The sequence below is a fragment of the Triticum dicoccoides genome, chromosome 2A (assembly GCF_002162155.2).
Source record: "Triticum dicoccoides isolate Atlit2015 ecotype Zavitan chromosome 2A, WEW_v2.0, whole genome shotgun sequence".
Classification (NCBI taxonomy): Eukaryota; Viridiplantae; Streptophyta; class Magnoliopsida; order Poales; family Poaceae; genus Triticum; species Triticum dicoccoides.
In genome coordinates, this window is record NC_041382.1 from 626543360 (window position 1) to 626615448 (window position 72089).

Sequence of the window (72089 nt, forward strand, 5' to 3'; positions counted from 1 at the left end):
TTTATAGGAGACATTTTCATCATAACTAGTGCAATCATCATTAGTACTATGGATATTCAAGGAGTTCATACTAACAACATTGCAATCATGCTCATCATTCAGAGATTTAGTGCCAAACATTTTAATGCATTCTTCTTCTAACACTTTGGCACAATTTTCCTTTCCATCATACTCACGAAAGATATTAAAAAGATGAAGCATATGAGGTAGACTCAATTCCATTTTATTATTAACTAAACTAGTGCTAAAACAAGAAACAAAAGATTCGAGATCTAAAGATATACCTTCAAGCACTCACCTCCCCGGCAACGGCGCCAAAAAAGAGCTTGATGTCTACTACACAACCTTCTTCTTGTAGACGTTGTTGGGCCTCCAAGTGCAGAGGTTTGTAGGACAGTAGCAAATTTCCCTCAAGTGGATGACCTAAGGTTTATCAATCCGTAGGAGGCGTAAGATGAAGATGGTCTCTCTCAAGCAACGCTGCAACCAAATAACAAAGAGTCTCTTGTGTCCCCAACACACCCAATACAATGGTAAATTGTATAGGTGCACTAGTTTGGCGAAGAGATGGTGATACAAGTGGTATATGGATAGTAGATATAGGTTTTTGTAATCTGAAAATATAAAAACATCAAGGTAACTAATGATAAAAGTGAGCGTAAATGGTATTGCAATACTAGGAAACAAGGCCTAGGGTTCATACTTTCACTAGTGCAAGTTCTCTCAACAATAATAACATAATTGGATCACATAACTATCCCTCAACATGCAACAAAGAGTCACTCCAAAGTCACTAATAGCGGAGAACAAACAAAGAGATTATGGTAGGGTACGAAACCACCTCAAAGTTATTCTCTCTGATCGATCTATTCAAGAGTCCGTAGTAAAATAACATGAAGCTATTCTTTCCGTTCAATCTATCCTAGAGTTCGTACTAGAATAACACCTTAAGACACAAATCAATCAAAACCCTAATGTCACCGAGATACTCCAATGTCACCTCAAGTATCCATAGGTATGATTATATGATATGCATCACACAATCTCAGATTCATCTATTCAACCAACACATAGGACCTCAAAGAGTGCCCCAAAGTTTCTACCGGAGAGTCAAGACGAAAACGTGTGCCAACCCCTATGCATAGGTTCATGGGCGGAACCCACAAGTTGATCACCAAAACATACATCAAGTGGATCACATGATATCCCATTGTCACCACAGATACGCAAGGCAAGACATACATCAAGTGTTCTCAAATCCTTAAAGACTCAATCCGATAAGACAACTTCAAAGGGAAAACTCAATTCATCACAAGAGAGTAGAGGGGGAGAAACATCATAAGATCCAACTATAATAGCAAAGCTCGTGATACATCAAGATCGTATCACCTCAAGAACACGAGAGAGAGAGAGAGAGAGAGAGAGAGAGAGAGAGAGAGAGAGATCAAACACATAGCTACTGGTACATACCCTCAGCCCCGAGGGAGAACTACTCCCTCCTCGTCATGGAGAGCACTGGGATGATGAAGATGGTCACTGGAGAAGGATTCCCCCTCCGGCAGGGTGCCGGAACGGGTCTAGATTGGCTTTCGGTGTCTACGGAGGCTTCTGGCAGCGGAACTCCCGGTCTATTGTGCTCTCTGATAGTTTTAGGGTATATGGATATATATAGGCAGAAGAAATACATCAGGGGAGCCATGAGGGGCCCACGAGGGTGGAGGCGTGCCCAGGGGGTGGGCGCGCCCCTGCCTCGTGCTCTCCTTGTTGATCCCCTGAAGTGCACTCCAAGTCTCCTGTATTGCTTTCTTTCCAAAAATAACTTTTCCGAAGGTTTCATTCCGTTTGGACTCCGTTTGATATTCCTTTTCTGTGGAACACTGAAACAAGGGAAAAACAGAAACTGGCACTGGGCTCTGGGTTATTAGGTTAGTCCCAAAAATCATATAAAATAGCATATAAATGCATATAACACATCCAAAGTTGATAATATAATAGCATGGAACAATCAAAAATTATAGATACGTTGGAGATGTATTAGAGAACTCTGTCAATGACACTATCATCAGGAAGATTAACTCCCATTTGAGTCAAGTTGTTGTGGTACCCAGACATTCTAAGTATATGTTCACTGACACAGCTATTCTCCTCCACGATTGTAGAACTTATTGGAGACTTCATATCTCTCAATCCGGGCATTTTCTTGAAATATTAACTTCAATTCCTGGAACATCTCATATGCTCCATGACGTTTAAAACGTCGTTGAAGTCCCGGTTCTAAGCCGTAAAGCACGGCACACTGAACTATCGAGTAGTCATCAGCTTTGCTCTGCCAAACGTTCATAACATCTGGTGTTGCTCCTGCAGCGGGCTTTGCACCTAGCGGTGCTTCCAGGACATAATTCTTATGTGCAACAATGAGGATAATCCACAAGTTACGGACCCAGTCCATGTAGTTGCTACCATCATCTTTCAACTTAGCTTTCTCTAGGAACGCATTAAAATTCAAAGGAACGGTAGCATGGGCCATTTATCTACATCAACATAGACATGCAAAAAGACTATCAGGTACTAAGTTCATGATAAATTGAAGTTCAATTAATCATATTACTTAAGAACTCCCACTTAGATAGATATCCCTATAGTCATCTAAATGATCACGTGATCCATATCAACTAAACCATGTCCGATCATCACGTGAGATGAAGAAGTTTTCAATGGTGAACATCACTATGTTGATCATATCTACTATATGATTCACGCTTGACCTTTCGATCTCAGTGTTCCGAGGCCATATCTACATATGCTAGGCTCGTCAAGTTTAACCTGAGTATTCTGCTTGTGCAAAACTGGCTTGCACCCGTTGTATGTGAACGTAGAGCTTATCACACCCGATCATCACGTGGTGTCTCGGCACAACGAACTGTAGCAATGGTGCATACACAGGGAGAACACTTATACCTTGAAATTTAGTGAGAGATCATCTTATAATGCTACCACCGTACTAAGCAAAATAAGATGCATAAAAGATAAACATCACATGCAATCAATATAAGTGATATGATATGGCCATCATCATCTTGTGCCTTTGATCTCCATCTCCAAAGCACCGTCATGATCACCATCGTCACCGGCTTGACACCTTGATCTCCATTGTAGCATCGTTGTCGTCTTGCCAACTATTGCTTCCACAACTATCGCTACTGCTTAGTGATAAAGTAAAGCAATTACATGGCGATTGCATTTCATACAATAAAGCGACAACCATATGGCTCCTGTCAGTTTCCGATAACTTTGTTACAAAACATGATCATCTCATACAACAATTTATATAATCACGTCTTAACCATATCACATCACGACATGCCCTGCAAAAACAAGTTAGACGTCATATACTTTGTTGTTGCAAGTTTTACATGGCTGCTACGGGCTTAGCAAGAACCATTCTTACCTACGCATCAAAAACCACAATGATTTTTCGTCAAGTGTGTTGTTTTAACCTTCAACAAGGACTGGGCGTAGTCACACTCGATTCAACTAAAGTTGGAGAAACAGACACCCACTAGCCACCTGTGTGCGAAGCACGTCGGTAGAACCAGTCTCATGAACGCGGTCATGTAATGTCGGTCTGGGCCGCTTCATCCAACAATACCGCCGAAGCAAAGTATGACATGTTGGTAAGCAGTATCAACTAGTGACGGCAAGAAATATGTATATACCCACGCCCACAACTCCTTTGTGTTCTACTCGTGCATATAACATCTACGCATAGACCTGGCTCGGATGCCACTGTTGGGGACAGGACTGGTTGGGGAACGTAGTATTTCAAAAAAATCCTACGATCATGCAAGATCTATCTAGGATATGCATAGCAACGAGAGGGGAGAATGTGTCTACGTACCCTCGTAGACCGAAAGCGTAAGCTTTAGTAACGCGGTTGGTGTAGTCGAACGTCTTCACGATCCAACCGATCAAGTACCGAACACACGGCTCCTCTGCGATCTGCACACGTTCAGCTCAGTGACGTCCCTCGTACTCTTGATCCAGATGAGGCCAAGGGTGAGTTCCGTCAGCACGACGTGTGTTGACGGTGATGATGAAGTTACCAACGCAGGGCTTCGCCTAAGCACTACAACAATATGACTGAGGTGTAAAACTATGGAGGGGGGCACTGCACACGGCTAAAGATCAACTTGTGTCTATGGGGTGCCCCCTCCCCCGTATATAAAGGAGGGGAGGAGGAGGCCGGCCGGCCACAAGGGGCGCGCCCAAGGTGGGGGGGAATCCTACTCCAAGTAGGAATCGGTCCCCCCCCTTTCCTAGTCCTAGTAGGAGAAGAAGGAAGGAGAGGGAGAGGGAGAGGGAAAGAGGGGCCATGCCCCCTCCCCAAGTCCTATTCGGACTCCCCTTGGGGGGGCGCCACCTCCTGGCTACTGCCCCCTCTCTCCCCTAAGTCCCACTAAGGCCCATTACTTCCTCGGGGGGTTCCGGTAACCCCTCCGGCACTCTGTTTTTATCCGAAACCATCCGGAACAGTTTCGGTGTCTGAATAACATGGTCCAATACATCAATCTTTATGTCTCGACCATTTCGAGACTCCTCGTCATGTCCATGATCTCATACGGGACTCCGAACAACCTTCGGTACATCAAATCACATAACTCATAATACAAATCGTCATCGAATGTTAAGCGTACGGACCCTACGAGTTCGAGAACTATGTAGACATGACCGAGACACATCTCCGGTCAATAACCAATAGCGGAACCTGGATGCTCATATTGGTTCCTACATATTCTACGAAGATCTTTATCGGTCAAACTGCATAACAACATACATTGTTCCCTTTGTCATCGGTATGTTACTTGCCCGAGATTCGATCGTCGGTATCATCATACCTAGTTCAATCTCTTCACTGACAAGTCTCTTTACTCATTCCGTAATGCATCATCCCGCAACTAACTCATTAGTCACATTGCTTGCAAGGCTTATAGTGATGTGCATTACCGAGAGGGCCCAGAGATACCTCTCCGGCAATCGGAGTGACAATCCTAATCTCGATCTATGCCAACTCAACAAACACCATCGGAGACACCTGTAGAGCATCTTTATAATCACCCAGTTACTTGTGATGTTTGATAGCACACTAAGTGTTCCTCCGGTATTCGGGAGTTGCATAATCTCATAGTCATAGGAACATGTATAAGTCATGAAGAAAGCAATAGCAATAAACTAAACGATCATAGTGCTAAGCTAACGGATGGGTCTAGTCCATCACATCATTCTCAAATAATGTGATCCCATTCATAAAATGACAAAACATGTCCATGGCTAGGAAACTTAACCATCTTTGATTAACGATCTAGTCAAGTAGAGGCATACTAGGGACACTCTGTTTGTCTATGTATTCACACATGTACTAAGTTTCTGGTTAATACAATTCTAGCATGAACAATAAACTTTTATCATGATATAAGGAAATATAAATAACAACTTTATTATTGCCTCTAGGGAATATTTCCTTCACAATGTTACTTACCAAAGATGGCGGCTATCATGCTATTGATGTGATGCTTCAAGCTGGACAACTCATCAGTCACCAGTTTAAGGGCAGCTTCAGCATCTTCCGCTCTTTTCAATAGAGCTACCTTCTCAGTGTCCCAGTCGGTTCTCTTAGTGCTGAAATCCCTTTTCAACTTTTCAATGTCTTCTAAGGCAGTTTCAGCTCTGACTTGGCCTTTGAAGTTTCTGATTGTTGGGATTGGATATTTTGCCTCAGATCTGCCACTTGAAATTTTGTCATATTTAATTCAGCCTACAAGATAAGACGAGTCAGCAGCAATATATGGTTATGATAATCACCTTATTTGAAGTCCCAAGCATAATACAAGTATTTTACTTGGCACTTGGGGGCTAATGTACATTGCTCTTTTTGAAGACAATTCTATGATGACCCGGCTAACTTTCTACAACTATAGCTGATTCATGGGGGCTACATGTGTGAAATTGAGCACTACTATTTGAAGTCCCGGTTTAAATTTCTAGTTTAAGCCGGCCCTAAAGGCTACATGTGCAAAATTGAGCACTACAATTTGAAGTCCCGGCTTAACTTTCCAGTTTAAGCCGGCCCTTGGGGACCACTAGTGTTGATTCAGCAATTACAAGTTGTTATGACATGTCTACAAGGTCAACAAGGATATTTAAGTCTACAACATATTCAAGTTTTTCATATTCAGTAGACTTGGAAGCTGACAGGAATATACTTATATGAGAAGGTTTTGTTATTGCTTACCTCAAAGCGCTCCTTCATGAGGTTAACCAAGCCGTCTTCAAAGTCACGGTTGGTGTGAAGGAGGTTTAGATAACCTGCGTGAATCTCATGAGCATTGAATTGAGCATAGCTCTCCGGATCCAGTTTCCACTTGCCCTTATCAACAGCTGAAAATTCTTCTTTGGTGCTATGCTTGGATAGGACAGTGGGGTTGCCTAGAGCTGTATAAGCCGTCCCAGTAACTATTACATCTTCTGTTTCTTGAGCCAGCTGAGCGGAACTGGGCGGCTTAGCATTGTCCGCGGGTCAACATTCATGGAGTCCATGGTGACATGGTGCTCCTCTAGCGGCGGATCGCCCATGGCTGCTTCAGAAGTTTGAGTCAAAGACTGAGACATTGTCTGCTTCTCCGGGTCAGCAACCTTGGGATCTTCAGCCAGTTTATTCACCTCCAGCTTCTTGCTGGGCTTGGCTATAACACTGAAATAAGACACATAGCAGGATTAGTAAATCAATTGAGTAAAGTGTTAAAGCAAGCGGGCTTAATGTTCTCACCCAGGTATGGTCTTGAACAGAGGGACCTGAGTCCTAGTAGAGTCACCAGATGAAGAATGAGAGGTTCCCTGATAGTTTGAATCAGAAGGGTTAAGGGGTTGTCGAATAAGACCCGCCTTGGGAAAAGTTAAGTTGGAAATCTTTGAAACCTCTGATCTGTGCTTGCGAGGAACTGGTGTGTTGGGTAAGACGGATGAGAGAATCCCACCGCCACTGTTCCGGATTGTGCGGCGAACTTCATGTTGCTGTTTGTTCAAAAGAAAGTTGGGATCCAAGTAAGCTAAAGGGTGAGAAAACCTTACTTTCCGGCTCGCTTTATGAACTTTCTGTCTTGGCAGAGGTTCTGAGTCGAAGGAAATGATAGTTACCTCTTCACCATCTACATGGCTGGCTTCCTCATCATCCTGATAGTAATCAATGTCAATAAGATAAACAAAGAAAGAGCCAAGGGATTCAAGTTCTACCTCTGACTCATCATCCAAAGTAAACGGATCAATTGCGCCTGCCTTCTTCTTGGCAGGTTTCTTGTTTGCCTTGGTCTTATTCCTGGTCTTCTTGGCCGACTTATCCTGAAGTTTTTTGCTCCAGAAGGGGGAGTTGGCCTGCAGAAAGATCAAGTAATAATGAGAAGACAGATTAATAAACAATGAGCTTGTGAAAATTGCTTGAAAATACTTACAGCTGGCGGCTTGTTGAGGGTATGGGTTTAGCCCCACCTTGCTACAAGTTTCTAGGCTCTCATAGAGCAGGGTCTTGGTCATGTCGTTGATCTGTTTATCATCCAGACGAATTGAGGAGTAACGCAACGGATCTTTGACGTCGCCGGTATACTCGCACATTAAGCCGGGCCAGCGGCTTAAGGGCAAGATCCTCCATGAGACCCAGCAACAAACCAGATCAACTCCGGTCAAACCTTTGGCCATCAGAGCTCTGATTTTTGAAAATATGGACATATATTTGGTCCGCTCTTCTATGCTGATCCACTCTGGGAGAGGATGTCCGTTGCTAAGCCGACTTTCGTGGTAACCCGGCATAGGGTTTTCGCCATCTGGAGAGCTGTCTTTGCAGTAGAACCAAGTCTGGTTCCAATCCTTGGGATGGCTGGGAGGTGCAGTAGCAGGAAACGTGGCTTCTTTTTTCCTCTGAATTGAGATGCCACCTAGTTCTAAACTAGGGCCGTCCGTGAATTTAGTCTGGCGGTTTAAGCAATAAAATTTCCTGAACAGTTCTACAATGGGCTCCTGTTGAAGGTACACTTCGCAAAACACTTGGAAATTGTAGATGTTTGAAACCGAGTTGGGCCCAATATCTTGTAGATGGAGTTTGAAAAAGTGCATCACGTCACGAAAGAATTTGGAACCTGGTGGAGTGAACCCCCTAAGCATGTGGTCGGTAAAGACTACTACTTCACCTTCTTTGGGGTCAGGGGTGGTCTCATTTCCTGGGATCCTCCAGTGAATGACGTTCTTGGCAGCTAGAACGCCCACCTGAATATGCTCGTTCAGTGTTTACTCGGTAACCCGGGAAGTGACCCAGTTGCATGTGATACGTCTCCAACGTATCTATAATTTTTGATTGCTCCATGCTATATTATCTACTGTTTTGGACATTATTTTTGGGACTAATCTATTAACCGGAGGCCCAGCCTAGAATTGTTGTTTTTTTGCCTATTTTAGGGTTTCGAAGAAAAGGAATATCAAATGGAGTCCAAACAGAATGAAACCTTCGGGAACGTGATTTTCTCAATGAACAAGCCCCGGGAGACTTGGACCCTACGTCAAGAAAGAAAAGAGGAGGCCACGAGGTAGGGGGCGCGCCTACCCCCCCCAGGCGCACCCTCCACCCTCGTGGGCCCCCTGTTGCTCCACCGACGTACTCCTTCCTCCTATATATACCTATGTACCCCCAAACAATCAGAGACGGAGCCAAAACCATAATTCCACCACCGCAACTTTCTGTATCCACGAGATCCCATCTTGGGGCCTGTTCTGGAGCTCCCCCGGAAGGGGCATCGATCACGGAGGGCTTCTACATCAACACCATAGCCCCTCCGATGAAGTGTGAGTAGTTTACCTCAGACCTACGGGTCCATAGTTAGTAGCTAGATGGCTTCTTCTCTCTTTTTGGATCTCAATACAATGTTCTCCCCCTCTCTTGTGGAAAACTATTCGATGTAATCTTCTTTTTGTGGTGTGTTTGTTGAGACCGATGAATTGTGGGTTTATGATCAAGTCTATCTATGAATAATATTTGAATCTTCTCTCAATTCTTTTATGTATGATTGGTTATCTTTGCAAGTCTCTTTGAATTATCAGTTTGGTTTGGCCTACTAGATTGATCTTTCTTGCAATGGGAGAAGTGCTTAGCTTTGGGTTCAATCTTGCGGTGTCCATTCCCAGTGATAGTAGGGGCAGCAAGGCACATATTGTATTGTTGCCATAGAGGATAACAAGATGGGGTTTTCTTCATATTGCATGAGTCTATCCCTCTACATCATGTCATCTTGCTTAAGGCGTTACTCTATTTTTAACTTAATACTCTAGATGCATGCTGGATAGCGGTCGATGAGTGGAGTAATAGTAGTAGATGCAGGCAGGAGTCAGTCTACTTGTCTTGGATGTGATGCCTATATACATGATCATACCTAGATATTCTCATAACTATGCTCAATTCTGTCAATTGATCAACAGTAATTTGTTCACCCACCATAGAATACTTATGCTCCCGAGAGAAGCCACTAGTGAAACCTATGGCCCCCGGGTCTATCTTCATCATATTAATCTCCTACTACTTAGTTATTTCCTTTGCTATTTACTTTGCCTTTATTTTACTTTGCATCTTTATCACAAAAAATACCAAAAAAATTATGTTATCATATCTATCAGATCTCACTCTCGTAAGTGGCCTTATAGGGATTGACAACCCCTATTTGCGTTGGTTGCAAGGATTTATTTGTTTTGTGCAGGTACGAGGGACTCGCGCGTAGCCTCCTATTGGATTGATACCTTGGTTCTCAAAAACTGAGGGAAATACTTACGCTACTTTGCTGCATCATCCCTTCCTCTTTGGGGAAAACCAACGCAGTGCTCAAGAGGTAGCAGCATGAGGTAATAGTTTTTGTCATTTTGTCGCGGAAAGCCTAAACAAAAAGATATTGCCGGTTTAGGATTGTGCTATTAAGCCGGCCGGTGATCAAAAGGTAAGTGCGTTATGCAACGCCAGTTCATAAGGCAGAAGAATAAGTGCTATGAAGATTAACATGGTTAAACCGGAAGACAGTGCCGGGTTATACGGATAGTGAACATATACTGGCGGCTTAACAAGGGGACTAATGCTATATGGCGGGTTACAACTTATTGTATGAGCCGCCCGCACATTTTTAGTACAACAGATTGCTACCTCTTGAGCACTGCGCTGGTTTTTCCTTGAAGAGGAAAGGGTGATGCAGCAAAGTAGCATAAGTATTTCCCTCAGTTTTTGAGAACCAAGGTATCAATCCAGTAGGAGATCACACTCGAGTCCCACGCACCTACACAAACAAATAAGAACCTCGCAACCAACACGATAAAGGGGTTGTCAATCCCTTCATGGTCACTTACGAGAGTGAGATCTGATAGATATGATAAGATAATATTTTTGGTATTTTTATGATAAAAATAAATAAAGATGCAAAGTAAAATAAACGGCAAAGGAAATAACTAAGTGTTGGGAGATTAATATGATGGAAGATAGACCCGGGGGCCATAGGTTTCACTAGTGGCTTCTCTCAAGATTATAAGTATTACGGTGGGCAAACAAATTACTGCCGAGCAATTGATAGAATTGAGCATAGTTATGAGAATATCTAGGTATGATCATGTGTATAGGCATCACGTTCGCGACAAGTAGACCGAAAAGATTCTGCATCTACTACTATTACTCCACACATCGACCGCTATCCAGCATACATCTAGAGTATTAAGTTCATAAGAACAGAGTAATGCTTTAAGTAAGACGACGTGATGTAGAGGGATAAACTCATGCAATATGATATAAACCCCATCTTTTTATCCTCGATGGCAACAATACAATACGTGCCTTGCTGCCCCTCTGTCATTGGGAAAGGACACCACAAGATTGAACCCAAAGCTAAGCACTTCTCCCATTGCAAGAAAAATCAATCTAGTAGGCCAAACCAAACTGATAATTCAGAGAGACTTGCAAAGATAAACCAATCATACATAAAAGGATTCAAAGGAGATTCAAATATTGTTCATAGATAAACTTGATCATAAACCCACAATTCATCGGATCTCGAGAAACACACCGCAAAAGAAGATTACATCAAATAGATCTCCAAGAGAATCAAGGAGAACTTTGTATTGAGATCCAAAGAGAGAGAAGAAGCCATCTAGCTAATAACTATGGACCCGTAGGTCTTAAGTAAACTACTCACATATCACCGGAGAGGCCATGGAGTTGATGTAGAGGCCCTCCGTGATCAATGCCCCCTCCGGCGGAGCTCCAGAAAAGGCCCCGAGATGGGATCTCTCAGGTATAGAAGGTTGCGGCGGTGGAATTAGGTTTTCGTGGTGATCCTGGATGTTTGGAGGGTACATGGATATATATAGGAGGAAGAAGTACGTCGATGGAGCAATGAGGGGCCCACGAGGGTGGAGGGCGCGCCCAGGGGGGTAGACGCGCCCCCTACCTCGTGCCCTCCTCGAGACGCCCACTCCAAGTCTCCTAGATCACGTTTGTTGAGAAAATCACGTTCCCGAAGGTTTCATTCCGTTTGGACTCCGTTTGGACCCTAAAATAGGCAAAAAAACAGCAATTTGGGTTGGGTCTCCAGTTAGTAGGTTAGTCCCAAAAATGATATAAAAGTGTAAAATAAATCCCATTAACAACCAAAATATATAATATAATAGCATGGAGCAATCAAAAATTATAGATACGTTGGAAACGTATCAAGCATCCCCAAGCTTAATTCCTGCTCGTCCTTGAGTAGGTAAATGATAACGAAGAATTTTTGACATGGAATGCTTTCTAATATTTCTCAATGTAATTTTTCTTTATTGTGGCATGAATGTTCAGATTCGGAAGATTCAAGATAAAAGTTTAATATTGACATAGAAATAATAATACTTCAAGCATACTAACTAAGCAATCATGTCTTCTCAAAATAACATGGCCGAAGAAAGTTATCCCTACAAAATCATATAGTCTGGCTATGCTCTATCTTCACCGCACAAAATATTTAAATCATGCACAACCCCGATGACAAGCCAATCAATTGTTTCATACTTTGATGTTCTCAAACTTTTTCAATCTTCACGCAATATATGAGCGTGAGCCATGGATATAGCACTATATGTGGAATAGAATTGTGGTTGTGGAGAAGAAGAAAAAAGGAGAAGATAGTCTCACATCAACTAGGCATATCAACGGGCTATGGAGATGCCCATCAATAGATATCAATGTGAGTGAGTAGGGATTGCCATGCAACGGATGCACTAGAGCTATAAGTATATGAAAGCTCAACAAAAGAAACTAAGTGCGTGTGCATCCAACTTGCTTGCTCATGAAGACCTAGGGCATTTTGAGGAAGCCCATTGAGGGAGTCCTGGATTAGGGGGTGTTTGGATGGCCGGACTATACCTTCGGCCGGACTCCTGGACTATGAAGATACAAGATTGAAGACTTCGTCTTGTGTCCGGGAGGGACTTTCCTTGGCGTGGAAGGCAAGCTTGGCGATACGGATATGCAGATCTCCTACCATTGTAACCGACTCTATGTAACCCTAACCCTACCCAGTGTCTGTATAAACCGGAGGGTTTTAGTCCGTAGGACAACATACACATCAACAATCATACCATAGGCCAGCTTCTAGGGTTTAGCCTCCTCGATCTCGTGGTAGATCTACTCTTGTACTACCCATATCATCAATATTAATCAAGCAGGACGTAGGGTTTTACCTCCATCGAGAGGGCCCAAACCTGGGTAAAACTTCGTGTCCCTTGTCTCCTGTCACCATCCGGCCTAGACGCACAGTTCGGGACCCCCTACCCGAGATCCGCCAGTTTTGACACCGACATTGGTGCTTTCATTGAGAGTTCCTCTGCGTCATCGCCGTCAGGCTCGATGGCTCCTACGATCATCGATAGCGATGCAGTCCAGGGTGAGACCTTCCTCCTCGGACAGATCTTCATCTTGGCCGTCTTCGCTCTGCGGGCCAATTCGCTTGGCCGTCTGGAGCAGATCGAAAGCTACGCCCCTGGCCGTTAGGTCAGATTCGGAAATTTAAACTACACGGCTGACATCCGCGGGGACTTGATCTTCGACGGATTCGAGCCACTACTGAGCGCGCCGCACTGTCACGACGAGCATGATCTAGCTCTGCCGCCGAATAGTGCCCTGGAGGCCACATCAGCATCGGCTCCGACCCTTAATTCGGAGCCAACTGCGTCGATCGAGGAGGGGCGGTTGGACGCCACCTCGGGAGCTGCAACCCCAACGGCGATTGAGCCAAGCACCAGCCCCGTACTCTGCGAGACTCGTGACTCCAAGGAGCCGGACTCCTCTCTGGACTCCGAGCTCCCCGCTCCCCTGCCGGTCGAATCCGATTGGGCGCTGATCATGGAGTTCACTGCCGCGGACATCTTTTAGCACTCGCCTTTTGGCGATATCCTGAAGTCACTGAAGTCTCTCTCTTTATCAGGAGAGCCCTGGCCGGACTACGGTCAGCAAGGTTGGGGTACGGTCGATGAAGAAATTCAAAGCCCACCCACCACCCACTTTGTAGCCACTGTTGACGACTTAACCGACATGCTCGACTTCGACTCCGAAGATATCGACGGTATGGACGCCGATGAAGGAGATGATGAAGAACCAGCGCCTACTAGGCCCTGGAAAGCCACCTCGTCATATGACATATACATGGTGGACACCCCAAAAGAGGGAGATGGCGATGGAACAGCGGAGGATGACCCCTCCAAGAAACAGCCTAAGCGCCGGCGTCAGCGGCGCCGCTCAAAATCCCGCCAAAACAAACACGGTGATTCCAGCACGGGAGATAATAATACTCCGAGAAGTGCCAAAGAAAACCCCCTCCAGCAAGATTTAGCACAGGAGGATGGAGAAACCAACCCTCACGAGAGAGCGGCAGACAGAGAGGTCGAGGACGATAATTATATGCCTCCCTCCGAAGACGAGGCAAGCCTCGACGACGACGAATTCATCGTGCCAGAGGATCTCGTCGAGCAAAAGCGTTTTCAACGCAGGCTTATGGCCACGGAAAGAAGCCTCAAGAAAAAACAGCAACATCTTAGGGCTGATCAAGATTTGCTGGTCGACAGATGGACTGAAGTCCTTGCGGCCGAAGAGCATAAACTCGAACGCCCCTCCAAGAGCTACCCAAAGCGCAGGTTGCTACCCCGATTAGAGGAGGAAGCACTTGATGCGGCCGACCGGCCACCTCGTGGTCGCGACAGAGAGGCCTCTCGGCCCTCCACTCAAGCCGCACCCCGTACCAAGGCACGGGAATATGCGCCGGACTTATGAGACATGTTGGAGGACAAGGCAAGGCAAACAAGATCGATCTACGGATCGCGTGGGCACCCCACGGCTCAAGACGGTAACCGTCACGCCGGCCACAAATTCGGCGGGGCCGAACATAGTAGACAAGGCTCATTGGAGCTACGTCATGATATAGCCCAATACAGAGGCGTCGCACACCCACTCTGCTTTACAGACGAAATAATGGATCATCAAATCCCCGAGGGTTTCAAACCCGTAAACATCGAATCATATGATGGCACAACAGATCCTGCGGTATGGATCGAGGATTATCTCCTGCATATCCACATGGCCCGCGGCGGTGACTTCCACGCCATCAAATACCTCCCACTCAAGCTTAAAGGACCAGCTTGGCATTGGCTTAACAGCTTGGCAACAGGATCAATCAGTTGTTGGAAGGACCTGGAAGCCGCATTCCTCGACAATTTCCAGGGCACTTATGTGCGACTCCCAGACACCGATGACCTAAGTCACGTAATTCAGCAGCCAGAGGAATCGGCCAGGCAATTCTGGACACGGTTCCTAACAAAGAAAAATCAAATAGTCGACTGTCCGGACGCTGAGGCCTTAGCAGCCTTCAAACACAATATCCGTGACGAGTGGCTGGCCCGGCACCTTGGACAGGAAAAGCCAAAATCTATGGCAGCACTCACGACACTCATGACCCACTTTTGCGCGAGAGAAGACAGCTGGCTTGCTCGTAGCAACAATATGACCAAGAACCCTGGTAATTCGAACACCAGGGACAGTAGTGGCAGGTCATGTCGCAACAAGCAGAAGCACCACATTAACGGCGACAATGCTGAGGATACGGCAGTTAATGCCGGATTCAGAGGCTCTAAATCCGGTCAGCGGAAAAAGCCATTCAAAAGGAATCCTAGGGGGGCGTCCAGTTTGGACCGAATACTCGATCGCTCATGCCAGATACATGGCACCCCCGAAAAGCCAGCCAATCACACCAACAGGGATTGTTGGGTGTTCAAGCAGGCAGGCAAGTTAAATGCCGAAAATAAAGACAAGGGGCTGCATAGCAATGACGATGAGGAGCCCCAGCCGCTGAACAATAGTGGACAGAAGGGTTTTCCCCCACAAGTGTGGACAGTGAACATGATATACGCAGCCCACGTCACCAAAAGGGAGCGGAAGCGCGCGTTAAGGGACGTATACGCGGTAGAGCCAGTCGCCCCAAAGTTCAACCCATGGTCCTCCTGCCCGATCACCTTTGATCGACAGGACCATCCCACTAGCATCTGTCATGGCGGATTCGCCGCATTGGTCCTAGACCCAATTATTGACGGATTTCATCTCACTAGAGTCCTCATGGACGGCGGCAGCAGCCTGAACCTACTTTACTAGGATACAGTGCGGAAAATGGGCATAGATCCCTCCAGGATTAAGCCCACCAAAACGACCTTTAAAGGCGTAATACCAGGTGTAGAGGCCAACTGTACAGGCTCAGTCACACTTGAAGTGGTCTTCGGATCTCCGAATAATTTCCGAAGTGAGGAGTTAATCTTCGACATAGTCCCATTTTTCAATGGCTATCACGCACTGCTCAGGCGAACCGCATTCGCTAAGTTCAATGCGGTACCGCATTACGCATACCTTAAGCTCAAGATGCCAGGCCCTCGAGGAGTAATTACGGTCAATGGAAACACCGAACGCTCCCTCCGAACGGAGGAGCACAGGGTGGCCCTTGCAGCGGAAGTTCAAAGCAGCCTCTCTAGGCAGTTCTCCAGTCCGGCCACTAAACTACCGGACACCGTCAAGCGCCCCCGGAGTAACCTACAACAAGACCGCCTGGCACGATCCGAGCAGGCGTAGCAATGCGGCCCCAACCCCAACCCTCGCAAAAAGGCGACGCCAGTACTTCGCGTACATAACTATGCTCTAGAGATACCATGGGCACAGGGGAAGGGGCACCATCACGGCACGCCCAAAACACGGCTTAAACCGTACCAGGGGCTGCCGATTTTTTAGTTTTCTCTTACTTTCAGGACTTCATCCTTCGGAAGGCCTGTTCGGCAGTTCAATTGCCGCACAAATGATGCAAGAACCAGGGAAGCAGACAAGCCACGCCGCACTATGGAACTCCCAGGTGGTCTCTATCACGAGCAGTATACCCGTTCCGCATACTATTCCGCAGCTTGCCCCTGGAACGGACATGTTAACTAGTCCAACCTTCCACTTATCGCATTATTTGTATCGTTCTGCTTTGATCGCAGCCCTTTTTAATAAACAATGCATAGCTTTCGTCTATTTTTGCATTACCTTTTTTCTTCATATATGTTCCTTAACGACATGTTGCACCCGTACATGTTGGTACGGCCAAAATACGCCAGGGGCTTTAGTACCCCTCAATATGGTGTGAGAAGTCTGAACACTTTAACAAGTGTGGCACCCCAAACTTATAGCATTATATGCATCGGCTCCGAATCATGTCTTGGGTCAATAGTTGGGTTTGCCCGGCTCCTATGTTTTGGTGCCTTACGTTCCGCTATATCGGCTAAGGTAGCACTAGGAGAACCACTGCGATTGTGCCCCAGTTGAGCTGGGTCGAGCACCTCAGTGGAGAAAGCTAAAACTGACTGTCATGATAAAGCGAGAGCTGGTCGCTGTTCGAGAGGTTTTTTCGAGTCCCTAAAGACTTATGCCGCTTAGGGCGAGGAGCCGGCTCTGTCCGGCCAAGTCGTGGATAGCGCCCCGAACTCGGTCTTCCGAATACCAGGGGCTTCGCCGAAATTTAAAATTATAGAATTCTATGGCTAAGTGAGAGTGTTCGAGCATTATAGTCCGATTGCCTTGTTCGTTGGGCTGAGCGCCTCCCTCGAAGGACCCAAACATGGGAAAAAGAGCGCTCAAGTTTATCCCCGAACACCCCAGCACTAGCGCCACGGGGGCAGAAGCCGATGACTCGCCATCTCTCAAATTTGATAAACAGCCGCACAGAAGGTAATATTTTAAATTCCGACAGCATTGCTTAGCGCATATAAACAAGTTTTCAGCGCACAGGACAAAATGAGCAAGTTTCACTCAAAAATTACATCCCTAGAACATTCATCCGCCACAAGGCGGGCACCCTTCAGAACATCCTTATAGTAATTCTCGGGCTTGCGATGCTCTTTCCCCAGCGGTGGCCCGTCCTTCACCAGCTTCTCAGCATCTAGCTTGCCCCAGTGCACCTTAGCACGGGCAAGGGCCCTATGGGCACCTTCAATGCAGACGGAGCGCTTGATGACTTCAAGCCTTGGACAGGCCTCCACCAACCGCCGCACCAGCCCGAAATAGCTCCCAGGCAGGGCCCCTCCAGGCCACAGCCGAATAATGAGGCCCTTCATGGCCTGTTCGGCCGCCTTGTGGAGCTCGACCAGTTGCTTCAGCTGGTCGCTCAGGGGCACGGGGTGTCCGGCCTCAGCGTACTGAGACCAGAACACCTTCTCCGTCAAGCTGCCCTCCTCGGCTCGATAGAATACGGCAGCATCGGATACACTTCGGGGAAGATCTGCGAACGCTCCCGGAGAGCTCCAGATTCGGGTAAGTAACAAGTAACTCACGTTTATGTGTTTGCTTTGCATAAAGAATGCCTTACCCGCCGCTATCTTCTTCACCTCATCCAACTCCTGGAGGGTCTTCTAGGATTCGGCCTTGGCAGACTTGGCATTTTCAATAACCACCGCGAGCTCAGACGCTCGTGTCTTTGAGTCAAGCTCCAAACTCTCATGCTTTTCCATGAGAGCCTGGAGCTCTTGCCGCACCTTGCCAACTTCGGCCTCATACCTCTCCCGCTCGGTGCACTCCGAGGCTGCCCTCTTCTCAGCCTCGTCCAGCGCTTGCTTAAGGGTCACCACCTCAGACGTGGCCCCTACAATAGCCACGATAATCCTGTCATTTTTTGCAATTGCACCTTTTTTATATATATTTTTAACAAGGTATTTCTTACCTTCATTGTCCTCGAGCTGCTTCTTGGCACGTTCGAGCTCTTGCTCGGACCGCTCGAGGTTCTGCTTTAGCGTGTCCACTTCTGTAGTTAGTGCGGTAGACACAAGCAGGGAAGCCTGCATATGCATATTGACTCATTTTTATTAGACTCCTGCGAATTCTATTTGATCCTCTATTCGGCTTTTCTTCCCGAACGCCAAACAGAGCATCAGGGGCTACTGTCTATGCGGTACTATTATTTACACTTTCTTTACTTACCTCAAAGCCTGTCAAAAGGCTAGTACAAGCTTCAGTCAGTCCGTCTTTGGCGGACTGAACCTTCTGGACCACCGCACTCATAATAGTGCGGTGCTCCTCGTCGATGGAGGCGCCTTGGAGCGCCTCCAACATATTGTCCGGCGCCTCCGGTTGGACGGGGGCCGCCGGCACGGTGGACTTGCTCCTCTTGGAAGGAGGTCCCCCGCCGGACTCTGGAACCTTTGAAGGTTCCGGAGTGGTGTCCAGCCTAGAGCCGGTCTTGGAGCCCTGACGGGTTCCATCCCCTTTACTCCTGGAGTCTGGGAGGTCGCCTTGCGACGCCTCCAGGACCACCTCCTCCTGGCTTGGAACCTGTGGAGACAACACTTCGGTGTCGTCCGTAGGGCGGGGGGAGGAAGCCGTCGGAAGCGAGTTCACATCCGACGAGTCCAGTGAGCCGCTCGACGACGCGTCGAGCCGGTCTTTGGGTGGGCTACATAAACATATTCGACGTTAGGGAAAGTGTGCAATAAACGAATGCTATGAATTACTCCGGTATCCGAATACTTACGATTTTGCCAGGGGCTTGGCCCTAGGCGCCCACTCCTCTCCGCCGCCATCGGCGTCGGTGGAGCAGTCCGGAGGAAGGGTTTTCCCCTTCTTGGACCCTTCGGTCTCCCCAGTTGGGGCGGCCTTCCTTTTCTTCCCTTCCCCCGTTGGAGGGGGAGGGGTCTCTTCTTCCTCCTCCTCGTCTTCACGGGAGGAGTGCGTCTTGGATTCGTCGGATGATGAATCCGACACCTCCGGGCGTCGGGCACTCTTTCGAGTCCCCGTGGCCTTCTTCTTAACCTTCTTCTCCGGCACCACATAAGGTGTCGGAACCAGCAGCTTCGCCAAGCGAGCATCCACTGGGCCTTCGGGCAAAGGAGCCGGACAATTGATCTGTCCGGAGGTCACCTGCCAATCCTGTCAAAGGTAAGGGAGTTTAGATCCCGCATGGAGTCAAACTATGAAAAACGGATACCCTGTAAAAGGAAAAAACAGCTTACCGCGAGAGCGTGACGCTGCGCACTGAATCCGCGATCCTCAATAGCGGATGCGGGAGCCTCGGCGCCCTTGAAAAGCACCTTCCAGGCATCTTCGTACATCATGTCGAAGAGCCTGCTCAGAGTTTGGTGTCGCGCCGGGTCGAACTCCCACAGGTTGAAAGCCCGTTGTTGGCACGGGAGGATCAAGCGGATGAGCATAACCTAGACTACGTTGACAAGTTTGAGCTTCTTGTCCACCAGGGTTTTGACGCATGTTTGGAGTCCGGTTAGCTCTCCTTTTTTACCCCACGACAGGCCCGTCTCTTTCCAGGACGTGAGCCGCATTGGGGGTCCGGACCGGAACTCGAGGGGTGCGACCCATTCGGCGTCACGCGTCTCGGTGATGTAAAACCACCCCGATTGCCACCCCTTCAGGGTCTCCACAAAGGAGCCCTCGAGCCAGAGGACGTTGGCCATCTTGCCCACCATGGCGCCTCCGCACTCCGCCTGGCTGCCGTGCACCACCTTCGGCTTGACGTTGAAAGTCTTGAGCCAGATCCCGAAATGGGGGCGGATGCGGAGGAAGGCCTCGCACACGACGATAAATGCCGAGATGTTGAGGACGAAGTTCGGGGCCAGATCGTGGAAATCCAGGCCGTAGTAGAACATGAGCCCCCGGACAAATGGGTGGAGAGGGAAGCCCAGTCCGCGGAGGAAATGGGGGAGGAACACCACCCTCTCATGGGGCCTAGGGGTGGGGATGAGCTGCCCCTTTTCGGGGAGCCGGTACGCGATGTCGTTAGACAGGTATCCGGCCTTCCTTAGCTTTTTGATATGTCCCTCCATGACGAAGGAGACCATCCACTTGCCTCCCGCTCCGGACATGGCTGGAGGAGGTCGAGGTTGGGAGTGCGGACTTGGGCGCTGGAGCTCGAGTGCACAAGAATGGATAGGCGAAGGAGGAAGAAGGCACAGGTGAAAAGGTGGATCTTTATCCCCTTATATGGGTGGACGCAGCTACATGTCCCCACCAGCCTGATAAAACTCGCTTATCTCCAAGCGCCGTAATCGATGGCGCGGTTGGGTTACCCACGCCCGTATTGATGAGAATCCCGGAATAAGGGGACACGATCTCTGCTTTAACAAGACGTGCCAAGGAAACCGCCTCGCATAACGCGCTGAGATGGGACAGTAAAACAATTCGAATAAAAGCTTGGCCGTGGTGTGATGTCACACTACGGAATACGTCAGCAGATTAGATTTGTGTAAATATTATTCTCTCTATGGCAATATGTGGAAACTTATTTTTCAGAGCCGGACACTATCTTTGTGTTCAAAATCTTCTATGAAGTACTTGGAGGAGGAACCCGCCTTGCAATGCCTAAGCCAATATGCGCGCCGGACTCGTCGTCATTGAAGCCTGGTTCAGGGGCTACTGAGGGAGTCCTGGATTAGGGGGTGTTCGGATGGCCGGACTATACCTTCCGCCGGACTCCTGGACTATGAAGATACAAGATTGAAGACTTCGTCCCGTGTCCGGGAGGGACTTTCCTTGGCGTGGAAGGCAAGCTTGGCGATACGGATATGCAGATCTCCTACCATTGTAACCGACTCTATGTAACCCTAACCCTACCCGGTGTCTATATAAACCGGAGGTTTTAGTTCGTAGGACAACATACACATCAACAATCATACCATAGGCTAGCTTCTAGGGTTTAGCCTCCTCGATCTTGTGGTAGATCTACTCTTGTACTACCCATATCATCAATATTAATCAAGCAGGACGTAGGTTTTACCTCCATCGAGAGGGCCCGAACCTGGGTAAAACTTCGTGTCCCTTGTCTCCTGTTACCACCCGACCTAGACACACAGTTCGGGACCCCCTACCTGAGATCCGCCGGTTTTGACACCGACACCCATCATTGGAATATACGAGCCAAGTTCTATAATGAAAAATTCCCACTAGTATATGAAAGTGATATCATAGGAGACTCTCTATCATGAAGATCATGGTGCTACTTTGAAGCAAAAGTGTGGAAAAAGTATAGTAGCATTGTCCCTTCTCTCTTTTTCTCTCATTTCTATTTTATTTTTATTTGGGCCTTCTTTCTTTTTTGGCCTCTTTTTTTTGTCCGGAGTCTCATCCCGACTTGTGGGGGAATCATAGTCTCCATCATCCTTTCCTCACTGGGACAATGCTCCAATAATGATGATCATCACACTTTATTTACTTACAACTCAAGAATTACAACTCGATACTTAGAGCAAGAATATGGCTCTATGTGAATGCCTCCGGCGGTGTACCAGGATGTGCAATGACTCATGAGTGACATGTATGAAAGAATTATGAACGGTGGCTTTGCCACAAATACGATGTCAACTACATGATCATGCAAAGCAATATGACAATGATGAAGCGTGTCATAATAAGGGAACGATGGAAAGTTGCATGGCAATATATCTCGGAATGGCTATGGAAATGCCATAATAGGTAGGTATGGTGGCTGTTTTGAGGAAGGTATATGGTGGGTTTAAGTTACCGGTGAAAGTTGCGCGATACTAGAGAGGCTAGCAATGGTGGAAGGGTGAGAGTGCCTATAATCCATGGACTCAACATTAGTCATAAAGAACTCACATACTTATTGCAAATATCTATTAGTTATCGAAACAAAGTATTACGCGCATGCTCCTAGGGGGATAGATTGGTAGGAAAAGACCATCGCTCGTCCCCGACCGCCACTCATAAGGAAGACAATCAAGAAATAAATCATGCTCCGACTTCATCACATAACGGTTCACCATACGTGCATGCTACGGGAATCACAAACTTCAACACAAGTATTTCTCAAATTCACAACTACTCAACTAGCATGACTCTAATATTACCATCTCCATATCTCAAAACAATTATCAAGTATCAAACTTCTCATAGTATTCAATGCACTTCTATGAATTTTTATATTAAAGCAAATTTCCATGTTGTTCCAAAGGACTCCCAAAATAATATAAGTGAAGCATGAGAGATCAACTATTTCTATAAAATAAATCCACCACCGTGCTCTAAAAGATATAAGTGAAGCACTAGAGCAAAAACTATATAGCTCAAAAGGTATAAGTGAAGCACATAGAGTATTCTAATAAATTTCAAATCATGTGAGTCTCTCTCAAAAGGTATGTACAGCAAGGATGATTGTGGTAAATTAAAAAGCAAAGACTCAAATCATACAATACACTCCAAGCAAAACACATATCATGTGGTGAATAAAAATATAGCTCCAAGTAAAGTTACTGATAGACGAAGACGAAAGAGGGGATGCCTTCCGGGGCATCCCCAAGCTTAGGCTTTTTGGTGTCCTTGAATTTTACCTTGGGTGCCATGGTCATCCCCAAGCTTAGTATCTTGCCACTCCTTGTTCCATAATCCATCAAGACTTTTACCAAAAACTTGAAAACTTCACAACACAAAACTCAAAATAGAAAATCTCGTGAGCTCTGTTAGCGAAAGAAAACAAAACACCACTTCAAGGTACTGTAATGAACTCATTATTTATTTATATTGGTGTTAAACCTACTGTATTCCAACTTCTCTATGGTTTATAAACTCTTTTACTAGCCATACATTCATCAAAATAAGCAAACAACACAAGAAAAACAGAATCTGTCAAAAACAGAACAGTCTGTAGTAATCTGTAGCTAATGCAACTTATGGAACCCCAAAAATTCTAAAATAAATTGATGGACGTGAGGAATTTATCTATTAATCATCTTCAAAAAGAATTAACTAAATAGAACTTTCCAGATAAAAATGGCAGTAATTCTCGTGAGCGCTAAAGTTTCCGTTTTTTACAGCAAGATCAAAAAGACTTTCCGCAAGTCTTCCCAACGGTTCTACTTGGTACAAACACTAATTAAATACAAAAAACACAACCAAAACAGAGGCTAGATAAATTATTTATTGAATAACAGCAAGGAAAAATATTGGATTGTCTCCCAACAAGCGCTTTTCTTTAAAGCCTTTTAGCTAGGCATTGATAATTTTAATGATGCTCACATGAAAGACAAGAATTGAAGCACAAAGAGAGCATCGTAAAACATGTGACAAACACACTAAGTCTAACATACTTCCTACGCATAGGCATCTTATAGGCAAACAAATTATCAAGCCAAGCAAAAACTAGCATATGCAAGGAAGCAGAAAGAAACAATAGCAATCTCAACATAACGAGAGGTGATTTGGTAACATGTAAATTTCTACAACCATATTTTCCTCTCTCATAATAATTATATGTAGGATCATAAGCAAATTCAACAATATAGCTATCACAAAACATATTCTTAACACGATCCACATGTATGCAAAGTTGACACTCTTCCAAAATAGTGGGGTTAACATTAACTAAAGTCATGACCTCTCCAAACCCACTTTCATCAAAAACTTCATAAGATTGAACATTCTCCAAATATGTGGTATCTAAAGTTTACACTCTTCCAAACCCACTTTCAATATTATTGCAAACATTATAATCAATCTTATATTCATCATGGGGCTTAAATAAATTTTCAAAATCATAAGAAGAATCACCCCAATCATGATCATTGCAACAAGTGGTAGTCATAGCAAAGCTAGCATCCCCAAGCTTAGGGTTTTGCATATTATAAGCACAATTGACATTAATAGAATTTATACTATCATCATTGCAATCATGCTTTCTATTCAAAGATCCATCGTGAATCACTCCATAAAGTACTTCATCACAATTTTCAGATTCACAAATTTCAAGCAAAACTTCATAAAGATAATCTAGTGCACAAAAACTCACTAGAAATTGGTTCATCATAATTGGATCTCTTAAAAAGATTAGCAAGCGGATGAGGATCCATAGATCTTAGGTTCTCTGTTTAGCAATAAATAAACAACTATTCCAACCAAACGAGCAAACGAGCCAAGTAAGACATCAAAGCAAATGGAAAGACGAACATAAGAAGGGCAAATAAAACGGCAATGGTGAAGTGGGGGAGAGGAAAACGAGAGGCAAATGGCAAATAATGTAATGCGAGGGATAAGGGTTTGTGATGGGTACTTGGTATGTCTTGACTTGTGCGTTGACTCCGGCAACGGCGCCAAAAATGGCTCGTTGTCAGGAGTCAAATCTTGACTTGACTTGGCGCGAATCTCCCCGGCAACGGCGCCAGAAATCCTTCTGCTACCGCTTGAGCACTGCATTGGTTTTCCCTTGAAGAGGAAATGGTGATGCAGCAAAGTAGCATAAGTATTTCCCTTAGTTTTTGAGAACCAAGGTTTCAATCTAGTAGGAGATCACGCTCGAGTCCCACACACCTACACAAACAAATAAGAACCTCACAACCAACGCGATAAAGGGGTTGTCAATCCCTTCACGGTCACTTACGAGAGCGAGATCTGATAGATATGATAAGATAATATTTTTGGTATTTTTATGATAAAAAGAAATAAAGATGCAAAGTAAAATAAACGGCAAAGGAAATAACTAAGTGTTGGAAGATTAATATGATGGAAGATAGACCCGGGGGCCATAGGTTTCACTAGTGGCTTCTCTCAAGAGCATAAGTATTACGGTGGGTAAACGAATTACTATCGAGCAATTAATAGAATTGAGCATAGTTATGAGAATATATAGGTATAATCATGTGTATAGGCATCACGTCCGCGACAAGTAGACCGAAACGATTCTGCATCTACTACTATTACTCCACACATCGACCGCTATCCAGCATGCATCTAGAGTATTATGTTCATAAGAACAGAGTAATGCTTTAAGTAAGATGACATGATGTAGAGGGATAAACTCATGCAATATGATATAAACCCCATCTTTTTATCCTCGATGACAACAATACAATATGTGCCTTGCTGCCCCTGTTGTCACTGGGAAAGGACACCGCAAGATTGAACCCAAAGCTAAGCACTTCTCCCATTGCAAGAAAGATCAAACTAGTAGGCCAAACCAAACTAATAATTTGAAGAGACTTGCAAAGATAAACCAATCATACATAAAATAATTCAGAGGAGATTCAAATATTGTTCATAGATAAACTTGATCATAAACCCACAATTCATCGGATCTTGACAAACACACCGCAAAAGAAGATTACATCGAATAGATCTCCAAGAGAATCGAGGAGAACTTTGTATTGAGATCTAAAAAGAGAGAAGAAGCCATCTAGCTAATAACTATGGACCCGTAGGTCTGAAGTAAACTACTCACACATCACCGGAGAGGCCATGGAGTTGATGTAGAGGCCCTCCATGATCAGTGCCCCCTTCGGCGGAGCTCCGGAAAAGGCCCCAAGATGGGATCTCTCGGGTACAGAAGGTTGCGGCGGTAGAATTAGGTTTTCGTGGTGCTCCTGGATGTTTGGGAGATACGTGAATATATATAGGAGGAAGAAGTACGTCGGTGGAGCAACGAGGGGCCCATGAGGGTGGAGGGCGCGCCCCCTGCTTCGTGCCCTCCTTGATCGTTTCTTGACGCCCACTCCAAGTCTTCTGGATCACGTTTGTTGAGAAAATTACGTTCCCGAAGGTTCCATTCCGTTTGGACTCCATTTGATATCCCTTTTCTTCGAAACCCTAAAATAGGAAAAAAACAGCAATTTGGGTTGAGCCTCCGGTTAGTAGGTTAGTCCCAAAAATGATATAAAAGTGTAAAATAAAGCCCATTAACATCCAAAATAGATAATATAATAGCATGGAGCAATCAAAAATTATAGATACGTTGGAGACGTATCACAGATATGTAAGTGATTTTTTGTTAAGTGATGGACAAACAGATTCCACAGATTGGTGCTATGATTTTGGATCTACATCAGTTCAGAAAATAAAATAAATTCTAAACCTAAGGTGGCGGCATCAGAAGAGCTCGTGTGTTCAGATGAGATCTTCTACAGAGGGGGTGTCTTCTGCTATTGAAAATGAATGCTAAAACTACTACTGCATAACTTTGATGTTGAGTTCAGATCTAAATATATAATCTAAAGAAGGAAGAGGAAGAATGGCGAAGAACTCCGATGAACTGAGCAAACCCTAGTGCAGATCTTATATGAGTCAAAATAAGTACCTGGGGATGCTGATGAACAGCGGAGGGGCGTCACCGTTTTCTGGTCGAGGTCAGGTTGATGCAGCGGCCAAGGTTGATGAAGTCGACGTGGGCGGCGGAGCTCCGGAGGCGTCCGTTGTCGCGAGGAAGGAGAAGAAGAGGCAGAGGCAGGGGTAAAAGTGAAAAGGAGGACCCCCTATCCCTATTTATAAGGAAGTGGATAGATGGCATGCGCGGGAATCGAGGAGGCCGAAAAATGATTATGTGGCTGTGTGGACGCCTTGATTTTCGAGAGGTCCATTAAAGATAAAAGATCTGTTGAGATATCCAGGGCTTCGTGCGAAGTTAATGCGAGATGATGTCATGGTGGGTTAACACAATTCTGAGATGTGACGTCATGGCGGATTATAATGAAATGATAAAGAATTGACGATGGAAGATTCTGGTAAGTCAAATACTGAAAATTGATGTGAACAAGTTCAAATCAACCTGGGGCCTAATGTTAGGGATATGACTATTGAATATGACCCGTCCAGGAGGGGCCGGGTCACGCTGCTGGCGGCTTAAAAGATGAAGAAGTCCGACGAGGCCCAAGACATGAAGATGGCGGTTCGTGAAGCAGGCTTATTGATGTGAACGAGTTCAAATCAACCTGGGGCCTAATGTTGGGGATATGACTATTGAATATGACCCGCCCAGGAGGGGCCGGGTCACGCTGCTGGCGGCTTAAAAGATGAAGAAGTCCGCCCAAGACATGAAGATGACGGTTCATGAAGTAGGCTTATTGAAGGCCCAAGACCCAGAGGCGACTTAAGGCCCAAAGGGATGAGACGCCATATATTTAACTTTATTGTAAGGCAAGCTTATTAGAAACCGAGCCGGTCACGTTTGTGTGAGCCGGTCGGACTCTGTAAACCGCCGGGCATCAACCTGTATGGGTGACCCGACGGCGGGTTAACTGAAGTAACAACCAATCGAGAATTAGGTCAAGCGTAATCGCTCTCTGGTAATCGAAACTCAAGCAATACAACCTAAAGCAGGAGTAGGCTTTTACCTCGTTGAGAGGGGCCGAATCTGGGTAACTCTCTGTGTCATTGTCCCGTTTAACCCCTTCGAGCTAACCTAGCTGTGATGGCTTCACACCTAAGTCCTTTTGCTAGGGCATCTGTCATGTTAAGTTCATGACACACACGGTGGGTTTGGTGCCGGAGAGAGAGAGGAATTGTAACGGAGGAAGCTGGGGGATTTGACGGATAGAAACCCTAAAACATGCCGGATACGGTAATATAGCGGCTGAGCCGGGTTTTTACGGGTCACTTTTTTTACATGATCTATTTAGACAAAATCGATAAAAATTGTAAGAGCCGACGAGGTTATACTGGATCTGCTAGAGATGCTGTGATGATACTGGCACATATGCATTCCTGAGCTCCTGATCGTCACCTAGCCGGCCGTCGTCTCCAAACATTTTACCAATCTCTCCCGCCAGGGTGCCGGTCGTCGCCTCCAACTGCGAGTTCAAAACCGCCGCAGATGCAGAACCCCAACGGCACCATCCTCCAGCTCTACCACTCCGGCCGTCTCTCTGCCGCCCTCCACGCCTTCCAATCGCTCCCCTCCTCGCCCGCTCCCGCTCCTCTCTCCGCGGCCACATACGCCGCCCTCGTCGCCGCATGCTCCCGCCTCCGCTCCCTCTGCCAGGGCCGCCTCGTCCACCACCACTTGATTGCATCCCCTGATGCCGGACTTGCCCGAAATACTGTCCTCAACAACCACCTTATCACCATGTACGGCCGGTGCGCTGCCCCAGACTCTGCCCGCCTGGTGTTCGACGAAATGCCTGCCAAGAACCCTGTCTCTTGGGCATCTGTTATCGCGGCCCACGTGCAGAACAGACGCTCCACTGATGCTCTCGTTCTGTTCTCTTTAATGCTACGGGCGGGGACTGCGCCTGACCAGTTTGCGCTCGGTAGTGCTGTGCGTGCGTGCGCAGAGCTTGGGGACGCTGTTGTGGGAAGGCAGGTGCATGCACAGGCTATGAAGTCTGAGACTGGAAATGACTTGATCGTGCAGAATGCTCTTGTCACGATGTACTCCAAGAGCGGCTTCGTTGGGGATGGGTACTTGCTCTTCACGAGGATGAGGGAGAAAGACCTGATTTCCTGGGGGTCCATTATTGCAGGGTTTGCACAGCAAGGGTGCGAAATGGAGGCGTTGCAGATTTTCAGGGAGATGATTGCTGAGGGGCTGCATCATCCTAATCAGTTCCATTTGGGAAGCGTGTTTAGGGCTTGTGGGGTTCTGGGTAGTTTGGAGTATGGGAAGCAGATTCATAGCTTGTCTGTGAAGTATAGGCTGGACTGTAACTCGTATGCAGGTTGTTCATTAAGCGACATGTATGCCCGGTGCAAGAAATTGGAGTCTGCAAGGAAAGTGTTTTATGGGATTGATGCTCCAGATTTGGTTTCTTGGAATTCAATAATCAATGCTTGCTCTGTTGAGGGTCTCCTTAGTGAGGCTATGGTACTGTTCTCTGATATGAGAGACTCTGGCCTCAGGCCTGATGGCATTACCGTTAGGGGCTTGTTATGTGCGTGTGCGGGCTGTGATGCTTTACAACATGGAAGATTGATCCACTCTTACTTGGTCAAAATGGGTTTGGATGGGGATGTCTCAGTATGCAATTCTTTACTCAGCATGTATGCGCGGTGTATGGATTTCTCCTCTGCGATGGATGTTTTTCATGAGACAAAAGATCGTGATGTTGTCACCTGGAACAGCATTCTCACTGCATGTGTACAGCACCAGCATCTGGAAGTAGTCTTTGAGTTGTTCAACCTTTTGCAGAGGTCGGTGCCGAGTCTGGACGGGATCAGTTTAAACAATGTTCTGAGTGCTTCTGCCGAGTTGGGTTACCTTGAAATGGTGAAACAGGTCCATGCATACACCTTCAAAGTAGGTCTGGTGAACGATACAATGCTGAGCAATGGTCTAATTGATACCTATGCTAAATGTGGAAGTTTAGATGATGCCGCAAAGCACTTTGAAATGATGGGCACCAACTGTGACGTGTTCTCTTGGAGCAGTTTGATTGTTGGCTATGCCCAATCTGGTTATGCAAGGAAAGCACTTGATTTATTTGCGAGGATGAGAAACTTGGGAATCAGGCCAAATCATGTAACATTTGTTGGGGTTCTCACAGCATGCAGCCGCGTCGGCTTTGTCGATGAAGGCTGCTATTACTACAGTATTATGGAGCCTGAACATGGCATTCTTCCAACAAGAGAGCATTGTTCATGTGTCATTGACTTGCTATCACGTGCTGGGAGACTAACTGAGGCAGCAAAATTTGTTGATCAAATGCCATTTGAGCCCGATATTGTGATGTGGAAGACCCTGCTTGCTGCTAGCAAAACACATAATGACGTGGAGATGGGAAAGAGGGCAGCAGAAGGCGTTTTGAATATTGATCCTTCCCATTCTGCTGCCTATGTCTTGTTGTGCAACATATATGCTGCTTCTGGTGATTGGAATGAGTTTGCAAGATTGAAGAAGGCAATGACAAGCAGTGGTGTTAAGAAATCACCAGGGAAGAGCTGGGTTAAGTTAAAGGGGGAGCTAAAAGTCTTTATAGTAGAGGACAGATCGCATCCAGAGTCTGAGGAAATTTACACAATGCTTGATATAGTTGGAATGGAAATGATAAAAGCTGGTTATGTTCCAAAGCTACCATGTCAATATACTAGTTTTGATCATACAAATAGTGATTTGTCAGATGAAGAAATGGTTATGGAATATGGTTGAGTCAGGTCTTCTTGGGGGTTTGTTAGAATTGGCCAACCTACCAAAGCTGTATGACACTTGGTCTTTGTGACCGTGTGCTGTATTTGATTAATTAATCCGCAGTCCAGCAGGCCATTGGTTTCTTCCATAAATAGATGGAAAGAAGAGGTAAGTTTGTGACCAGAAGCTGTTGCTTTTCCTTTGGCTTCCATATGTGAAGAGAAATATGTCTTACCGGGTTGTTTGAACAGTATACCTAGTAAGCCTGCTGAGGCCTGAAAGAGCTACTAAAGTGATCTTGTTATTTGATAGATAAAGGGCAAGTTAAATGTGTTTGAATGACCACATAGTCCTACTAAGTAGGATTTTAGTAGTGGAGCAAGATACTGGATTATGGTCAAGAGTCTGAGCTGTACAGAATGGTCAAAGACCAGTCTCTTTTAATCTACCACTGCACTGAGAAGCTTTTCATTTTTAAGGGTATCAGCTTGTCAGCACGAGTTCTACCACAAGGAAGTTCAGAGTAACATATCTCATGCAAGCTAGTTCTGCGGATATATGTATTTGGTGAAGACAACAATTACAGAATGAATTCACATGGGAGTAACAGAGACACATGTAGTAGCAACATGGGGACGGTGGACTGTTCAAAAATTCAATAGACTCTCACCTCATTATTTTCCTCAGAAGGTTTGATAGTCACCAGCAGTCTATCAGGTATTACTATAGATTTACAGTTGCAACATAAAGCTGATCTATAGGAATGCGCATTTACATCATAGGGTTAAGGATTCGGTTAGGCCAAAGCTATTGGCTTGGATCAAGGGTCTACCCTGATCATGTATTCAGTAGGTAAGTAGCCCTAGTTAGATTCTTCCTTTCTTTTGGGATGTAAATATTTTGTACAGTTTTTTTCCTGTTTGGATTTTAATAAAGGACTGTGGGGATTTGCCCTGCAGTAAATAGTAAAAAAAACGTCTTTACTGATTCATTCTATTATCAGGTTTGATGTGAAAACAAGTATGCTAAAGTGTACTTTCTGATGTTAGTAGCTGTGCTACAATGCATGCTAATCCACAGGACGTGTAACAGTCTAACAAACATTTCTGACAGGTCATCGTTGTAGATATTGATTGTATGATTAATATCATGTTGGAGATAGCGATTGGATTAATCATTTTATAGCTCCAAGTAAATTTTAATAATGCAGTTAAACAGATGGGGCTATATCGCTTTACATCTCGTCCCTAGTCTAATTCTCACCATGCCATCCTGTTGACATAACAAATATGTGTTCGAAATGCTTATTGTAGCATATAAGAACTGGGTTTTGACAAACGGGGGTATGTCACAGGAAGGCAATCTTCACCAGTAAACCTTCAGATGGAACTGTTAAGTGCGAAAAAGGATAAGCAAATAATAATTGTTGTGTCAAAATATACACTCTACGATATGGAAATCTTTTCCTTCTCTACAAAAGAAATTTAAGAACGGAAAGAAATGGCTTTCCAGATCCTTGAAACTCGAAGAGCAGACGTGCATACTATATCTACACTAAGCAAGGGAAGTCTTAGCAGCCGTGAGATACACCATTTGCCTTCTTGATATCACTGCCGTCTTTGGTTGCCAAAAGTGGTTCAGTCTCCTTATCTGGCATCTACAAAGGCATAAAAAACATGAAATGAGTGAAACTGAAATTTGGGAGCAAATTGAACTGTCTTTCATGGAAGAGTTGCCAATTTTCTCGACACATTCATCATAAAAACTATGCTTAAGAGAGCACATATTATTCATAAATATAATTAAGCTAAACTGATGAGCTCTAGTTTGCTTCCAGTATTGGGTAATGGATTGGCAGAAGCATGGTATTATCAATTGTCCGAGTTTACTTTTGTCAGCTAATGTGCATAAAAGTTTCTGTCCTGCACACATAATAATCCTTATCACTTGCTTTTGCTGCCAGAAAATACTAATTTTGTACATCAATATGCAAATTTTAACTGATGTATAGTCTCAACTTTTGAAATATGAATGTTTATTTCAGAAAATTCAACTGCTACTACATTTTGTTTGACGTGGAAATTTGACTCTTTGCTGTTGCTGCTGAGATTAGGAGCATAAGAATTGTTAGTATAACTGCCATTCGTCGATCTACCTTCTATTTTGTGCCATCAAGATTATAATCATGATTTAGATATGATACCAGGTTGGAGGCAAAATCAAACCTGTGAAACTGGCAGAGCATCATTTGTTGACTTCTTCTTGCTCTCCCTGACTGAGAAGAAGGAATACAATGCCATACCAAATATGGCGACCAGAATGCCTAATATGTTCTTCATGGTGAAAGGATCGTGTAGTAGAGTGTAGCCAAAAGAGAGAACCAGGCATGTCTTAAGGTGGCCAAGCACCTGGTATGTGACTGGAGACGTCGTTCCAATCACAAGAAATGTACTGAAGTTCACAGATACCGCAATCAAGCAAGATAGGATGATGAAACCCTGCATATAATTCATGATAAAGAGCATCATGTTGCATGTATTGTCCATCGAAATTTGAGGTATATCTCTGAGAGCGTTAACTTGCAACATATATGTTTAATGTCTCACCCAGGAGCATGACAATCAACTGCTACTGCGCTTAAAATGCTGATTCATTCTAGCAGTAACAGCTGGAGCAATTTCATATTAATTTGTTGTTTACTTCTTTAGGACTGTAGGTATCAATGTACCATTGAAATAAACTTGAACGTAAGGCACTTCACATTTTACATTTATGAAATCTAGCAGTAGTTACATGCATAAAATCTATCTTATTTTCCCCCCTTCAAATCACTGGGTTTGGTCTTCATTTTATACATTTCTTTCATGGAAAAGCACTAAAAGTGAAATGTATATTCAGGCTATAACAATTTTTAGTCGGGAGTCCCAACTTGATAGGTAGATCAGGAAATTATTTGATGTCAGGTTTCAGAACTTTGGCTAGCTACTTAGAAAGAACAAATTGTGAGTGTCACTTCCTCACCGAAGATGCCATGCATTATGAATTTCCACAAAATAGTTGGCTTGACGGGCATTTTTAAAAGAATGTTAAGATCTCACAGTGACATTATAAAATTGTTCTTTTCAGATATTTGTAACTGCATGAAATATTCAGAACATACCACAACTGGAGTGGTGTATTTGTGGGCGAAGACACTGCGGTTTGTAAGGAGTCGATCCACAAACGGGCCGGTCGCAAACAAAATTGCTGCTTGGTATGGCGCAGATTGGTACAGAAGCTGCGTTGACGAGACCTTCAGTTTCTTCTGTATTGTGTTTGTGAGCTTCATTCAAAGTTGTTGGGTTAAGGATACCATGTGGCTACAGTAACAAGATAAAGATTCACCTATTTTTATATGAAAGTAAATGCAACCTAATTCAGAAAGAATCTAGCACTAAGAAATAAGAATTTTGATGCTTCACAAATAACATATATGGTTCTCCAGCCTTTTAAGAAAACCTGCTAAGACTACTGCAAGTTGCATTTAAAAGGTTTCGAATAATAAGATTTCCTTATTCTTTTCTTTTAATCTGCAGTTTTTGGAATGTCAACGACGAGTAAAGTATTAAATGTAGGATACAATTTGGCCAACACAAGTGGTGGCGATGGCGAGGCCAGAAAGGACGGACCCAAGTAGATTTAGCTCGAGATCTGTAACTGATGCGATACCTACTCCAAGAAGTAAGACCATAAGAGAGAGCTTGATAGTCTCGCTGCACGTTGTTGGACTGGTATTAGCTCACTGATGATAAAAATAAATACCATAGGCCCAGAAAAACTAAACAAGTAAATGACTCATTTATGCGTGATTAGCTTTTCATCGTTTGATCCAAAAGTTGATGCTTGTAAAAGAACACATCTAAAGTTATTTCCCCCTTTGAATATAATATATAATACTATGGATTAGCAATAATTTCTTGTTCCAGTTTCAAATTATCAATATGTACTTTAGTATAGTGCATGTGCCATCATCTATCTTGTATCTTTTTGCTCTGATCATAAATGGGGTGCAATTTACAGTGGTTGACTCCTTAATTAAGGTAAAGTACTGAGTTTATATTGAAAAACCTGAATCTTTTGTTCAGGAAGATTGTCTCCAACAGCACAGTGAAAGGTATTATGGCCAGTTTCGTCATCTGCAGAACATACTGAATTCAAAATACTTGCAGCATGGTTTATGAAAAATGGTACCTAGATAGAGCAGCCCTTACCTGGTAGAATCCAATGGAGTTGAATCCTAAACTAAGGTTTAAAAGTCCAATTGAGGTGCCGTTCAGAAACCCAAAGAGGATCACTGTATGTCCATCAATTGCCTTGGGCTCAAAAAAATGTAAGCGTTGTGCCACATGGAGGGTGCAGTAGGTCACCATGAGATGCCAGCTTGTTAATGTTGTAGCTACATTCGAAAACAACAGAGTTAAGCATAAATTGCAAGTATTTGAATCTATTCATGCATGGCCTTTGGTTTGTTGTTAAGTTCTGTTGAATCTTGCAAACATGAAGGCTTCTGTACTGACCGAATGGGAAACCAAGTGTGCTGATGAGAGCTTTGTTGCAGATGACAATGGCAACTGAAGATGCAACGGAGAGCGCGAGAGACCCGATCACGCCGAGCTGTAAACCAGCTGTCATCTTGACCAGCTGATGTTTCCTTGCTTATCTGAAGTTACATTATCATGAAGAGTTAGGTGCAAGGTACACATGCTACACACTGAACATAGCCTACTGTTAGCCTGAATTAATTGCTTTTGTGAGACCATACAATTTCTGTTGCAATGGTGTGATAGTGTCCTTTAGTTTATGATATATGTGACTACACCTTCCTATTTTCATGTGAAATGGAAAACCAACTTAATTTGTCTTGATGTACAAGATAATAGGAGAAGAGAAGGTCCAAGTTTGGTCGAGTTATTTGGGAGGTAGTTAGTGTTTGAATATTGTTAGTGTCCTTATCAATGTTTATGGAGAGGAATAACTATGACCATCTATGTTCGTCCTAGAATGGAATGGGTCAAATTCTTAGCTGGCCCAAGTCACATACAAGAATTATAGCAGTCAGATGATATCATCCGTTAAGTTTGTTGTATTATAGTACTGCTTAATATTAGTATGTTACGCAGATGTCACATAGATCCAAGCTTCGCAGCAACAACATCTCAATAAACTAGCACCTACTTGCACACCAAATCAGGATAATCATTAACACATTACTGATTACAAATGGAGCATACAAAACTGCTATGACTAGCAAGTGAGACATTATATTAATTAATTATCAGATCCAGAACATGGAGCGCAAACATTAGAAGAGATTGTTATGTTTTGGCATGACTGTAGACTGTAGTCTATACGTCATACTCGACCTAACTACTGGCTTATTTGTACCTATAAATATAATCTGGAGAGTTGGTACCTGCCACCTACTAGGTTGTTTCTTGGTGGGTACAATAATCTAAAGGTAGTTCAAGTGGCTCTCAAATGATTGATACTTCAGCAAGATGTCAACTGAATGACCAAATAGAATAGGAAAAACACATGGGAGCCCATGTGTTTGGTGATTTGGTCACTTCCTAAGCAACATGTTAGATGAGTTAATTTTGAATAAAATGGTCACAATACATGCCATGAATTCACACTTTTAATATGGAAAGGGATTCTATTATATTTTTCTAATTCATCTATCTTATGGACACTGGCTCTTGTATTTTGTTCTAGGAGGGATGAAGTTTACAAATCATTTATAATCGCTTCAGTCCTGGCCGGATGCTACATTTACCCTGATATCAATTAGTTTGTATATTTCTTGGAGAGCTGATTTTCCAAGCATAAAAAGACCATGAAAGCGTGAAGAACACAGTTAGGTAACTAGCATAGCTAAGCAATGCTCATGTGGATGTACTGTCGTCTCACAAGGCAGTGATAAGCATAGCTAAACAATGTACAGCAAAGGTGGATAACTGAAATTCTATGCACATGATCATGACATTCATAATGCACCCTACGAAGAACAATCACTATGCGATCCATGACAAATCGCGAACTGTTCATAAGTCGGTGTCTTTGAGACTCTGCTTAGTTATCTTATACTATGATCATATACTGGCTTGATAGGGTAACCTTCAAATCCTGCCAATGCTAAGAAAGAAACCATAAATCTCCACATTGTCGATATGTATGATGCTCTTATGCATGGACTTGGCCAGGGATTGGGGTAGAAACACGGAGTTCAGGTGTAAGCAGGCATGCACAACATACAGAGTTAGAAATGCAAAAACATGATTAACCTGAGAAGCAGCAACATTAGGATCAACCAACAGTAGGAATGTTCGCTTGGGAGTCTGTACCTTTCCGACAGCTGCTGCTTCGTCTCCTCGAAGAACGGCACACCTCCCTCCGTATCGAGAGAACAGAGAGAGGGAGACAGAGAGAGATGAGAGAGCGTAAGGTGGCTCTCCTCTCCTTGGAAGAGGAATGGAGGGAGGGACAGGCACTTTTATGTTCAGAGTTTACAGGGGGGGAAGGTGAGTGTGTATGGTGGGCAGTTAGGTGCTGGCTTTGATGCTGTTGAGTGGATGCTTCCTTGGTGAGCCTATAAGGCATCGTGCAACATGCTCCTTCTACACGAGCGTGCACGACAATTTCCTTCTCAACCAACGAAAGATTCTAGCCTGGGGCCACCGCAGCCATAGAAAATGACGCTGTGAACTGCAAGATTGTCCACTTAAAATGATGAACTCGGACAGCAATCAATATCATAGGCGTGCAAATATATGGACTCTGTGATATTTTTCGTTGCCTAAAAAGCTGAACATTTTAGCATGCAAATGTGTAGGAATTTCTTGGGAAAGGAAATGTCCACTAAGTTTATTTATTTTTGGCAAAAATGCACTCAGTCGACATGGGGTTTTCTATGAGCAAACTGTGTGCCAGCCTCCCAGGGCCTTGAGGGAGAATGCTTTTTGAGATAAAGCATAAATGGAGTTTTCTTTCTCATCAGCAATATACACTTTCCCTCTATTTTAGTAACGTATTGCAACAAGTGCAGCAACCATTCACACATGCCATCTTTCATATCTGGCCATCACCCTTGTTCCTTTTGCCCAAATAAACTATTGCCGCACATTGTTTCCTTATTACTTTACCCAGGACCATGTGAAATGGATGTTTGATCTCAATCAATGCGTGAAATATAGCCTTGATCAGAGTATAGCCGATAGAATATCCAGCGCTTCTAGTCACACCCACCATTATCATTTACTATTACTTCATTTTCGGTTTTATGATTGCTTTCAAACATAATCTGTCTTTTTATTTCCCCATCTGTAGATCAAATATATATTTGAATTTTGTGGTATGATTTATTTCGTGTCAATGATAGTACGTTACCAAATGTTTTCACATTTCGTACGGTCATATTCGTCGTATGTTAGGAGCTAGTGTCGGTGAGCACCCACGAAGAATGGGCATCACAGAATATGCTCTTGAGATTAATCATGTATGCGCTTTTTCATTCAAAAAAGTGCTCCTTTTCTCCAATCATAGGGCGACACTAGGGTAGTACAAACCACCATCCTAGAGAATGTGCTCCTCTGTAATTCTTTTTCCCGCTGCGAGCACTGCAAGTAAGATGCTACTGCCTGTGTGTGAAAGTGGTGAACAAAAAGGGTGAGAGAAAAACAAGAACAAACGGGTGAGACGCATCATTTCGATCGAGCGTCGACCTAACAAAGGCGCATCCACTGCATACATACAGTTAAACAAATGCAAGCTAAAAAGAGGATCAAAACCTGTTGTAATCTCCAATAATTGACGCAACAGAAAGAAAGAAAGAAAGAAAAAAGAAAAGAAAAGAAAAGAATCCCTTTCCTTTTGTCACTTGGGGCACAAGGTTGGGAGGAGGCAGCAGGTGGTTGTAAAGCGCCCGGCTTTCTGTAAATGCAAGCAAAGGTAACGGCCCAACAGCAGCCGCACACAACAACACACGTCCGTCCGCGGAGAGCGGCTCCATTTTATTGCCTCCGTTTGGTGAGCCTTCGGTCTCACTCTTTTTCTCGTACTCGTACCACCTCTCCCCCACCACATCACCTGAAATCCATTTCGCCGATTAAAAAAGCTCGCAAATCGGCGGGCCTCTCCATTTTACCTCGAACTGTCGGTCCTGATCTTTTACCATTGCATGATTGCAGTGCAATGCAGTTCCAGTGGAGAGAGCATGTACTAGGTGATTCCACTGCATGGGAACTCATTGCGATCCTGTCCAAATCCACGTGAAAATGTTTCCGTTTTCACCACAGGAGCATTTTTGTTGTTCAGGCGTAGATGTTTTGGGATCATTGCGGCCCTGAAGAAAGGCACCGTGGTGCAGCCGTCGAGCTACCGTGAGTAGACCGTACGTAGTTTATAGTTTACGAAAAATGCTACCGCGGTCACGGATTTCTGTTGGTGGTTTCCTGGCCTCGCTTTGGCCCAAAGCAAGGCTGGATCATCACGTTGCCGCTTGGTGAACTAAAAAACTGTTCCGTCAAGTGGCCCCCCGGAGCCATGCTTTCACGGACTTACTATTAGTTGAGCGGTCTAATCATACTACCATTAATAAAAGCTAGTTAGTACAAAGGCAAGGCAGATTGATTGAGGCATTTTTTTTGTCGTAGTAGGGGAAGAATTCAGAGTTTCAGACGATCTCAGTTGGTTGGCCGCCTTCCGGTTCCGGCATCGGCACACGCAACAGTCTCCCACGTTGCACCAGCTAGGCGTACTGGCCCTAGCCTTGACTGCCTCGCACCCGTCCTGTTCCGGCGTCTGGTGGGCACGGCCGGGCGGCACATCGCACTGACGCAACGCCCGACACGGCCACGGATGGAAGCCTGGCCGATGCGGTGTCGCCGCCGCGCCTTGACTTGTTGCCCCCCCTGCCCCTCGATCGCGTCCTTCCAGATCGCGCACCACGCCGGACCGGTGGTGTTGGTGGCAGTAGAACGGAGCAGTAGAAATGTCGTCCGTCCATCCAAGTCCAGCTCCTCACCGGCCATTGGCCCGACCCGAACCGGCCGGTCGACCAGGCGGCCCCTAACTCCGCTTTCAGTGTGCCCCGTGCACGGAGCTGAGCAAAGCGATGGCGCCGCTGCCGCGGTCGGCTTTCCCCCGGGAGACGAGCACGACGCGGACTGGATTGGATCGAATTGAATTCTCGGGTGCTTGTTGCAGTGGAATCATACCGTGCGGTGCAGGGCACTTGTTTGCGGGAAATTTCATGCAGTGTACTGTACTTTGACAGGAATAGATATGGTTAAGGCTGCAGAGGATTCAGTCATCGTAGACGTTTTTTCTTTTAACTATGAGGTGGCGCATACAGTGCCTATCATTAAAATGATCAAGTACGAGATACATCTGTAACTTTACAATGTTTAATATTCAGATTGCCGAGCCTTAGAAGCACACGGAGTGATCGGCTAAATGACAATGGCCAGTACAAGTCATGTTAGAGCATCTCCAACCACATGATGAATATAACCCCTCAAACGCCTCCGAATGCGACCGGACGCGCCCGCGAGTAGTGATTGGACACGCCTCAAATTTTACTTGTTGCATCCGGACATCTCATACTAGATTCGTAAATCCATATAAAGACATGCAAATGAAATAACCCAGGTACTATGTCGACGATCTCCGTACCAGCATGGGCGGCAGCTGCAGCTTCGACGCCTCCGGCTGCTCTGCTCCGGCCTCCTCCGTCTTTATCTCCGCGTCGAATTCGGCGAAGAGCGCGTTGGAGTCCGCCTGCTCCCGCTGGAGGAACGCCCGGTTGGCCTCCACATAGGCCTCATCCTAGATGGACTCCAGGATGGCCTGCTGCTCCGCCATCTCGTCGGACTGGGCGATGGCGAGCTACGCCTCTGTCTGCTCCATGTTGAAGACCGGCAGCTGCTGGCCCGGCTCCTCCACCTCCATCGACGCCAACTCCTCCTCCTCCGACTCCGGCGAGTCCGCAAGCAGCCCGACAGCGATGAGGACTGCGTGTGCGGCTTGTCTCGCTCGGATCTCCCGCTAGATCTCGTCGCGACGCTCCGGCGTGAGCATTGCATAGTACGTGATCTTAGTCCGGACCATGGCGGAGCACTGGAACGTGGGTAGAGTGCCGAAGCGGGAGAGGGAGGAGGTGGATGGGCTTGGACTGGCGGCGCGGAGAGGGGGAAGGTGGATGTGAAGGAAATATGCCCTAGAGGCAATAATAAAATTGTTATTTTATATTTCCTTATATCATGATGAATGTTTATTATTCATGCTAGAATCGTATTAACCGGAAACTTGATACATGTGTGGATATATAGACAAAATACTGTGTCTCTAGTAAGCCTCTACTAAACTAGCTCGTTAATCAAAGATGGTTAAGTTTCCTAACCATAGACATGTGTTGTCATTTGATGAACGGGGTCACATCAGTAGGAGAATGACGTGATGGACAATACCCATCCGTTAGCTTTGCATATTGGTTGTTCAGTTTTATCGCTATTGCTTTCTTCATGTCAAATACATATTCCTTCGACTATGAGATTATGCAACTCCCAGATACCGGAGGAATACCTTGTGTGCTATCAAATGTCACAACATAACTGGTGTTGGGGAGCGTAGTAATAATTCAAAAAATTTCCTACGTGTCACCAAGATCAATCTAAGAGATGCTAGCAACGAGAGAGAGGGAGTGCATCTTCATACCCTTGAAGATCGCTAAGCGGAAGCGTTGCAAGGAACGCGGTTGATGGAGTCGTACTCGCGCGAATTCAAATCGCGAAAGATCCAATCTAGCACCGAACGGACGGCGCCTCCGCGTTCAACACACGTACTGTTGGGGAACGTAGTAATTTCAAAAAAATTCCTACGCACACGCAAGATCATGGTGATGCACAACAACGAGAGGGGAGAGTGTTGTCTGCGTACCCTCGTAGACCGGAAGCGGAAGCGTTATAACAACGCGGTTGATGTAGTCGTACGTCTTCACGGCCCGACCGATCAAGCACCGAAACTACGGCACCTCCAAGTTTTTGCACACGTTCAGCTCGATGACGATCCTCGGACTCCGATCCAGCAAAATGTCGGGGATGAGTTCCGTCAGCACGACGGCGTGGTGACGATCTTGATGTTCTACCGTCGCAGGGCTTCGCCTAAGCACCACTACAATATTATCGAGGATTATGGTGGAGGGGGGCACCGCACACGGCTAAGAGATCAATGATCAATTGTTGTGTCTCTGGGGTGCCCCCCTGCCCCCGTATATAAAGGAGTGGAGGAGGGGGCCGGCCAAGGAGGGTGGCGCGCCTAAGGGGGGGAGTCCAACTCCCACCGGGAGTAGGACTCCCCTTTTTTCGATTAGGAGTAGGAGAGGGAAGGAAGAGGAAGGAGGGAGGAAGGAAAGGGGGGCCGGCCCCCTCCCAATTCGGATTGGGCTTGGGGGGGTGGGTGGGGCGCCCCCTCCCTTGCTCCTTTCCCCTCCTTTCCACTAAGGCCCATATACCTCCTGGGGGTTTCCGGTAACCTCCCGGTGATCCGGTATTGTCCCAATCTTACCCGGAACCTTTTCGGTGTCCAAATATAGTCGTCCAATATATCGATCTTTATGTCTCGATCATTTCGAGACTCCTCGTCAAGTCCGTGATCACATCCGGGATTCCGAACAACCTTTGGTACATCAAAATATATAAACTCATAATGAAACTGTCATCGTAACGTTAAGCGTGCGGACCCTACGGGTTCGAGAACAATGTAGACATGACCGAGACACGTCTCCGGTCAATAACCAATAGCGGAACCTGGATGCTCATATTGGCTCCTACATATTCTACGAAGATCTTTATTGGTCAGACCGCATAACAACATACGTTGTTCCCTTTGTCATCGGTATGTTACTTGCCCGAGATTCGATCGTCGGTATCTCAATACCTAGTTCAATCTCGTTACCAGCAAGTCTCTTTACTCGTTCCGTAATACATCATCTTGCAACTAACTTATTAGTTGCATTGCTTGCAAGGCTTAAGTGATGTGTATTACCGAGAGGGCCCAGAGATACCTCTCTGACAATCGGAGCGACAAATCCTAATCTCGAAATACGCCAACCCAACATGTACCTTTGGAGACACCTGTAGAGCACCTTTATAATCACCCATTTACGTTGTGACGTTTGGTAGCACATAAAGTGTTCCTCCGGTAAACGGGAGTTGCATAATCTCATAGTCATAGGAACATGTATAAGTCATGAAGAAAGCAATAGCAACATACTAAACGATCGGGTGCTAAGCTAATGGAATGGGTCATGTCAATCACATCATTCTCCTAATGATGTGATCCCGTTAATCAAATGACAACTCATGTCTATGGTTAGGAAACATAACCATCTTCGATTAACGAGCTAGTCAAGTAGAGGCATACTAGTGACACTTTGTTTGTCTATGTATTCACACAAGTATTATGTTTCCGGTTAATACAATTCTAGCATGAATAATAAACATTTATCATGATATAAGGAAATAAATAATAACTTTATTATTGCCTCTAGGGCATATTTCCTTCAGTCTCCCACTTGCACTAGAGTCAATAATCTAGATTACACAGTAAGGATTCTAACACCCATGGAGCCTTGGTGCTGATCATGTTTTGCTCGTGGAAGAGGCTTAGTCAATGGGTCTGCTACATTCAGATCCGTATGTATCTTGCAAATCTCTATGTCTCCCACCTGGACTAGATCCCGGATGGAATTGAAGCGTCTCTTGATGTGCTTGGTTCTCTTGTGAAATCTGGATTCCTTTGCCAAGGCAATTGCACCAGTATTGTCACAAAAGATTTTCATTGGACCCGATGCACTAGGTATGACACCTAGATCGGATATGAACTCCTTCATCCAGACTCCTTCATTTGCTGCTTCCGAAGCAGCTATGTACTCCGCTTCACATGTAGATCCCGCCACGACGCTTTGTTTAGAACTGCACCAACTGACAGCTCCACCGTTTAATGTAAATACGTATCTGGTTTGCGATTTAGAATCGTCCGGATCAGTGTCAAAGCTTGCATCAACGTAATCATTTACGATGAGCTCTTTGTCACCTCCATATACGAGAAACATATCCTTAGTCCTTTTCAGGTATTTCAAGATGTTCTTGACCGCTGTCCAGTGATCCACTCCTGGATTACTTTGGTACCTCCCTGCTAGACTTATAGCAAGGCACACATCAGGTCTGGTACACAACATTGCATACATGATAGAGCCTATGGCTGAAGCATAGGGAACATCTTTTATTTTCTCTCTATCTTCTGCAGTGGTCGGGCATTGAGTCTTACTCAACTTCACACCTTGTAACACAGGCAAGAATCCTTTCTTTGCTTGATCCATTTTGAACTTCTTCAAAACTTTGTCAAGGTATGTGCTTTGTGAAAGTCCAATTAAGCGTCTTGATCTATCTCTATAGATCTTAATGCCCAATATGTAAGCAGCTTCATCGAGGTCTTTCATTGAAAAACTCTTATTCAAGTATCCCTTTATGCTATCCAGAAATTCTATATCATTTCCGATTAGCAATATGTCATCCACATATAATATTAGAAATGCTACAGAGCTCCCACTCACTTTCTTGTAAATACAGGCTTCTCCAAAAGTCCGTACAAAACCAAATGCTTTGATCACACTATCAAAGCGTTTATTCCAACTCTGAGATGCTTGAACCAGTCCATAAATGGATCGCTGGAGCTTGCACACTTTGTTAGCTCCTTTTGGATCGACAAAACCTTCCTGCTGCATCATATACAACTCTTCTTCCAGAAATCCATTCAGGAATGCAGTTTTGACATCCATCTGCCGAATTTCATAATCATAAAATGCGGCAATTGCTAACATGATTCAGACAGACTTAAGCATCGCTACGGGTGAGAAGGTCTCATCGTAGTCAATTCCTTGAACTTGTCGAAAACCTTTTGCGACAAGTCGAGCTTTGTAGACAGTAACATTACCATCAGCGTCAGTCTTCTTCTTGAAGATCCATTTATTTTCAATTGCTTGCCGATCATTGGGCAAGTCAACCAAAGTCCACATTTTGTTATCATACATGGATCCCATCTCAGATTTCATGGCTTCAAGCCATTTTGCTGAATCTGGCTCACCATTGCTTCTTCATAGTTCGTAGGTTCATCATGATCTAGTAGCATGACTTCCAGAACAGGATTACCGTACCACTCTAGTGCGGATCTTACTCTGGTTGATCTACGAGGTTCAGTAGTAACTTGTTCTGAAGTTTCATGATCATCATCATTAGCTTCCTCACTAATTGGTGTAGGTGTCACAGAAACCGGTTTCTGTGATGTACTACTTTCCAATAAGGGAGCAGGTACAGTTACCTCATCAAGTTCTACTTTCCTCCCACTCACTTCTTTCGAGAGAAACTCCTTCTCTAGAAAGGATCCATTCTTAGCAACAAATGTCTTGCCTTCGGATCTGTGATAGAAGGTGTACCCAACAGTCTCCTTCGGGTATCCTATGAAGACACATTTCTCCGATTTGGGTTCGAGCTTACCAGGTTGAAGCTTTTTCACATAAGCATCGCAACCCCAAACTTTCAGAAACGACAACTTTGGTTTGTTGCCAAACCATAGTTCATAAGGCGTCATCTCAACGGATTTTGATGGTGCCCTATTTAACGTGAATGCGATCGTCTCTAAAGCATAACCCCAAAACGATAGCGGTAAATCTGTAAGAGACATCATAGATCGCACCATATCAAGTAAAGTACGATTACGACGTTCGGACACACCATTACGCTGTGGTGTTCCGGGTGGCGTGAGTTGCGAAACTATTCTGCATTGTTTCAAATGTAAACCAGACTCGTAACTCAAATATTCTCCTCCACGATCAGATCGTAGAAACTTTATTTTCTTGTTCCGATGATTTTCAACTTCACTCTGAAATTCTTTGAACTTTTCAAATGTTTCAGACTTATGTTTCATTAAGTAGATATACCCATATGTGCTTAAATCATCTGTGAAGGTGAGAAAATAACGATATCCGCCACGAGCTTCAACATTCATTGGACCACATACATCTGTATGTATGATTTCCAACAAATCTGTTGCTCTCTCCGTAGTACCAGAGAACGGCGTTTTAGTCATCTTGCCCATGAGGCACGGTTCACAAGTACCAAGTGATTAATAATCAAGTGGTTCCAAAAGTCCATCGGTATGGAGTTTCTTCATGTGTTTTACACCGATATGACCTAAACGGCAGTGCCACAAATAAGCTGCACTATCATTATCAACTCTGCATCTTTTGGCTTCAACATTATGAATATGTGTATCACTACTATCGAGATTCATCAAAAATAGACCACTCTTCAAGGGTGCATGACCATAAAAGATATTACTCATATAAATAGAACAACCATTATTCTCTGATTTAAATGAATAACCGTCTTGCATCAAACAAGATCCAGATATAATGTTCATGGCACCAAATAACAATTATTTAGGTCTAATACTAATCCCGATGGTAGATGTAGAGGTAGCGTGCCGACCGCGATCACATCGACTTTGGAACCATTTCCCACGCGCATCGTCACCTCGTCCTTCGCCAGTGTTCGCTTAATCCGTAGTCCCTGTTTCGAGTTGCAAATAATAGCAACAGAACCAGTATCAAATACCCAGGTGCTACTGCGAGCTCTAGTAAGGTACACATCAATAACATGTATATCACATATACCTTTGTTCACCTTGCCATCCTTCTTATCCGCCAAATACTTGGGGCAGTTCCGCTTCCAGTGACCAGTCTGCTTGCAGTAGAAGCACTCAGTTTCAGGCTTAGGTCCAGACTTGGGTTTCTTCTCCTGAGCAGCAACTTGCTTGCTGTCTTCTTGAAGTTCCCCTTCTTCTTCCCCTTGCCCTTTTTCTTGAAACTAGTGGTCTTGTTGACCATCAACACTTGATGCTCCTTCTTGATTTCTACCTCCGCAGCTTTTAGCATTGCGAAGAGCTCGGGAATTGTCTTATCCATCCCTTGCATATTATAGTTCATCACGAAGCTCTTGTAGCTAGGTGGAAGTGATTGGAGAATTCTGTCAATGATGCAATCATCCGGAAGATTAACTCCCAGTTGAATCAAGTGATTATTATACCCAGACATCTTGAGTATATGCTCACTGACAGAACTGTTCTCCTCCATCTTGCAGCTATAGAACTTATTGGAGACTTCATATCTCTCAATCCGGGCATTTGCTTGAAATATTAGCTTCAACTCCTGGAACATCTCATATGCTCCATGACGTTCAAAACATCGTTGAAGACCCGGTTCTAAGCCGTAAAACATGGCACATTGAACTATCGATTAGTCATCAGCTTTGCTCTGCCAGACGTTCTTAATGTCGTCAGTTGCATCAGCAGCAGGCCTGGCACCCAGCGGTGCTTCCAGGACGTAATTCTTCTGTGCAGCAATGAGGATAATCCTCAAGTTACGGACCCAGTCCGTATAATTGCTACCATCATCTTTCAACTTTGTTTTATCAAGGAACGCATTAAAATTCAACGGAACAACAGCACGGGCCATCTATCTACAATCAAGCATAAACAAGCAAGATACTATCAGGTACTAAGTTCATGATAAATTTAAGTTCAATTAATCATATTACTTAAGAACTCCCACTTAGAAAGACATCCCTCTAATCTTCTAAGTGATCACGTGATCCAAATCAACTAAACCATAACCGATCATCACGTGAAATGGAGTAGTTTTCAATGGTGAACATCACTATGTTGATCATATCTACTATATGATTCACGCTCGACCTTTCGGTCTCAGTGTTCCGAGGCCATATCTGCATATGCTAGGCTCGTCAAGTTTAACCTGAGTATTCTGCGTGTGCAAAACTAGCTTGCACCCGTTGTAGGTGGACGTAGAGTTTATCACACCCGATCATCACGTGGTGTCTGGGCACGACGAACTTTGGCAACGGTGCATACTCAGGGAGAACACTTTTATCTTGAAATTTAGTGAGAGATCATCTTATAATGCTACCGTCAATCAAAGCAAGATAAGATGCATAAAAGATAAACATCACATGCAATCAATATAAGTGATATGATATGGCCATCATCATCTTGTGCTTGTGATCTCCATCTCCGAAGCATCGTCATGATCACCATCGTCACCGGCGCGACACATTGATGTCCATCGTAGCATCATTGTCGTCTCGCCAATCTTATGCTTCTACGACTATCGCTACCGCTTAGTGATAAAGTAAAGCATTACAGGGCGATTGCATTGCATACAATAAAGCGACAACCATATGGCTCCTGCCAGTTGCCGATAACATGGTTACAAAACATGATCATCTCATACAATAAAATTTAGCATCATGCCTTGACCATATCACATCACAACATGCCCTGCAAAAACAAGTTAGACGTCCTCTACTTAGTTTGTTGCAAGTTTTACGTGGCTGCTACGGGCTTAGCAAGAACCAATCTTACCTACGCATCAAAAACCACAACGATAGTTTGTCAAGTTGGTGCTGTTTTAACCTTCGCAAGGACCGGGCGTAGCCACACTCGGTTCAACTAAAGTTGGAGAAACTGACACCCGCCAGCCACCTGTGTGCAAAGCATGTCGGTAGAACCAGTCTCGCGTAAGCGTCCATGTAATGTTGGTCCGGGCCGCTTCATCCAACAATACCGCCGAACCAAAGTATGACATGCTGGTAAGCAGTATGACTTATATCGCCCACAACTCACTTGTGTTCTACTCGTGCATATAACATCAACACATAAAACCTAGGCTCGGATGCCACTGTTGGGGAACGTAGTAATTTCAAAAAAATTCCTACGCACATGCAAGATCATGGTGATGCACAGCAACGAGAGGGGAGAGTGCCGTCTCCGTACCCTTGTAGACCGGAAGCGGAAGCGTTATAACAACGCGGTTGATGTAGTCGTACGTCTTCACGGCCCGACCGATCAAGCACCGAAACTACAGCACCTCCGAGTTTTTGCACACGTTCAGCTCGATGACGATCCCCGGACTCCGATCCAGCAAAGTGTCGGGGATGAGTTCCGTTAGCACGACGGCGTGGTGACGATCTTGATGTTCTACCGTCGCAGGGCTTCGCCTAAGCACCGCTACAATATTATCGAGGATTATGGTGGAGGGGGCACCGCACACGGCTAAGAGATCAATGATCAATTGTTGTGTCTCTGGGGTGCCCCCTACCCCCGTATATAAAGGAGTGGAGGAGGGGGCCGGCCAAGGAGGGTGGCGCGCCCAAGGGGGGGAGTCCAACTCCCACCGGGAGTAGGACTCCCCTTTTTCCTATTAGGAGTAGGAGAGGGAAGGAAGAGGAAGGAGGAAGGAAGGAAGGGGGGGGGGGCGCCCCCTCCCTTGCTCCTTTCCCCTCCTTTCCACTAAGGCCCAATAAGGCCCATATACCTCCCGGGGGGGTTCCGATAACCTCCCGGTGATCCGGTATTGTCCCGATCTTACCCAGAACCTTTCTGGTGTCCAAATATAGTCGTCCAATATATCGATCTTTATGTCTCGACCATTTCGAGACTCCTCGTCAAGTCCGTGATCACATCCAGGATTCCGAACAACCTTCACATCAAAATATATAAACTCATAATGAATCTGTCATTGTAACGTTAAGCATGCGGACCCTACGGGTTCGAGAACAATGTAGACATGACCGAGACACGTCTCCGGTCAATAACCAATAGCGGAACCTGGATGCTCATATTGGCTCCTACATATTCTACGAAGATCTTTATCGGTCAGATCACATAACAACATACGTTGTTCCCTTTGTCATCGGTATGTTACTTGCCCAAGATTCAATCGTCGGTATCTCAATACCTAGTTCAATCTCGTTACCGGCAAGTCTCTTTACTCGTTCCGTAATACATCATCTTGCAACTAACTTATTAGTTGCATTGCTTGCAAGGCTTAAGTGATGTGTATTACCGAGAGGGCCCAGAGATACCTCTCCGACAATCGAAGCGACAAATCCTAATCTCGAAATACGCCAATCCAACATGTACCTTTGGAGACACCTGTAGAGCACCTTTATAATCACCCAGTTACGCTGTGACGTTTGGTAGCACATAAAGTGTTCCTCCGGTAAACGGGAGTTGCATAATCTCATAGTCATAGGAACATGTATAAGTCATGAAGAAAGCAATAGTGTCGGTGTCAAAACCGGCGGATCTCGGGTAGGGGGTCCCGAACTGTGCGTCTAGGCCGGATGGTAATAGGAGGCTGGGAACATGATGTTTTACCCAGGTTCGGGCCCTCTTGATGGAGGTAAAACCCTACGTCCTGCTTGATTAATATTGATGATATGGGTAGTACAAGAGTAGATCTACCACGAGATCAAGGAGGCTAAACCCTAGAAGCTAGCCTACGGTATGATTGTTGTATATGGAGTTGATTGCCTATAGACTACAACCCTCCGGTTTATATAGACACTGGATAGGGTTAGGGTTACATAAAGTCGGTTACAATGGTAGTAGATCTTGAATATCCGCATCTCCAAGCTTGCCTTCCACGCCAAGGAAAGTCCCATCCGGACACGGGACGAAGTCTTCAATCTTGTATCTTCATAGTCCAGGAGTCCGGCTGAAGGTATAGTCCAACTACCCGAACACCCCCTAATCCAGGACGCCCTCAGTAGCCCCTAAACCAGGCTTAAATGACGACGAGTCCGGCACACAAATTGTCTTCGGCATTGCAAGGCGGGTTCCTCCTCCAAGTCCTTCATAGAAGATTGTAAACACCAAGAGTAATGTCCGGCCCTGCAAAATAAGCTTCCACATATTGCCATAGAGAGAATAATATTGACACAAATCAAATCTGCTGACGTATTCCAAAGTGCGTCATCACACTACAGCCAAGTCCTTCACTCGAATCGTTTTCACTTTTCCACCTCAGCGTGTTTTGCGAGGCGGTTTCCTTGGCACGTCTTGTCAAAGCAGAGATCGTGTGCCCCCCTTTTACGGGATTCTCATCAATACGGACGTGGGTAACCCAATCGTGCCCGTTAGCATGTTTTCTCGATTAAAGGCGAGTCCCAAACGGTTATGGGGAGGGCTCCTGGTATTCAACCTCTTATAAAGAGACCAGGGCCTTACTCCTTTTCTCCAATCCCAAAACAAGTTCGCCCGTCGCCTTGAGTTCCAACAGCCTAGGCTCCAGATTCCGGGCGCCTCAGACCTTCGAAATGTCCAGTTCCGACCTTCAAGGCCAATGGATGCCGGAGGAGGACGTGCTAAAGTTGAGAGAGGCTAAGTTCTTGACCGCCGAAATTTCGCACAGGTTGCCTGCTCAAAGGCAGGCTATCCCAAGTCCTCAGCCCGGTGAGAGCGTAGTGTTCGTGTCTCACTTCCTTCGGGGGTTAGGCTTCCCGATGGACCCCTTTGTGAGGGGACTGCTGTTTTATTACGGGCTGGAATTCCACGACTTAGCTCTGGAGTCCATCCTCCACATCTCCTCGTTTATCGTTGTATGCGAAGCGTTCCTCCATGTTACCCCTCACTTCGGATTATGGCTCAAGACTTTCAAAGTGGAGCCGAAGATGATCAAGGGACGACACGCAGAGTGCGGAGGCGCTGTTATAAGCAAAAATGCTGATGCTCCATGGCCCGAGGGCTCTTTTCAAGAGGAGCTAGGCTTGTGGCAACGAGAGTGGTTTTATATCACCGCTTCCCGAAGCACCAAGTGGGTGGCGCTTCCTGCCTTTCGCTCGGGTCCCCCACCACGGCTAGCGTCATGGGTTAACAGAGGGTTAGATTGGGGTTTGCCCAAAGACGTGCCCCTGTTACAGGGCCGAATTAAGGATCTCTTGGAAGGAGATCTCAGCTTGGTCAAGGTGACGCATGTCATGCTGATTCGCCGAATATTGCCCGGCAAATGTCGCCCCCTTCGCCTGTGGGAGTTTAATCCAGAGGGACCGCGAGCTCTCCAGAACTTTATGGGCGCAACGCCCGCGGAGATGTATAGACTGTTCTTCGGATCACAAGAGATGTGTCCGGATTTAGCCGAGGACGCAGGCCTAAGCTGCAATCGCCCAGATACTCAAGTAAGCAACCTTGTGCCCGGACCTTCTATCCGTATAATTGTCATAAACTTGCCCCTAAAAGAGCCGTCCTTTTAAACATGAGTGGATAGCAAAGGAAGAGCTGACCAGGTGTCCGGCTCCCCTTCCTGAAACTAGGCCGGATCCTGTGTTGGTCAGGATGCTGGAGATAATGCCTTTGGAGGGGGAGGACAAGGAAGCTATGGCCTCCTCGAAGGAGGCTGCTCCGAAGGGAGGAACCGACAATTCCTCTCCTAAGGGGAAGAAGAGAGCTGCCTCTGACGATCTGGAAACCATGGCCTCGAAACGGGGGAGAAAATCCTCGTCAGAGGGTCCGACACCGGGGAGTTCCTCAGCCGGACTACGCCCTCAAGGGGATCAGCCCTCCAGCGAGCCGTAAGTGGAGAAAAGATTTTCCTTTTGAGGGATGAGGGAAGTCCTTGATTTATATCTGAGAAGATTAACCAAACCTTTATCTTGTAGCTCGGACCTCAGCCCTTCTCAGCAGAGCTCGTCTTTGGGGGATCTCCTTCCGGAGATGATGGAGAGCGGGACGCCTCCCCCTGCCGTGCTGCCTAGCGAGGTGGCCGATCCTGAGGTGTCATCGCGGAGGGTTTCTCCAAATCCGGCAGGGGCGGAAGGTGGCTATGCGGCCCCCCAAGGTTCTCCGCGTCCGGCCTTCGAAAGAGGTCATGGGACGAGCCCGGCACCGTCTGGTGCTCGGCCGGAGGAGCTAAAGGTTCTGCTGGGGCGAGCTTCTATCTCAGAGGAGCACCGCGCATTGATGGGCATGGTGATTGAAAGGATTTCATCCGTAGAGAGCGGATTGTATGAGGCCGTCAAAAGTTTACCGACGGGTTTCGAGGTACATTAGATAATGTATACTTTTGTCAGTTGCGCATGAGTAAGATGCGCCCTGTGTAGATAGTAGCCCCTGAGACTCTGCGCGTCGTCAAGAAATGACGGCACGCGGAGGATCATAATCCCAGGTCTAAGATGTCGCCTTTGAATGTAGGCGGCAGGGTGTCCGGAATCGAGCCGAACTGATGATTTTGCCGAACTAAAGCGGCAACTGGACATGGCAGATGCCGACATCACGCTTGTCAATAAGCGGCTTGATGAGGCTCAAGGTATGTAATTCCTTGGGCGGCATTAGGTAAGAACAGTTTTATGCCTGTGTCTTACGATGTGTATGCTTGACGCAGATGGTGCGGCCACCGTGGAGAGTCTTAGGGCAGAACTTGCCCGAGCTAAAGAACACGCCAGCGAAAGTGATGCGGCCACGAGGAAAGTCCTTGAAGAGCTGAGAGCCGAATAGGCTGCTCATTGCCGAAGCAAGGAAGAGATGGACGAGATGGCCAAAAAGTTAAAAAGCGCTACAGACCGTTGCAGACTTTTTGAAAAAGAAGACCAGGCAAAACAGACGGACTTAGAGAAGGCCGTTGCCAATGCCAAGGACGCGTGCTCTGCGATGAGAGCTGCGAAGGAGGAGCTGCGTCAAGCCGAACAGATTGTGGCTGGAAAGCCCTTTATGTTGGGAACGTAGTAATTTAAAAAAAATCCTACGTGTCGGGGATATTGTTGGGGAAGGTTGCAGAAAATTAAAATTTTTCCTACGGTTTCACCAAGATCCATCTATGAATTCATCTAAGCAACGAGTCTAGGGAGAGAGTTTGCATCTACATACCACTTGTAGATCGCGTGCGGAAGCTTGCAAGGTGATGATGTAGTCGTACTCGACGTGATCCAAATCACCGATGACTAGCGCCGAACGGACGGCACCTCCGCGTTCAACACACGTACGGGACGGGAGACGTCTCCTCCTTCTTGATCCAGCAAGGGGGAAGGAGAGGTTGATGAAGATCCAGCAGCACGACGGCGTGGTGGTGGATGCAGGGCGTCACAACAGCAGGGCTTCGCCGAGACTACAAGGGAGAGACGTAACGGGGGGAGGTGGAGGCGCCAGGGGCTGGTGTGTGAAGTCCCTCCTCTCCCCCACTATATATAGGGGTGCCAGGGGGGGCGCCGGCCCTAGTAGATGAGATTGTTGGGGAACGTAGCAGAAATTCAAAAATTTTCCTACGTATCACCAAGATCTATCTATGGAGAGACCAGCAACGAGTAGAAAGGAGAGTGCATCTACATACCCTTGTAGATCGCTAAGCGGAAGCGTTCAAGTGAACGGGGTTGATGGAGTCGTACTCGTCGTGATTCAGATCACCGATGATCAAGTGCCGAACGGACGGCACCTCTGCGTTCAACACACGTACAGCCCGGTGACGTCTCCCATGCCTTGATCCAGCAAGGAGAGAGGGAGAGGTTGAGGAAGACTCCATCCAACAGCAGCACAACGGCGTGGTGGTGGTGGAGGAGCGTGGCAATCCCACAGGGCTTCGCCAAGCACCATGGGAGAAGAGGAGGAGAACTTGGGAGAGAGGGAGGGACTGCACCAAAGGCATAAGGTATGTTTGGGAGGCCCTCCTACCCCACTATATATAGGGATCCCAAGGGGGGGGGTGCGCCAGCCCCTAGGAGATCCAATCTCCAAGGGGGCGGCGGCCAGGGGAGGAGTCCTCCCCCCCCAAGGCACCTAGGAGGTGCCTTCCCCTGCTGGGACTCTTCCTTTAGGGTTTCCCCAGGCGCATGGGCCTCTTGGGGCTGGTGCCCTTGGCCCATGTAGGCCAAGGCGCACCCCCTACAGCCCATGTGGCCCCCCGGGGCAGGTGGCCCCACCCGGTGGGCCCCCGGGACCCTTCCGGTGGTCCCGGTACAATACCGATGACCCCGAAACTTGTCCCGATGGCCGAAACAGGACTTCCTATATATAAATCTTTACCTCCGGACCATTCCGGAACTCCTCGTGACGTCCGGGATCTCATCCGGGACTCTGAACAACATTCGGTTACCACATACAAGCTTCCTTTATAACCCTAGCGTCATCGAACCTTAAGTGTGTAGACCCTACGGGTTCGGGAGACATGCAGACATGACCGAGACGTTCTCCGGTCAATAACCAACAGCGGGATCTGGATACCCATGTTGGCTCCCACATGTTCCACGATGATCTCATCGGATGAACCACGATGTCAAGGACTCAATCGATCCCGTATACAATTCCCTTTGTCTATCGGTATGTTACTTGCCCGAGATTCGATCGTCGGTATACCGATACCTTGTTCAATCTCGTTACCGGCAAGTCACTTTACTCGTTCTGTAACACATCATCCCGTGATCAACTCCTTGGTCACATTGCGCATATGATGATGTCCTACCGAGTGGGCCCAGAGATACCTCTCCGTTTACACGGAGTGACAAATCCCAGTCTCGATCCGCATAAAACAATAGATACTTTCGGAGATACCTGTAGTGCACCTTTATAGTCACCCAGTTACGTTGTGACGTTTGATACACCCAAAGCACTCCTACGGTATCCAGGAGTTACACGATCTCATGGTCAAAGGAAGAGATACTTGACATTGGCAAAGCTCTAGCAAACGAACTACACGATCTTTGTGCTATGCTTAGGATTGGGTCTTGTCCATCACATCATTCTCCTAATGATGTGATCCCGTTATCAACGACATCCAATGTCTATAGCCAGGAAACCATGACTATCTGTTGATCACAACGAGCTAGTCAACTAGAGGCTCACCAGGGACATATTGTGGTCTATGTATTCACACGTGTATTACGATTTCCGGATAATACAGTTATAGCATGAATAAAAGACAATTATCATGAACAAGGAAATATAATAATAATACTTTTATTATTGCCTCTAGGGCATATTTCCAACAGTCTCCCACTTGCACTAGAGTCAATAATCTAGTTCACATCGCCATGTGATTAACACTCACAGGTCACATCGCCATGTGACTAACACCCAAGAGTTTACTAGAATCAGTAGTCTAGTTCACATCACTATGTGATTAATACTCAATGAGTTTTAAGTTTGATCATGTTGCTTGTGAGAGAGGTTTTAGTCAACGGGTCTGAACCTTTCAGATCCGTGTGTGTTTTACAAATCTCTATGTCATCTCCTAGATGCAGCTACCACGCTCTATTTGGAGCTATTCCAAATAACTGTTCTACTTGGAGCTATTCTAAATTGTTGCCCCATAATACGTATCCGGTATCTCTACTTAGAGCTATCCGGATAGGTGTTAAGCTTGCATCGACGTAACCTTTACGACGAACTCTTTTACCACCTCCATAATCGAGAAAATTCCTTAGTCCACTAGTTACTAAGGATAACTTTGACCGCTGTCCTGTGATCTATTCATGGATCACTCTTGTACCCCTTGACTGACTCATGGCAAGGCACACTTCAGGTGCGGTACACAGCATAGCATACTGAAGAGCCTACGTCTTAAGCATAGGGGACGACCTTCGTCCTTTCTCTCTATTATGCCGTGGTCGAGCTTTAAGTCTTAACTTCGTACCTTACAACTCAGGCAAGAACTCCTTCTTTGACTGGCCCATCTTGAACACCTTCAAGATCATGTCAAGGTATGTGCTCATTTGAAAGTATTTATTAAGCATTTTGATCTATCCTTATAGATCTTGATGCTCAATGTTCAAGTAGCTTAATCCAGGCTTTCCATTGAAAAACACTTTCAAAACAACCCTATATGCTTTCCAGAAATTCTACGTCATTTCTGATCAACAATATGTCAACAACATATACTCATCAGAAATTCTATAGTGCTCCCACTCACTTCTTTGGAAATACAAGTTTCTCATAAACTTTGTACAAACCCAAAATCTTTGATCATCATCAAAGCATACATTCCAACTCCGAGATGCTTACTCCAGTCCTTAGAAGGATCGCTGGAGCTAGCATACCTTTTAGCATCCTCAGGATTGACAAAACTTTTCTGATTGTATTGCATACAACCTTTCCTTACGAAAACTAGTAAGGAAACTTGTCTTGACATCCATCTGCCAGATTTCATAAATGCAGCTAATGCTAACATGATTCCGACGGACTTTAAGCATCGCTACGAGTGAGAAAATCTCATCGTAGTCAACTCCTTGAACTTGTGAAAAACTTTTCGCCACAAGTCGAGCTTCATGGACGGTGACATTACCATCCACGTCCGTCTTCTTCTTAAAGATCCATTTATCTTAATGGCTTGCCGATCATCGGGCAAGTCCGCCAAAGTCCATGGATCCGTTCTCGGATTTTATGGCCTCGAGCCATTTATCGGAATCCGGGCCCACCATCGCTTCTCCATAGCTCGTAGGTTCATTGTTGTCCAGCAACATGACTTTCAAGACAGGATTACGTACCACTCTGAAGTAGTACGCATCCTTGTCATCCTACGAGGTTTGGGAGTGACTTGATCCGAAGTTTCATGATCAATATCATAAGCTTCCACTTCAATTGGTGTAGGTGCCACAGGAACAACTCCCTGTGCCCTGTCACACACTAGTTGAAGAGACGGTTCAATAACCTCATCAAGTCTCCACCATCCTCCCACTCAATTCTTTCGAGAGAAACTTTTCCTCGAGAAAGGACCCGATTCTAGAAACAATCCATATTGCTTTCGGATCTGAATTAGGAGGTATACCCAACTGTTTTGGGTTTCCTATGAAGATGCATTTTATCCGCTTTGGGTTCGATCTTATCAACCTGAAACTTTTTCATATAAGCGTCGCAGCCCCAAACTTTTAAGAAACGACAACTTAGGTTTCTCTAAACCATAATTCATACGGTGTCATCTCATCGGAATTATGTGGTGCCCTATTTAAAGTGAATGTGGTTGTCTCTAATGCCTAACCCATGAACGATAGTGGTAATTCGATAAGAGACATCATGGTACGCACCATATCCAATAGGGTGCAACTATGATGTTCGGACACACCATCACACTATGGTGTTCCAGGCGGTATTAATTGCGAAACAATTTCCACAATGTCTTAATTGTGTGCCAAAACTCGTAACTCAGATATTCATCTCTATGATCATATCATAGACATTTTATCCTCTTGTCACAATGATCTTCTACTTCACTCTGAAATTATTTGAACCATTCAATAATTCAGACTTGTGTTTCATCAAGTAAATATTCTCAACATCTACTCGAATCATCTGTGAAGTAAGAACATAATGATATTCACTGCATGCCTCAGCACTCATTGGACTGCACACATCAAAATGTGTTACTTCCAACAAGTTGCTATCTTGTTCCATCTTATTGAAACCGAGGCTTTTCAGTCATCTTGCCTATGTGGTATGATTTGCATATCTCAAGTGATTCAAAATCAAGTGAGTCCGAACGGTCCATTTGCATGGAGCTTCTTCATGCATATATACCAATAGACATGGTTCGCATGTCTCAAACTTTTCAAAAATGAGTGAGTCCAAAGATCCATCAACATGGAGCTTCTTCATGCGTTTTATACCATTATGACTTACATGGCAGTGCCACAAGTAAGTGGTACTATCATTACTATCTTATATCTTTTGGCATGAAAATGTGTATCCCTACGATCGAGATTCAATAAACCATTCAGGTTTAATACTAATCTTGATGGTAGAGGGAGCGTGCGATGTTTGATCACATCAAACTTGGAAACACTTCCAACACATATCGTCAGCTCTCCTTTAGCTTGTCTCCGTTTATTCCGTAGCTTTTATTTCGAGTTACTAACACTTAGCAACCGAACCGGTATCTAATACCCTGGTGCTACTAGGAGTACTAGTAAAGTACACATTAACATAATGTATATCCAATATACTTCTATCGACCTTGCCAGCCTTCTCATCTACCAAGTATCTAGGGTAATGTTGCTCCAGTAGCTGTTCCCCTTATTACAGAAGCACTTAGTCTCGGGTTTGGGTTCAACCTCGGGTTTCTTCATTGGCGCAGCAGCTTATTTGCCGTTTCATGAAGTATCCCTTCTTTCCCTCGCCCTTCTTGAAACTAGTGGTTTCATCAACCATCAACAATTGATGCTCCTTCTTGATTTCTACTTTCGCGATGTCAAACAACGCGAATACCTCAAGGATCATCATATCTATCCTTGATATGTTATAGTTCATCACGAAGCTCTAGCAGCTTGGTGGCAATGACTTTGGGGAAACATCACTATCTCATCTGGAAGATCAACTCCCACTCGATTCAAGTGATTGTTGCACTCAGACAATCTGAGCACAAGCTCAACGATTGAGCTTTTCTCCCTTAGTTTGTAGGCTAAGAAAATCGTCGGAGGTCTTATACCCCTTGACGTGGGCACGAGCCTGAAATCCCAATTTCAGCCCTCAAAACATCTCATATGTTCCGCGACGTTTCGAAAACGTCTTTGGTGCCTCTACTTAAACCATTTAACTGAACTATCACGTAGTTATCAAAACGTGTATGTTCGATGTTCGAAACATCCACAAACGACGTTTGGGGTTCAGCACACTGAGCAGTGCATTAAGGACATAAGCTTTCTACTGATTGCATAATCGCTACTATCAACTTTCAACTATATTTTCTCTAGGAACATATCTAAAACAGTAGAACTCTAGCGTGAGCTACGACATAATTTGCAAAAGGTCTTTTGACTATGTTCAGGATAATTAAGTTCATCTTATGAACTCCCACTCAGATAGACATCCCTCTAGTCATCTAAGTGATTACATGATCCGAGTCAACTAGGCCGTGTCCGATCATCACGTGAGACGGACTAGTCATCATCGGTGAACATCTTCATGTTGATCGTATCTACTATACGACTCATGCTCGACCTTTCGGTCTCCGTGTTCCGAGGCCATGTCTGCACATGCTAGGCTCGTCAAGTTAACCCTAAGTGTTTTCGCTGTGTAAAACTGTCTTACACCCGTTGTATGTGAACGTAAGAATCCATCACACCCGATCATCACGTGGCGCTTAGAAGCGATGAACTGTAGCAACGGTGCACAGTTAGGGGAGAACACTTCTTGAAATTGTTGTAAGGTATCATCTTATTTACTACCGTCGTCCTAAGTAAACAAGATGCATAAACATGATAAACATCACATGCAATCAAATAGTTGTGACATGATATGGCCAATATCATATAGCTCCATTGATCTCCATCTTCGGGGCTCCATGATCATCTTGTCACCGGCATGACACCATGATCTCCATCATCATGATCTCCATCATCGTGTCTTCATGAAGTTGTCATGCCAACGACTACTTCTACTTCTATGACTAACGCGTTTAGCAATAAAGTAAAGTAGTTTACATGGCGTTCTTCAATGACACGCAGGTCATACAAAAAATAAAGACAACTCCTATGGCTCCTGCCGGTTGTCATACTCATCGACATGCAAGTCGTGAATCCTATTACAAGAACATGATCAATCTCATACATCACATATATTCATTCATCACATCCTTTTGGCCATATCACATCACATAGCATACCCTGCAAAAACAAGTTAGACGTCCTCTAATTGTTGTTGCATGTTTTACGTGGCTGCTATGGGTTTCTAGCAAGAACGTTTCTTACCTACGCAAGACCACAACGTGATATGCCAATTGCTATTTACCCTTCATAAGGACCCTTTTCATCGAATCCGTTCCGACTAAAGTGGGAGAGACTGGCACCCGCTAGCCACCTTATGCACCAAGTGCATGTCAATCGGTGGAACCTGTCTCACGTAAGAGTACGTGTAAGGTCGGTCCGGGCCGCTTCATCCCACAATACCGTCGAAACAAGATTGGACTAGTAACGGTAAGCATATTGAACAACATCAACGCCCACAACTACTTTGTATTCTACTCGTGCAAAGAATCTACGCAATAGACCTAGCTCTGATACCACTGTTGGGGAACGTAGCAGAAATTCAAAAATTTTCCTACGTATCACCAAGATCTATCTATGGAGATACCAGCAACGAGTAGAAAGGAGAGTGCATCTACATACCCTTGTAGATCGCTAAGCGGAAGCGTTCAAGTGAACGGGGTTGATGGAGTCGTACTCGTCGTGATTCAGATCACCGATGATCAAGTGCCGAACGGACGGCACCTCTGCGTTCAACACACGTACAGCCCGGTGACGTCTCCCATGCCTTGATCCAGCAAGGAGAGAGGGAGAGGTTGAGGAAGACTCCATCCAACAGCAGCACAACGGCGTGGTGGTGGTGGAGGAGCGTGGCAATCCCGCAGGGCTTCGCCAAGCACCATGGGAGAAGAGGAGGAGAACTTGGGAGAGAGGGAGGGGCTGCACCAAAGGCATAAGGTATGTTTGGGAGGCCCTCCTACCCCACTATATATAGGGATCCCAAGGGGGGGGGGTGCGCCAGCCCCTAGGAGATCCAATCTCCAAGGGGGCGGCGGCCAGGGGAGGAGTCCTCCCCCCCAAGGCACCTAAGAGGTGCCTTCCCCTGCTGGGACTCTTCCTTTAGGGTTTCCCCAGGCGCATGGGCCTCTTGGGGCTGGTGCCCTTGGCCCATGTAGGCCAAGGCGCACCCCCTACAGCCCATGTGGCCCCCCGGGGCAGGTGGCCCCACCCGGTGGGCCCCCGGGACCCTTCCGATGGTCCCGGTACAATACCGATGACCCCGAAACTTGTCCCGATGGCCGAAACAGGACTTCCTATATATAAATCTTTACCTCCGGACCATTCCGGAACTCCTCGTGACGTCCGGGATCTCATCCGGGACTCCGAACAACATTCGGTAACCACATACAAGCTTCCTTTATAACCCTAGCGTCATCGAACCTTAAGTGTGTAGACCCTACGGGTTCGGGAGACATGTAGACATGACCGAGACGTTCTCCGGTCAATAACCAACAGCGGGATCTGGATACCCATGTTGGCTCCCACATGTTCCATGATGATCTCATCGGATGAACCACGATGTCAAGGACTTAATCAATCCCGTATTCAATTCCCTTTGTCTATCGGTATGTTACTTGCCCGAGATTCGATCGTCGGTATCCAATACCTTGTTCAATCTCGTTACCGGCAAGTCACTTTACTCGTTCCGTAACACATCATCCCGTGATCAACTCCTTGGTCACATTGCGCATATGATGATGTCCTACCGAGTGGGCCCAGAGATACCTCTCCGTTTACACGGAGTGACAAATCCCAGTCTCGATCCGCATAAAACAATAGATACTTTCGGAGATACCCGTAGTGCACCTTTATAGTCACCCAGTTATGTTGTGACGTTTGATACACCCAAAGCACTCCTACGGTATCCAGGAGTTACACGATCTCATGGTCAAAGGAAGAGATACTTGACATTGGCAAAGCTCTAGCAAACGAACTACACGATCTTTGTGCTATGCTTAGGATTGGGTCTTGTCCATCACATCATTCTCCTAATGATGTGATCCCGTTATCAACGACATCCAATGTCCATAGTCAGGAAACCATGACTATCCGTTGATCACAACGAGCTAGTCAACTAGAGGCACACTAGGGACATATTGTGGTCTATGTATTCATACGTGTATTACGATTTCCGGATAATACAGTTATAGCATGAATAAAAGACAATTATCATGAACAAGGAAATATAATAATAACACTTTTATTATTGCCTCTAGGTCATATTTCCAACACAATTATATAGTTGTGACATGATATGGCCAATATCATATAGCTCCATTGATCTTCATCTTCGGGGCTCCATGATCATCTTGTCACCGGCTTGACACCATGATCTCCATCATCGTGTCTTCATGAAGTTGTCACGCCAACGACTACTTCTACTTCTATGACTAACATTTAGCAATAAAGTAAAGTAGTTTACATGGCGTTATTCAATGACACGCAGGTCATACAAAAAATAAAGACAACTCCTATGGCTCCTGCCGGTTGTCATACTCATCGACATGCAAGTCGTGAATCCTATTACAAAGAACATGATCTCATACATCACAATTCATCATTCATCACAACTTCTGGCCATATCACATCACATGATCAATCGCTGCAAAAACAAGTTAGACGTCCTCTAATTGTTGTTGCATCTTTTACGTGGCTGCAATTGGGTTCTAGCAAGAACGTTTTCTTACCTACGAATAACCACAACGTGATTTTGTCAACTTCTATTTACCCTTCATAAGGGCCCTTTTCATCGAATCCGCTCCAACTAAAGTGGGAGAGACAGACACCCGCCAGCCACCTTATGCAACTAGTGCATGTCAGTCGGTGGAACCGGTCTCACGTAAGCGTACGTGTAAGGTTGGTCCGGGCCGCTTCATCCCACAATACCGCCGAAGCAAGAAAACACTAGTAGAGGCAAGTAATATGACAAAATCCACGCCCACAACAAAATTGTGTTCTACTCGTGCAAAGAGAACTACGCATAGACCTAGCTCATGATGCCACTGTTGGGGAACGTTGCAGAAAATTAAAAATTTTCCTACGGTTTCACCAAGATCCATCTATGAGTTCATCTAAGCAACGAGTCAAGGGAGAGAGTTTGCATCTACATACCACTTGTAGATCACGAGCGGAAGCTAGCCAAGGGGATGGTGATGATGGAGTCGTACTCGAACGTGATTCGGATCACCGATGTCCAAGTGCTGAACGGACAGCACCTCCGCGTTCAACACACGTACGGGACGGGAGACGTCTCCTCCTTCTTGATCCAGCAAGGGGGAAGGAGAGGTTGAGGAAGATTGCTCCAACGGCAGCACGACGGCGTGGTGCAGTTGGTGCAGCAATACTCCGACAGGGCTTCGCCAAGCATATACGGAGGAGGAGAGGTGTTGGGGAGGGGAGGGGCTGCGCCTTGGCTTGTCTTGAGCTCCCATGCGCCTCCCCACTATATATAGGGGTGGAGGGGCTGGTTTCTTGCCCTCCAAGTCCATTGGGGCGTTGGCCAAGGTGGGAGGAAAGAAATCCCATCATTTCCTTCCCCACCGATTGTTATCCCCCCTTTTTAGGGATCTTGATCTTATCCCTTCGGGATATGATCTTATTCCTTCTAAGGGGGGATCTTGGTGCGCCTTGACCAGGGGTGTGGGGCCTTTCCCCCACTACTCACGTTCATGTGGGTCCCCCCATGCAGGTGGGCCCCACTCCGGAACCTTCTAGAACCTTCCCGGTACAATACCGAAAAATCCCGAACATTTTCCGGTGGCCAAAATAGGACTTCCCATATATAAATCTTTACCTCCGGACCATTCCGGAACTCCTCGTGACGTCCGAGATCTCATCCGGGACTCCGAACAACATTCGGTAACCACATACAAACTTCCTTTATAACCCTAGCGTCATCGAACCTTAAGTGTGTAGACCCTACGGGTTCGGGAGACATGCAGACATGACCGAGACGTTCTCCGGTCAATAACCAACAGCGGGATCTGGATACCCATGATGGCTCCCACATGTTCCACGATGATCTCATCGGATGAACCACGATGTCAAGGACTTAATCAATCCCGTATTCAATTCCCTTTGTCTATCGGTATGTTACTTGCCCGAGATTCGATCGTCGGTATCCAATACCTTGTTCAATCTCGTTACCGGCAAGTCACTTTACTCGTTCCGTAACACATCATCCCGTGATCAAATCCTTGGTCACATTGCGCATATGATGATGTCCTACCGAGTGGGCCCAGAGATACCTCTCCGTTTACACGGAGTGACAAATCCCAGTCTCGATCCGCATAAAACAATAGATACTTTCGGAGATACCTGTAGTGCACCTTTATAGTCACCCAGTTATGTTGTGACGTTTGATACACCCAAAGCACTCCTACGGTATCTAGGAGTTACACGATCTCATGGTCAAAGGAAGAGATACTTGACATTGGCAAAGCTCTAGCAAACGAACTACACGATCTTTGTGCTATGCTTAGGATTGGGTCTTGTCCATCACATCATTCTCCTAATGATGTGATCCCGTTATCAACGACATCCAATGTCCATAGCCAGGAAACCATGACTATCTGTTGATCACAACGAGCTAGTCAACTAGAGGCTCACCAGGGACATATTGTGGTCTATGTATTCACACGTGTATTACGATTTCCGGATAATACAGTTATAGCATGAATAAAAGACAATTATCATGAACAAGGAAATATAATAATAATACTTTTATTATTGCCTCTAGGGCATATTTCCAACAGAGATCTACTAGGGGGGGCGGCGGCCTAGGGGAGGTTTCCCTCCCCCCCAAGGCACCTAGGGGTGCCTTCCACCACTAGGACTCCTCCTAGGGGGAAACCCTAGGCGCATGGGCCTATAGGGGCTGGTTCCCTTGGCCCATGATGGCCAAGGCGCACCCCCTACAGCCCATGTGGCCCCCCGGGACAGGTGGCCCCACCCGGTGGACCCCCGGGACCCTTCCGGTGGTCCCGGTACAATACCGATAACCCCGAAACTTGTCCCGATGCCCGGAATAGCACTTCCTATATATAATTCTTTACCTCCGGACCATTCCGGAACTCCTCGTGACGTCCGGGATCTCATCCGGGACTCCGAACAACATTTGGGTTTCTGCATATCCATATCTTCATAACCCTAGCGTCACCGAACCTTAAGTGTGTAGACCCTACGGGTTCGGGAGACATGCAGACATGACCGAGACGCTCTCAGTCAATAACCATCAGTGGGATCTGGATACCCATGATGGCTCCCACATGCTCCTCGATGTTGTCATCGGATGAACCACGATGTCGAGGATTCGATCAAACCCTGTATGCAATTCCCTTTGTCAATCGGTACGTTACTTGCCCGAGACTCGATCGTCGGTATCCCAATACCTTGTTCAGTCTCGTTACCGACAAGTCACTTTACTCGTACCGTAATGCATGATCCCGTGTCCAACACCTTGGTCACATTGAGCTCAATATGATGATGCATTACCGAGTGGGCCCAGAGATACCTCTCCGTCATACGGAGTGACAAATCCCAGTCTCGATCCGTGTCAACCCAACAGCTACTTTCGGAGATACCTGTAATGCACCTTTATAGTCACCCAGTTACGTTGTGACGTTTGATACACCAAAGGCACTCTTACGGTATCCGGTAGTTACACGATCTCATGGTCGAAGGAAGAGATACTTGACACTTGCAAAGCTCTAGCAAAACGAACTACACGATCTTTTATGCTATGCTTAGGATTGGGTCTTGTCCATCACATCATTCTCCTAATGATGTGATCCCGTTATCAACGACATCCAATGTCCATAGTCAGGAAACCATGACTATCTGTTGATCACAACGAGCTGGTCAACTAGAGGCTTACCAGGGACATAGTGTGGTCTAAGTATTCACACGTGTATTACGATTTCCGGATAATACAGTTATAGCATGAATAAAAGACAATTATCATGAACAATGAAATATAATAATACTTTTATTATTGCCTCTAGGGCATATTTCCAACAGTCTCCCACTTGCACTAGAGTCACCAATCTAGTTACATTGTGATGAATCGAACACCCATAGAGTTCTGGTGTTGATCATGTTTTGCACGCGAGAGAGGTTTAGTCAGCAGATCTGCGACATTCAGATCCGTGTGCACTTTGCAAATCTCTATGTCTCCATCTTGAACATTTTCACGGATGGAGTTGAAACGACGCTTGATGTGCCTGGTCTTCTTGTGAAACCTGGGCTCCTTTGCGAGGGTAATAGCTCCAGTGTTGTCACAGAAGAGTTTGATCGGCCCCGACGCATTGGGTATGACTCCTAGGTCGGTGATGAACTCCTTCACCCAAATCGCTTCATGTGCTGCCTCCGAGGCTGCCATGTACTCCGCTTCACACGTAGATCCCGCCACGACGCTCTGATTGCAGCTGCACCAGCTTACTGCTCCACCATTCAACATATACACGTATCCGGTTTGTGACTTAGAGTCATCCAGATCTGAGTCGAAGCTAGCGTCGACGTAACCCTTTACGACGAGCTCTTCGTCTCCTCCATAAACGAGAAACATGTCCTTTGTCCTTTTCAGGTACTTCAGGATATTCTTGACCGCTGTCCAGTGTTCCTTGCCGGGATTACTTTGGTATCTTGCTACCAAACTTACGGCAAGGTTTACATCGGGTCTGGTACACAGCATGGCATACATAATAGATCCTATGGCTGAAGCATAGGGGATGACACTCATCTCTTCTTTATCTTTTGCCGTGGTCGGTGACTGAGCTGAGCTCAGTCTCATACCTTGTAACATAGGCAAGAACCCCTTCTTGGACTGATCCATTCTGAATCTCTTCAAAATCTTATCAAGATATGTGCTTTGTGAAAGACCTATGAGGCGTCTCGATCTATCTCTATAGATCTTGATGCCTAATATATAAGCAGCTTCTCCAAGGTCCTTCATTGAAAAACACTTATTCAAGTAGGCCTTAATGTTGTCCAGAAATTCTATATTATTTCCCATCAGGAGTATGTCATCTACATATAATATGAGAAATGCTACAGAGCTCCCACTCACTTTCTTGTAAACGCAGGCTTCTCCATAAGTCTGCATAAACCCAAACGCTTTGATCATCTCATCAAAGCGAATGTTCCAACTCCGAGATGCTTGCACCAGTCCATAAATGGATCGCTGGAGCTTGCATACTTTGTTAGCGTTCCGAGGATCGACAAAACCTTCCGGCTGCATCATATACAGTTCTTCCTTAAGATGCCCGTTAAGGAATGCTGTTTTGACGTCCATCTGCCATATCCCATAATCATAGTATGCGGCAATTGCTAACATGATTCGGACGGACTTTAGCTTCGCTACGGGAGAGAATGTCTCGTCGTAGTCAATCCCTTGAACCTGTCGATAACCCTTAGCGACAAGTCGAGCTTTATAGATGGTAACATTACCATCCGCGTCTGTCTTCTTCTTAAAGATCCATTTGTTTTCTATCGCTCGCCGATCATCGGGCAAGTCTGTCAAAGTCCATACTTTGTTTTCATACATGGATTCTATCTCGGATTTCATGGCTTCAAGCCATTTGTTGGAATCCGGGCCCGCCATTGCTTCTTCATAGTTCGAAGGTTCATTGTTGTCTAACAACATGATTTCCAGGACAGGGTTGCCGTACCACTCTGGTGCGGAACGTGTCCTTGTGGACCTACGAAGTTCAGCAGTAACTTGATCCGAAGTACCTTGATCATTATCATGGTTTTCCTCTTCAGTTGGTGTGGGCATCACAGGAACGGTTTCCTGTGCTGCATCACTATCCCGCTCAAGAGGTAGTACTTCATCGAGTTCTACTTTCCTCCCACTTACTTCTTTCGAGAGAAACTCTTTTTCCAGAAAGCATCCGTTCTTGGCAACAAAGATCTTGCCTTCGGATCTTAAGTAGAAGGTATACCCTACAGTTTCCTTAGGGTATCCTATGAATACGCATTTTTCCGACTTGGGTTCGAGCTTTTTAGGTTGAAGTTTCTTGACATAAGCTTCGCATCCCCAAACTTTTAGAAACGACAGCTTAGGTTTCTTTCCAAACCATAATTCATACGGTGTCGTCTCAACGGATTTAGACGGTGCCCTATTTAAAGTGAATGTAGCTGTCTCTAGAGCGTATCCCCAAAATGATAGCGGTAAATCGGTAAGAGACATCATAGACCGCACCATATCCAATAGAGTGCGATTACGACGTTCGGACACACCGTTTCGCTGAGGTGTTCCAGGCGGCGTGAGCTGTGAAACGATTCCACATTTCTTTAAGTGTGTACCAAATTCGTGACTTAAGTATTCTCCTCCACGATCTGATCGTAAGAATTTTATCTTTCGGTCACGTTGATTCTCCACCTCATTCTGAAATTCCTTGAACTTTTCAAAGGTCTCAGACTTTTGTTTCATTAAGTAGACATACCCATATCTACTCAAGTCATCTGTGAGAGTGAGAACATAACGATATCCTCCGCGAGCCTCAACGCTCATTGGACCGCACACATCGGTATGTATGATTTCCAACAAGTTGGTTGCTCGCTCCATTGTTCCGGAGAACGGAGTCTTGGTCATTTTGCCCAAGAGGCATGGTTTGCACGTGTCAAACGATTCATAATCAAGAGACTCTAAAAGTCCATCGGCATGGAGCTTCTTCATGCGCTTGACACCAATGTGACCAAGGCGACAGTGCCACAAGTATGTGGGACTATCGTTATCAACTTTAAATCTTTTGGCATCTACACTATGAACATGTGTAATATTACGCTCGAGATTCATTAAGAATAAACCATTGACCATCGGAGCATGACCATAAAACATATCTCTCATATAAATCGAACAACCATTATTCTCAGACTTAAATGAGTAGCCATCTCGTATTAAACGAGATCGTGATACAATGTTCATGCTCAAACTTGGCACTAAATAACAATTATTAAGGTTCAAAACTAATCCCGTAGGTAAATGTAGAGGCAGCGTGCCGACGGCGATCACATCGACTCTGGAACCATTCCCGACACGCATCGTCACCTCGTCCTTTGCCAGTCTCCGTTTATTCCGCAGCTCCTGCTGTGAGTTACAAATATGAGCAATGGCACCGGTATCAAATACCCAGGAGTTACTACGATTACTGGTAAGGTACACATCAATCACATGTATATCAAATATACCTTTGGTGTTGCCGGCCTTCTTATCCGCTAAGTATTTGGGGCAGTTCCGCTTCCAGTGACCCTTCCCCTTGCAATAAAAGCACTCAGTCTCAGGCTTGGGTCCATTCTTTGACTTCTTCCCGGTAACTGGCTTACCAGGCGCGGCAACATCTTTGCCGTCCTTCTTGAAGTTCTTCTTACCCTTGCCCTTCTTGAACTTAGTGGTCTTATTGACCATCAACACTTGATGTTCTTTCTTGATTTCAGCCTCTGCTGACTTCAGCATCGAGAACACTTCAGGAATGGTCTTTTCCATTCCCTGCATGTTGTAGTTCATCACAAAGCTCTTGTAGCTTGGTGGGAGCGACTGGAGGATTCTGTCAATGACCGCCTCATCTGGGAGGTTAATGTTCAGCTGGGTCATACGGTTGTGCAACCCAGACATCTTCAGGATGTGCTCACTGACAGAACTGTTCTCCTCCATCTTACAACTGTAGAACTTGTCGGAGACATCATATCTTTCGACCCGGGCATGAGCTTGAAAAACTAGTTTCAGCTCTTCGAACATCTCATATGCTCCGTGATGCTCAAAACGCTTTTGGAGCCCCGGTTCTAAGCTGTAAAGCATGCCGCACTGAACGAGGGAGTAATCATCAGCGCGAGACTGCCAAGCATTCATAATGTCTTGGTTCTCTGGGACGGGAGCGTCACCTAGCGGTCCTTCTAGGACATATTGTTTCCTGGCAGCTATGAGGATGATCCTCAGGTTCCGGACCCAGTCCGTATAGTTGCTGCCATCATCTTTCAGCTTGGTTTTCTCTAGGAACGCGTTGAAGTTCATGTTGACATTAGCGTTGGCCATTGATCTACAAGACATATTTGCAAAGGTTTTAGACTAAGTTCATGATAATAAAGTTCTAATCAAATTATGAACTCCCACTTAGATTAGACATCCCTTTAGTCATCTAAGTGTTACACGATCCGAGTCGACTGGCCCGTGTCCGATCATCACGTGAGACGGACTAGTCATCGTCGGTGAACATTTTCATGTTGATCGTATCTTCCATACGACTCGTGTTCGACCTTTCAGTCTCCGTGTTCCGAGGCCATGTCTGCACATGCTAGGCTCGTCAAGTTAACCCTAAGTGTTTTCGCTGTGTAAAACTGTTTTACACCCGTTGTATGTGAACGTAAGAATCCATCACACCCGATCATCACGTGGTGCTTAGAAACGACGAACTGTAGCAACGGTGCACAGTTAGGGGAGAACACTTCTTGAAATTTTATAAGGGATCATCTTATTTACTACCGTCGTCCTAAGTAAACAAGATGCATAATACATAATAAACATCACATGCAATTATATAGTTGTGACATGATATGGCCAATATCATATAGCTCCATTGATCTTCATCTTCGGGGCTCCATGATCATCTTGTCACCGGCTTGACACCATGATCTCCATCATCATGATCTCCATCATCGTGTCTTCATGAAGTTGTCACGCCAACGACTACTTCTACTTCTATGACTAACGTTTAGCAATAAAGTAAAGTAGTTTACATGATGTTATTCAATGACACGCAGGTCATACAAAAAATAATGACAACTCCTATGGCTCCTGCCGGTTGTCATACTCATCGACATGCAAGTCGTGAATCCTATTACAAAGAAGATGATCTCATACATCACAATTCATCATTCATCACAACTTCTGGCCATATCACATCACATGATCAATCGCTGCAAAAACAAGTTAGACGTCCTCTAATTGTTGTTGCATCTTTTACGTGGCTGCAATTGGGTTCTAGCAAGAACGTTTTCTTACCTACGAATCACCACAACGTGATTTTGTCAACTTCTATTTACCCTTCATAAGGGCCCTGTTCATCGATTCCGCTCCAACTAAGGTGGGAGAGACAGACACCCGCCAGCCACCTTATGCAACTTGTGCATGTCAGTCGGTGGAACCGGTCTCACGTAAGTGTACGTGTAAGGTTGGTCCGGGCCGCTTCATCCCACAATACCGTTGAGCAAGAAAAGACTAGTAGAGGCAAGTAAGATGACAAAATCCACGCCCACAACAAAGTTGTGTTCTACTCGTGCAAAGAGAACTACGCATAGACCTAGCTCATGATGCCACTGTGGGGAATGTTGCAGAAAATTAAAAATTTTCCTACGGTTTCACCAAGATCCATCTATGAGTTCATCTAAGTAACGAGTCTAGGGAGAGAGTTTGCATCTACATACCACTTGTAGATCGCGTGCGGAAGCTTGCAAGGTGATGATGTAGTCGTACTCGACGTGATCCAAATCACCGATGACCAGCGCCGAACGGACGGCACCTCCGCGTTCAACACACGTACGGGACGGGAGACGTCTCCTCCTTCTTGATCCAGCAAGGGGGAAGGAGAGGTTGATGAAGATCCAGCAGCACGACCGCGTGGTGGTGGATGCAGGGCGTCACAGCAGCAGGGCTTCGCCGAGACTACGAGGGAGAGACGTAACGGGGGGAGGTGGAGGCGCCAGGGGCTGGTGTGTGAAGTCCCTCCTCTCCCCCACTATATATAGGGGTGCCAGGGGGGGCGTCGGCCCTAGTAGATGAGATCTACTAGGGGGGCGGCGGCCTAGGGGAGGTTTCCCTCCCCCCCAAGGCACCTAGGGGTGCCTTCCACCACTAGGACTCCTCCTAGGGGGAAACCCTAGGCGCATGGGCCTATAGGGGCTGGTGCCCTTGGCCCATGATGGCCAAGGCGCACCCCCTACAGCCCATGTGGCCCCTCGGGACAGGTGGCCCCACCCGGTGGACCCCCGGGACCCTTCCGGTGGTCCCGGTACAATACCGATAACCCCGAAACTTGTCCCGATGCCCGAAATAGCACTTCCTATATATAATTCTTTACCTCCGGACCATTCCGGAACTCCTCGTGACGTCCGGGATCTCATCCGGGACTCCGAACAACATTCGGGTTTCTGCATATCCATATCTTCATAACCCTAGCGTCACCGAACCTTAAGTGTGTAGACCCTA

At 45.7% G+C, this 72089-nt stretch overlaps 2 protein-coding genes across 2 annotated transcripts; one reads left to right on the forward strand and one right to left on the reverse strand.

Moving 5' to 3' along the window:
* The first annotated feature begins 28087 nt into the window (after positions 1-28087).
* Positions 28088-32738, forward strand: LOC119355844 (pentatricopeptide repeat-containing protein At3g53360, mitochondrial-like). The gene is made up of 2 exons (XM_037622731.1): positions 28088-31160; positions 32638-32738. Exon 1 carries the CDS (start codon positions 28194-28196, stop codon positions 30462-30464), a length of 2271 nt encoding a protein of 756 aa, XP_037478628.1. The 5' UTR covers positions 28088-28193; the 3' UTR covers positions 30465-31160; positions 32638-32738.
* Positions 31792-37027, reverse strand: LOC119355845 (UDP-xylose transporter 1-like). Its single transcript, XM_037622732.1, has 8 exons — positions 36827-37027; positions 35000-35142; positions 34694-34878; positions 34551-34618; positions 34063-34195; positions 33604-33765; positions 32669-32941; positions 31792-32100 (listed from the first exon to the last, which is right to left on the reverse strand). Exons 2-8 carry the CDS (start codon positions 35112-35114, stop codon positions 32014-32016), a joined length of 1023 nt encoding a protein of 340 aa, XP_037478629.1. The 5' UTR covers positions 35115-35142; positions 36827-37027; the 3' UTR covers positions 31792-32013.
* Between the last annotated feature and the right edge of the window lie 35062 nt (positions 37028-72089).

Coding starts and splice junctions, on each gene's coding strand:
- LOC119355844 (XM_037622731.1), top strand. CDS start 28,194: ATGCAGAACCCCAACGGCACCATCCTCCAGCTCTACCACTCCGGCCGT.
- LOC119355845 (XM_037622732.1), bottom strand. CDS start 35,114: ATGACAGCTGGTTTACAGCTCGGCGTGATCGGGTCTCTCGCGCTCTCC. Junction 34,196..34,550: donor TTCCTGAACAAAAGATTCAG/GTTTTTCAATAT, acceptor AACAACGTGCAG/CGAGACTATCAAGCTCTCTC. Junction 32,101..32,668: donor ATGCTCTGCCAGTTTCACAG/GTTTGATTTTGC, acceptor ATGCCTTTGTAG/ATGCCAGATAAGGAGACTGA.